The sequence below is a fragment of the Phacochoerus africanus genome, chromosome 10 (assembly GCF_016906955.1).
Source record: "Phacochoerus africanus isolate WHEZ1 chromosome 10, ROS_Pafr_v1, whole genome shotgun sequence".
Taxonomy (NCBI): Eukaryota; Metazoa; Chordata; class Mammalia; order Artiodactyla; family Suidae; genus Phacochoerus; species Phacochoerus africanus.
Genome location: NC_062553.1, coordinates 42,017,360 through 42,080,535, shown reverse-complemented (window position 1 = coordinate 42,080,535; position 63,176 = coordinate 42,017,360). Strand labels below are relative to the sequence as shown.

The following is a 63,176-nucleotide window of genomic DNA, read 5'->3' as shown; positions in this document are numbered from 1 at the left end:
GACACAAGCTATGCTGCCTCTGCCAGTGGCTCCCACTCTGGTGGACCAAATTCCATGCCAAAGGAGCCCCAAGAGGGCCATCAGTGCATGATCCCTGCAGGAGCTGAAAAGTGCCAAAGGAAGAAAAGAACAAGCTCCATGGTTCTGCTCAGTGGTCCTGTGGGGGCCTGCAGTAGTGGCACTCATTCCATTCCATGCCAGGGGAGTCCCAAAGGGGCCACTGGTACACCTTCCTTGCAGGAACCACAGGCTACCGAGAGAGAGAAAAGCACAAGCATCAAGGCTCCTGCCAGTGACCCTTTGGGGCCCATGCCAAGGGAGCTATGAGAGGCCCATTGGTACACATTCTTATCTATAGCGATCCTTCCTGCCTGCAGCCAGGTCAGGAGAGAGACCACCAGAAGTACATATTCTCCTGCTCAACAGTCAGGGAGCAATTAGAGTATTCTCTAGCACTGTATACAAAAATAAACTCAAAATGTATTAAACACATACATTTAAGGCCAGCTACTCTAAAACTCCTAGAGGAAAACAGAGGCAGAGATCTCTTTGACATAAATCACTACATCTTGTTTGATTCACCTCCCAGAATAATGACGATAAAAACAAAAATAAACCAATGAGTACTAATTAAACTCAAAAGCTTTTGCACACCACAGGACACCACTAAAAAAAGGAAAAGACAACCCACAGAGCAGGAGAAAACCTTTGCAAAAGAGTCACCTGACAAATGTTTTATCTCCAAAAAATACAAGCAACTCATAACACTCAACAACAAAAAACCCAATCAAAAAATGGACAAAGACCTATATGACATTTCTCCAAATAGGACATACAGATCACCAGCAGGCACAGGAAAAAGTGTTCAGCATCAGTAATTATTAGAGAAATGCAAATCAAAACTACAATGTTTTGATACTTCATAGTAGTTAGAATGGTCATTAACACGTCAACAAAAAACAAACGCTGTAGGGGATGCGAAGAAAAGGAAATCCTCCTACACGGTTGGTTGGAATGTAAATTGGTACAACCAGTATGGGAAATGTATGGAGGTTCCTCAGAAAACTAAGTATAGAACTACCCAATGTTCCAACCCTCCCACTCCTGGGCATATATTCAGAGAAAACATTCATTTAAAAAGATACACACACCTATATATTCATCACAGCACTAGTCACAAAAGCCAAGACATGGAAAAAAAACAAATTTCCACTGATATAGGAATGGATTAAGAAGATGTGGTACACACACAGAGACACACAAAATGGAATACTACTGAGCAATAAATACACAATATAATACCATTTCAAGCAACATGGATGGAACTACGATTTCCAGAAAGAGAAAGACAAACACCACATGATATCACCTATATATGCAATCTAAAATATGGCACACATGACCCTATCTACAAAACAGAAAAAGATCATGGGCATGGAGAAAAGACTAGTGTTTGCCAGGAGGAACGAGGGAGAGAAGAGGATGGATGGAGAGTTTGGTGTTTGTAGATGCCAACTCTTACATTTCAAACAGTTGGGTAAAGGGGTTACACTGTGCGACACAAGGAAACTGTGTACAGTCACTTGGGTTAGAACATGATGGAAGACAGTATTACAAAAAAAGAATGTGTGTGTGTGTGAGATTGGGTCACTTGGCTGTACAGCAGAAATTGAAAGAATTTGCATATCAACTATACTTTAATTAAAAAATTAAAACAATGATAACTCCCATATTCTATCAGATTCACACACCCTCCTTTTTGCTGCATGCAACATGGTTTGATGCTTGGCGGTGTGGCAACCATATGGGCATTATGAGAGAACAGAAATCTGCCCATCAAGACAGTTCCAAAAAATTGAAAAAACAGAGGTACCTTATATTTTCTCAGTCCTTTTATCAACTGTGAACATCAACCTATTCCCTGTGTACATAACACCAAGTAGACATTCTTTTCTATAAATATGCATCAGCTACTTCGTGGTATAAGTGAACATAAAACATTAACTATAGAAAAGGACACATTATCATATATCTTTTATATCAATGCTAAATGGCAGCACAATCTTCAACCAAATCTCATCAGAGCAATGAGCACCGTTGAAGGCACTTTCCTCCTGATCCAGTCAAGATGTGTCAAAAGACAAAATGGGCTGTGAAAAATTGGGGAACCATCTAGACAAGAAACTGTTTGCAAATGAAAAGTTTACTGCCTCTGACTGGTGAACTTCTCCTCCATCTAGGGGATCCCCTGGTCCAGAACCCAGGACTCATGACAAACCATCCCACTGTTAAGAGAAAGTGAGAAAGGACCCTGCCACTGGTGGGTCAGCTTCCCTGGAAGGTTATTCATTTAAAGGAGATATAATTTCTGTTGCAGTTACATAACTGGCAGTAGTTTTCTGTGAAACTTAGAGCACACGCTTTGCTGACCAGTCTATACACTGCCCAGAAGGCAGCTTCTTCTCCCAAATTGACTCCTCCATGTGACATTTTAAAGATGTTTTCACAATGTGTTTCACGCACACTCCCCCTCCATCAAACTGCCACTGATTTAAGCTGGGAAAATGCAATAATCTAAAGCAACTTAGGGTTACCAATGAGAAAGGTGGAAGAGAGGGATGGATGTGGTGTTTGTGACTGGCATAGGCACACTATTGTCCATGGAATGGATGGTTTATAGGGACCTGCTGTATAGCACAGGGAACTCTTAATATTCTGTGATAACCGATCTGGGAAAGAGTCTGAAAAAGAGTGGACATATGTATATGTATAAATGAGTCCCTGTCATACAATAATTATCACCACATTGTAACTCAACTCTCCTTCTATAAAACATTAAATTTAAAAAAAGAGAGAAACAATAAGAAAACTTTTCTTACTGTTCCTCTCAAATTAAGAAGGCCGTGGAGTTCCCCTTGTGGCTCAGTGGTTAAGGAATCCAACTAGGAACCATGAGGTTGCGGGTTTGATCCCTGGCCTTCCTCAGTGGGTTAAGGATCTGGTGTTGCCATGAGCTGTGGTGTAGGTTGCAGATGCAGCTTGGATCCTGCATTGCTGTGGCTCTGGCGTATGCTGGTGGCTACAACTCCGATTCGACCCCTAGCCTGGGAACCTCCATATGCCCAGGGAGCGTCCCAAGAAATGGCAAAAAAGACCAAAAAAAAAAAAAGGCAGTAATACAAGGTATAATTCATTGAAAATCTACATAATACACTCACAAAGGGATTACTCTCATCTTCAAAGTAATTTCTGTATACCGTTACATTTAATGAAAACCATTCTTCAAATGCCTAAGTATATCCTAAAAGAAATGGTTTATAAATTTTAACAAATAAAAAAATCTAATCATTTTCATGATGAACATGGAAGCAAAAAAGACAGGATCTGCATGGGGAGCATCTCCTAACAGGTCTCAAGAGATAGCAAAATAATCTATTCAATTTAATGTAGACAAAATAGATTTTTATTACCAATATGTAGGTTTAATTAATTTGGAAGTACTTCATGCTGAATTTTGAAATTACCAGTTGTGATCCAATATGTCTACATTCTTTCTAAAAGTGTGTACACACACCCTCTTCCTTTGTAGTCTTACTTCTATCTCCATATATTTCCATATGTAATTCCCTGTATATAAAACCATGAAAATAAGATGGGTCAAATAGAAATATTGTCTCAGAATTCCAATGTCTGGATGTTCATTGTTCTCATGACTTTGCCATATTAACATGTTTAAAATGAACACCCACAAATGCGTGGGGAGTACAGGTTCAACAACAGAAAAGGAACTCAAAGAGGATGAGTTTATGACTCACATTTCCTAAACTATTCAATAGCTGGCCCATTCCTGAAGCCCAAAGCAAGATGCAGGGAGAGTCAGTGGCAGTGGCAGTAATTTGGTGCATGCACTTATCAGGGACAATGATTGAAATGTGGGTGGCTTCCTGGTATAAGTGTGTATTGTTGAATGAAAACCCAAATGAGTAGGATTTTCATACTCTTGAGGAGTCTTACTGAAGGCACCCATGAAAAGAGGAACCAGAATTTGTCTGGAAGACTGGATCACAAGGGTTGCTAGTGAGAAAGAGCAAGAACTTGCATTTGCTTCTGAGTTTGCAGCCTTTTTTTCTAATGCATACGCTCACGGGAATGGCTGGTGTGTCAGTTCACATTACCCACAGGCTGCCCAGGTACACCAAATGACTGCTGATGAAGCAATATCAGGGCACAGTTTAGGTAAATTTTCCACAATTCTCCTGATAATCCTTATTATAACCATCATGACATGCCAGTCCTTAAAAAAATAAAATACCATATACAACTTATGAAACACACAAAAAAACTATTTGAGTTTTGAGGCCAGTAGGAAAAGGAATAATTACAGATGTCATCCTAGTTTTTAATCAAATAGGTTATTGTTACCATCTGTCACCTAAAACCTTAAATAATGTGGGATGGTTTCATCCCAGTGGTGTGATAACACTTCATTAATTACTCATCAATTTACCATGTTAAAAAAACCATTCCATTTTATTAAATAAAATATACTGATTTTACAAATAATGCACATGAAACTTATCACAATGCACTGTATGATCCTAGATCAAAATACAAAATAATAGAAATCAGAAGCATTCTTATTCTTCAAGTACATTGCTCTAAGGATTTTGATTTCTAGGGTTTACACAACAGAGGCGAATTCTGTAGTGAACACGGATGGACATTAGTTTATAACTCGTAAGCAAAGAGGTAACTCTATTTTTCTTGCATAACTGTGACAACGTCTTTATTTCAACCATATCAACAGAGATTCATGAGTACTACTGCTTTGATGAAGATACATCAGATTTTGTACGAACTGACATCTTTTTAACATGAAAAAGCAGTTGGGACAGATATTTCAATTGTGGAGTGATCTTGTTACATAATTCCAAAGAATGATTTCCAAAACACTAAAAAATGGTGATTTTAAATCAATCCTACATACCATCTCCATTTAGGTTTTCTTGCACATTTATATGACAGGGTCCTTAAACTTCCATGGAGTATTAGATAGAAATATTCCTCACCTAATGTGGAAGGGCTCCTCTTGTCTTTGAAGCCACAACCACGAGAAACAAAATTCACATACATACTAGGAATAAAACGCATAGCATTTAGTAATTTGAGAGTTGAATTACAAGCATTTTTTTTTGTCTAATAAACCCAGATAATGTCCATAGAGATACACTGACGAGAATAATACCAGCACAAATATTCCTCCCCTGAATCCTCTTGCCCATACTGATGTTTTTAGTGTTTCCACAGCAGCTTATTTAAGATCTGAGAGCATTTTCTGAGGAGTTATTGACTAAATTCATTCTCCTATGCCTTCCCTATATGGATTTAGAGTTGATTTTCAATTAAAACTCCCTTATAATGTGTGTGTTTGTCTTTTCACCTTTCCTAGGGCCACTCCCATGGCATATGGAGGTTCCCAGGCTAGGGGTCCAATCGGAGCTGTAGCTGCTGGCCTACACCACAGCCACAGCAATGCAGGATCCGAGCTGCGTCTGCAAACTACACCACAGCTCATGGCAATGAGGGATTCTTAACCCCCTGAGCAAAGCCAGGGATTGAACCCGCAACCTCATAGTTCTTACTCGGATTCGTTAACCACTGCGCCACGACGGGAACTCCAACACACCCCTATAATTTTTACCACATTAATGTTTCCTTCCTGTAAAAACTCTCCAGTGTTCTCTCAAGTGTGTATTTAGTAGAAACATCCTTCATCACATATTACACTGGAAAGATTTCCCTTCATTGCACATTTTCTGATGTTAAGACAGGTGAAAACTCTGATGAAGGGCTTTGTCACATTCTCCAAATCTGTGAAGTTTCTCCCCAGTATCTACTTTCTGATGTCTAGAAAGTACTGAATGCTCTTTATAGGATCTGTCACATTTTTTATACTTGAAAAGCTTCCTTGTACTATGAACTCTCTGATGCTGAATGAGATATGAATGATAGGTAAAGGCTTGGCCAGGAGTTCCCATTGTGGCTCAGTGGTTAACAAACCGGCCTAGAAAGCATGAGGTTACACGTTTGGTCCCTGACCTCGCTCAGTGGGTTAAGGATCTTAAGGATCTGGTGTTGCCCTGAGCTGGGTGTAGGTTGCAGACTTGGCTAGGATCCTGCATTGCTGTGGCTGTGGTACAGGCTGGTGGCTACAGCTCCGATTAGATCCCTAGACTGGGAACCTCCATATGTCGCAGGTGCGGCCCTTAAAAAAAAAAAAGGCAAAAAGGTAAAGGCTTGGCCACATTGATTAAATTTGTATGGTTTTTACCCAGAATTCCCTGATGTTGAGTCAAGCTTGCATGACACTTAAAAGTTTTGTCACAGTCTGTACATTTTGTAAGCCTTTTCTCCAGTGTAAGGTCACCAATTCTGATAAAAACCTGACTGCTGACTAAAGACTTTGCCACATTCTGTACATTTTTAAGACTTCTCTCCAGAATGAGTTCTCTGATGCCGAGTAAGAGATGAATGCGAATGAAAGGCTTTGCCACATTCTGTACATTTGAAAGGCTTTTGTACAGTATGAATTCTCCTATGCCGAGTAAGTGATGAATGCCGATTAAAGCCTTTGCCACATTCTGCACATTTGTAGAGCTTCTCTACAGTATGAGATCTCAGATGCTCAGTAAGTGATGAATGCCAATGAAATTCTTTCCCACATTCTGTACATTTGTACGGCTTCTCTCCAGTATGAGAACTCAGATGCTGAGTAAGATGAGATCGCCAACGAAAGGCTTTGCCACATTCTGTACATTTGTACGGCTTCTCTCCAGTATGAGAACTCAGATGCCTAGTAAGATGACATTGCCAATGAAAGGCTTTGCCACATTCTGTACATTTGTGAGGCTTCTCTTCAGCATGGGAACTCAGATGCCGAGTAAGAGATGAATGCCAATTAAAGGCTTTGCCACATTCTCTACATTTGTGAGGTTTCTCTCCAGTATGAGAGCTCTGATGATCAGTAAGATGAGAACGACAACGAAAGGCTTTGCCACATTCTGTACATTTGTAAGGCTTCTCCCCAGTATGAGATCTCAGATGCCCAGTAAGATGACATTGCCGATGAAAGGCTTTGCCACATTCTGTACATTTGTAAGGCTTCTCTCCAGTATGAGATCTCAGATGCTCAGTAAGATGAGAATGACAACGAAAAGCTTTGCCACATTCTGTACATTTGTGAGGTTTCTCTCCAGTATGAGATCTCAGATGCTCAGTAACATGAGATTGCCGATTAAAGCCTTTGCCACATTGTGTACATTTGTAAGGTTTCTCTCCAGTATGAGAACTCAGATGCTGAGTAAGATGAGAACGACAACAAAAGGCTTTGCCACATTCTGTACATTTGTGAGGCCTCTCTCCAGTATGAGATCTCAGATGTTGAGTAAGAGATGAATTCCAAGTAAAGCCTTTGCCACATTCTGTACATCTGTAAGGCTTCTCTTCAGCATGAGAACTCAGGTGCCGAGTAAGATGGGAATGCCAATGAAAGGCTTTGCCACATTCCGTACATTCATAAGGCTTCTCTCCAGTATGAGAATTCAGATGCTGAGTAAGATGAGAATGACAATGAAAGGCTTTGCCACATTCTGTACATTTGTAAGGCTTCTCTCCAGTATGAATTGTCTGATGCTCAAAAAGATGCGATCGCCGTCTAAAGGCTTTGCCACATTCTTTACATTTGTAAGGCCTCTCTCCAGTATGAATTCTCTGATGCTCAGAAAGACATGCACGCCGTCTAAAGGATTTGCCACATTCTGTGCATTTGTGAGGCTTCTCTGCAGTATGAATTAGACGGTGTCTAGTAAAGGCTGAATATGATGTAGAGTCTTCACATTTGTCAGGTTTCCCTCCAGTATGTTTTTTCCTTTCTCTTCCCAGATTTAATGACTGATTACAGACTTTTGCACATTCTTCACACCTGCATCCTTCCTTCCTGGTAGGATGATGCTGATGTTGAGTAAGTCTTGAAGCCTGGCTAAAAACTTGGCTGCACTCACGAAAATGGCAAGCTTTCTCTCGAATACAAATTCTCTGAAATGTGAGATCTGAGCTTTGAGAAATGACATTCCTATGTTGATTTTTTATTGACTGCTTCTCTGAAAATTCAGTTCCCTGATGTTTCATGAGATTTGAGTCTGGGTCAAAGTTAGTCTGAGAATCAACAGAGGCATCACTTCTTCTTCCAGTGTGTATACTCTTATAATTACTGAATACACAGCTCTTGCTGAAGGCCTTGCTCACTTTAGTACACATGGCATGTTGGTCTATATTAACTATATTATCACACCCATTGATTGATGATGGTTGGAACAAGACCCCCCTATTAGTGTCAACATTAGGGATGTCGGAACAATGAGGAAATATTTGTTGGTTAAAGATTGATGAACCCTTGCTATTAGATCTCCCAATTTGATCACTTTGGGGGGGTTGCCCTCCATTTTTAAACTTCTGGTGTTCATAAATGTTTGAATGAATGTTTTGTCCAAGTATACATTTATGTTTTGCATCATTATTTGTAGTACAGTCTATAGGATGATCCTGATTTTCCAAATTTCCTTTCAGAGAAGATCTATGTTTCAATACATAACATGGGTCTTTGCTTACAAAAATATATTTTTCTGCCAATGGTACTGACTTAAAGTGGAGTTTCTCACAGTTTGATTTAGATCTTTGATCTCTTTTAGCAGCAATGTTTTCCGTATGGATAAAAGTCCCGTGAGGAGCATGTGCATCATAACAACCTTCCCGCCCTTCACATGCCCCCTTACCTTCACTGCCTCTAATTAAATCTAAAGCGCCAACAGGAGAGCTTTCATATTTTCCCAGCAGCATTGTCGGTAAGAAAAGTTCCATGCCTGGGTTTGGTGGCATCAAACCCTGGGTGTCATGAGAAGACAGAGCTGAAAGATAACAAATAACAAATTATCCAAAATTACCGTTTTCCGTGAACACACTTAACAATTTCATGTACAGCAGACAATCGCTTAGCTAGATTAAAAAATAAAACAGAGGAGTTCCCGTCGTGGCGCAGTGGTTAATGAATCCGACCAGGAACCATGAGGTTGCGGGTTCGGTCCCTGCCCTTACTCAGTGGGTTAACGATCCGGCGTTGCTGTGAGCTGTGGTGTAGGTTGCAGACGCGGCTCGGATCCTGCGTTACTGTGGCTCTGGCGTAGGCCGGGGGCTACAGCTCTGATTCGACCCCTTGCCTGGGAACCTCCATATGCCGCGGGAGCGGCCCAAATTAATAGCAAAAAAAGACAAAGATAAATAAAAATATAAGCTCACATCTAAAAAAAAAATAAGAATAATAAAAAAATAAAACAGAGAAGCATCAACTAAAATCAGAAGTGAAAGCAGAGATCCTATAATTGACACCACAGAAATAAAGGCATATGTAGTAAGCTACTATGAATAAGTGTATACCAAAAAAATGGACACTTCACGAAAGTATGAATTTCCAGGGAGATACAACCTATTTAGATTTCAACATAAGGAATAAATAATCACAACAACCTTAAACTACTAAGTAGACTAAAATATTAATTGCAAAGAATCACCGAAAGAGAAGATGACTGGATTAGATAACTCAACAGGATAATTCCAATTTTGAAACAAAAAACAACTATGAATTCTCCACAAATATATCCAAAGTTTGAGCAGGAGTAAAATTATCCAAAGACTGTTTATAAGGCCAATATTCAGCAATATGAAGAGTAAGCAAAGACACTAGAAATGAAAATTTAACAAAAGAAAAAAACCTTGAAATTAGAAGCCAGTATTTTAATAAATACTGTTTCAAGAGTCCTGAACAAAATACTAGAAATGTAAACTCCAAACCTCATTAAAAGAATTATACAGCAAAAATAATTCAGAATTATTTATGAAATCCAGGAGGTTGATTAGTAATTTAAGAAATTAAGTGCACATACACAGAGTTAGGATCACACTACAGATTTATATCTAATGAAACAGACACATAGAAATATTAAGTACCTTTTCATGACTGCTATACTGAAATCAGGGATTGACAGTAATACAGAAATGTAATAAAGATTATTTAAGAAAAACACAGAGTTATCATCATGATCAATAGTGGGAGACATAAAGTCTCTGTATATATGAAAATTTTTAGAATGAACACACTCATAGTTTTGATTAAAATTAGTACTTAATTTTTTCAAACCAAGATCAGCAGGAAAAGAAATAACAAGCCATCTAAACCAGGAAATGTGGAGTAATGATCTCTATTCATATATGACAAGGACATTCACATTAAAGAAAAAAGTAAACGTGGAGTTCCCATCGTGGCTCAGTGGATAACGAATCCAACTAGGAACCATGAGATTGTGGGTTCCATCACTGGCCTCTATCAGTGGGTTAAGGATCCAGCCTTGCTTGCTGTGAGCTGTGGTGCAGGCTGCAGATGCAGCTCGGATCCCGCATTGCTGTGGCTGTGGTGCAGGCGGGCAGCTACAGCTCTGACTAGACCTCTAGCCTGGGAACCACCATATGCCAAAGGAGCAACCCTAGAAAAGGCAAAAAAAAAAAAAAACAAAAACAACAGTAAACAGATTATAAGAGAACTAGTAGAAAATGAAGGCTTAAAGAGAAATTTATATAGACTATTAACAGAAAGTAATCAAAAAACATTATTAAAATTATTTGCTTCTGTATCCAAGAGCATGAAATAGTGTTTACTTAATAAAGGCAGTGTAATATTTTTATGATGAAGATCATAAAATATTGCTGAAAAACACTACAGAAGACATTTTAAAAATGAACACCACATATTTCATTCTCCTGAATGGGAATGCTTAACATCGTTAACTGTCAACACTACCCAAGTTGATCAACAGAGTCAAAGGAAACTTTCAAAATCCAAACAACAATTTTGATGAAAATACAAAAGCTCCTTCTAAAATGTATCTGCAACATCAAAAAACACTAAAAATCCTGAACATCTGGGTAAGGAAAGTGGAGCATTGGAGGCATGATACTGCCTGATTTTAACATCTACTGCAAAGGCACAGTGATCTGTTATCAATAGAGCACAACATGCAGATGGAAAGAGAAGAGTGCAACAACATGGAGAGCAGCCATAAGAGGTCTTATGTTTATGGGCAAATAATCTTCCCCAAAGGGACATATACCACACAATGGGAAATGCATTGTCTCAAAACAAATGGTGTTGGGAAAGATGGATGTTCACAAGTGAAACAAGGAAGGCAGACCCCTGCCTAGCACAACCCACAACTGTAACTCAAATAGGACTGAAGCTGTATAGAGAGAGATCATTATAAATATCACAGAAGAAAACATAAAAGTTTATGGAATTTGGGCAATAATTTCTTGGATATGAAAGTGAAAGCTCAGTCAACTAAAGCAATAGATTCATCTTAAAGGGAAGTTCAGAGCAATAGAGGCCTTGCTCAAAAATCAGTGAAACTATGAAATAAGCAAGCTAATCTACCACCTCCATGAATCAGAAAAACAAACAAAACCAAAAGTCATTGAAGCACATAATAAAGATCTGAAAGGATGTAACTAGAACAGAAGTACAAAATAGGAGTTCCCATGGTGCATCAGTGGCTTAAGAACCTGAGAGGAGTTCCCGTCGTGGCGCAGTGGTTAACCAATCCAACTAGGAACCTTGAGGTTGCGGGTTCAGTCCCTGCCCTTGCTCAGTGGGTTAACGATCCGGCGTTGCCAGGAGCTGTGGTGTAGGTCACAGACGCGGCTTGGATACAGCGTTGCTGTGGCTCTGGCGTAGGCCGGCGGCTACAGTTCCGATTGGACCCCTAGCCTGGGAACCTCCATATGCTGCAGGAGCCCGGCCCAATAAATAGCAAAAAGACAAAAAAAAAAAAAAAAAGAACCTGATAGAGTGTCCACAAGGATGTGGGTTTCATGACTGGCCTTGGTCAATGGGATAAGGTTCTGGCAATGCCAGAAACCATGGTTTAGTAGGCATATACAGCTTGGATCAGGTGTGGCTGTGGCTGTTGTACAGGCTGGCAGCTGCAGCAACAATTTGACCCTATCCCAGGAACTTCCATGTGCTACAAGTGGAGCTGTAAATTTTTTATTAAATAAAATACAATCTTAAGAGATTAATAAAACCAGGATACAATCTGTTGGTAAACAAAATAGACAAACTTTTGGCCATGCTCACCAAGACAGAATTCACACAAAATAAGAGTGAAAGGGAGAAATAGCAACTGATAATCATGTACATTTAATAACCATAAGAAAACACCACAATACAATTATATGCTGATAAATTCAACAACCTACAAGAAATTGACAACTTTCTAGAGGCACAGAGACCACCAAAACGGAGTCAAAAAGAAAGGGAGAGTCTGAACAGACCATCACCTGATGTGAAAAACTATCTGGAAAAAACAAAACAATCAAAAACAAAACCCCCCTGACAAACAAAAGTCCAGAACCAGATGCCTTCACAGGAGAATTCTACCAAACATGTAGAGAAGAATTTGCATTACTTTTTCTCATATGCTGCCAAAAAACTGATGAGGAGGGAACACCTCCCAGGACAGTTGATAAACTCACCATCACCTTGATACCAAAACCAGACTAGGATACCACAGAAAAACAAAATTACAGGTCAATATCTTTGATGAATAGATGCAAAAATCCTCCACAAAATACGAGGATACAGAATCCAATGGCATGTAAAAAGATCACATACCACAACCAAGAGGGACTCATCTCCACTTCACAATGATGATTTAACATACACAAATCAATGAATGGGATACACCACAAAGGTAAAAGACAAAAACCACATGGCCATCAAAATAGACGCAGAATAAGCACTTGACAAACTTCAACAACCATCCAGGAGAAAATCCTTTACCATGGTCGGTATAGAGGAGCAGAACATGATAAAACTTATCTAGGACAAACTCACAGCCAATACAATACTCAACAGTGAAAGACTGAAAGCCTTCCCACCTAATAGGGTACCAGGCAAGGATCTCCAATCTCCAATTCTCCTCAACATAACATCGGAATTCCTAGCCACAGCAATCAGACAAGACAAAGGAAGGTATCAACCTTGGATAGGAACATGGAAAACTCTCACTATAAGGAGATGACATGACATTTGACAGAGGAAACTCAAAAGATGGCACAAACTCTACTAGAACAGATAAATGAATTCAGCAAGGCAGCAGGAGACAAAATTAATATAGGGACTTCAGGTGCATTTCTCTACACTAACAATTAAATATCAAAAAATTGAAATACAGAGTTCCCATCATGGCTCAGCAGTTAGCAAACCCGACCAGCATCCATGAAGATGCAGGTTCAATTCCTGGCCTTGCTCATTGGGCTAATGATCCTGAGTTGCCATGAGCTGTGGTGTAGGTCACAGATGTGGCTCGGATTCCGCATTGCTGTGTCTCCGGCATAGGCTGGCGGCTCCAGTTCCGATTGGACCCTTAGCTGTGGAATCTCCATATGCTGCAGGTGCAGGCCCAAAAGCAAAAAAAAAAAAAAAAAAATTTAAATATACTCCGTATCTCAAAAAATCATACAGCCCCGAAAATAAAATGCTGACTAATAAACCTGAGCAAGGAATTAAAGCCCAGATGGGACAGAGAAGGAGTTTTAGAGTCCCAGGAGATTGTAGCAATAGTTTATAGAGGGCAAACTGGAGAAAGACCTGCAGGGATCCTTGGTACTCCTGCCCAGCACACCACAGCCAGATATGCTGAGCTTCTGAGGTGAGCCAGAGAAGGGTGCTGAGACTCAGGCTGCCAAGGTCAAATCCAGAGAAAGGACTGGGGTTGGTTGTGAGGAGACAAACTGAGACAGCTAGGGTAGAATGCATCATAATCAAGGATGGTCAGGAAAAATCCTGGGCCCACCAGCGAGGCCTGGCACATTTGATGGATTGGACCCCTGGCCTGGGAACCCCCACATGTCACCAGTGTGGCCATAAAATCCAAAGCATAAACAAAATAAAAAAAAACAAAACAAAAAATCATGGGAAGAACAAAAAAAGAAACTACAATAGACACACTCATATGAAAAAGCAATTCAAATACAACACTAAAAAGTCATCAAATCACAAGAGAAAGGAACAAGAGAAGAAAAAGAGACCAAAAAAAACATATCCAAAATAATTTATAAAATGGAAATAATACATACACATCGATAATTCTCCTGAATGCAAATGGATGAAATGTTCCAACCAAAAGATATAGACTGGCTGAATGGATACAAAACCAGACCCATCTATGTGATATCACAAGAGAGCAACTTCTGAGTTAGGGATGCATGAGGACTGAAAATGAGGGAATGAAAGAAGACATTCTATGCAAAGGAAAACCAAAAGAAAGCAGGAGGAGCAAAAAGGACTTAAAAATTAAGAATATTACGAGGGACTAGAAGGACACTACCCAATGATCAAGGGACAAATCTATATATGCAACCAACACAGAGGCACTGCAATATATAAGGTAAATGTTCACATTCATAAAATGAGAAATCAAAAATAACACAATCATGGGGGACTTCAGTGCCCCTCTTTCAGCAATGGACAGATCATCCAGACAGACAAATCAAGAAACACATGCATTATATGATGCCATACAAATTATAGTCTTACTTTACACCTATAGAACATTTCATCTGGGAGTTCCCGTCATGGCACAGTGGTTAACGAATCCGACTAGGAACCATGAGGTTGAAGGTTCAATCCCTGGCCTTGCTCAGTGGGTTAATGATCCCGCGTTGCCGTGAGCTGTGGTGTAGGTCGCAGATGCGACTTGGATCCTGTGTTGCTGTGGCTCTGGCGTAGGCCAGTGGCTACGGCTCCAATTTGACCCCTAGCCTGGGAACCTCCATATGCCGCTGGAGCGGCCCAAGAAATGGCAAAAACACACACACACACAAAAAGAACGTTTCATCTGAAAGCACATGAATACACTTTCTTCTCAGGTGCCCAGAAAAAAATGTCCAGGAGAATTCATACCTTGGGCTACAAGTAAAGCCTCAGGAAATTCCAGAAAATGGAAATCATATCAAGCATTTTATTTCACCACTACGTGATGAGACTAGAAATCAACTACAAGAGAAAGACTGCAACAAGCAAACAAACAAACAAAATGTAACACAACTGAAACATGTGGAGGCTGAACAATGGATCACTGAAGAAACAAAAAATACCTGGACACAAATGGCAATGAAGACACCACCATCCAAAAGCTATGGGACATAGCAAAAGCAGTTCTGGGAGTGAAGATTAAAGCAACACAACCCTACCTCAAGAAAGAAGAAAAACCCCAATTTTACAACCTCATCATACACTTCAGGCTACTAGGGAAAGAAGAACCCCCAAACCCCAAAGTTAGTGAAGGAAAGCAATCAGAAAGATCAGAGCAGAAATCAAGGAGAGAAAACCAAAGCAATAAATGAAACTAAAAGGTGATTTTTTGAAAAGATGAAAAAAAATTGATAAACTTTTAGCCACATTCTTCAAGAAAAAAAGGGAGAGGGTTCAAATCAGTAAAATCAGAAATAAAAAGGAAGAATTTATGAAGGCCATCACAGAAATACAAATAACCCTAAGAGATTACTACAGGTCACTATATGCCAATAAAATGGACAACCTAGAAGAAAATGGACAACCACTTACTTAGAAAGCCACAGGCATCTAAGACTGAACCAGGAAGAAAACAGAAAAGATGTACTGAACAATCATGAGTTCTGACACTGAAATGACAAGTACTGTGATTACAAAAATTGTAACAACAACAACAACAACAAAAAGGCTAGGACCAGATGGCCTCACAGGCCAAATCTATCAGAGGCCAAATACTCAGAGAGGAGGTAACACATATCCTCCTGAAACTCTTCCCAAAAATTTGCAGAGGAAGGAACACTCCCAAGCTCATTCTATGAGGCCAACATCACCTTGATACCAAAACCAGACAAAGATACCACAATAAAGAAAATGACAGGCCAGTATCTCAGATCAACAGAGATGTAAAACTCCTCAACAAAATATCGGCAGATGGAATCCAATGACACAGTTAAAAGATAAAACAACATGATCAAGTGGGGTTCATCTATGGTATGCAAGGATTCTTCGGTCTGTGCAAATAAATGAATGATACAAACCACATAAACCAAGTGAAGAATGAAAACTGTGATCAAATCAGTAGATACTGAAAAAGCTTTTGACAACATTCAATACCAAGTTCAGATAAAATCTCTCCAGAACGTAGGCATAGAGTGAAGTTACATCCACATCAGAAAAGACATATATGTCGACCACAACGCTAACATAATTCTCAATGGTGAAAAGGTGAACACTGAGAACTATGTCTGGATACTTAAAACATAGTACGACAATGGGAGAAAAAATTATGACTACATGTATGTATAACTAGGTCCCCATGCTGTACACTACAAAAAAAAAAGTGTGTGGGGGACATAACAATAAAAATAAATTAAAAAAAAAAAAACAAGAAAAATGAAAACATTTCCACTAAGATTGGGAACATGACAAGGAGGTCCAGTCTCACCCCTGTGACTCAACATGGTTTTGGATGTCCTAGTCATGCCATTCAGAGAAAAAAAAAAAAAAGGAATAAAGGGAATCTGAATTAGGAAAGAATAAGGAAATACGTCACTCTGTGCAGATGACGTGATACATAGAAAATCCAAAACATACCAGAAAACTGTTACGAGCTGATCAATAAATGTGGTAAAGATGTAGAATACAAAAATAACACCCAGAAATAGCTTCCATTCCTATGCAATTAATATGCAAGATAGAGATCTAGTAAGGAACAATTGCATTTGCCATCCCATCAAACAGAAAAATATATATGGAAAATATATCTACCTAAAGAGGAAAAATATCTCTACTCTCAAAACTACAAGATACTGATGAAGGGCAACCAGGATAACACAAACTGACTGTAAGCTCTACCACACTTGGATTGGAAGAATCAAACATTTTCCAAAGGACTATACTACCCAAGGCCACCTACAGAGTCAGTACCCATCCCTATTACATTAACAAGGCATTTTTCTCAGAAGTAGAACATGTTTCAAAATGTAAGTGACAAACACAAAAATTTTGAATAGTCAAAGCCATCTAGAGAAAGGAAAATTACGCTGGAGGAATCAGGATCCCTGGCTTTCAGACTTTACTACAAGCTACACTCCATTAAAAACAGGATGGTATTGGCCCAAAAACAGAAGTATAGGTCATGGATCAGAAACCCATGCACCTAGGCACAACTAATCTATGGCAATGAGAGACAACAAGTAGACAATGGATACAGATATGGTATCCTTCAATAAGTGATGCTGGGAACAACCGGACAACCTACATGTACAAAACAATGATATTAGTAACACTTGCTAACACCATCCACAAGAATACCTCCAAATGCATTAAACACCCTAAACATAAGACACATTCTATAAAAACTCTTAGAGGAAAGATGCAGGCAGAAAAAACCTTTGCCATAAATTGCAGCAATAGCTTTGTGACCCACCTCTTAGAGGAATGAAAGGTAAACACAAAAAATACAGAAATGGGACCTTAAGTCAGCTACAAAGCCTTTGGAGCAGAAAAGGGAAAACAGACACGAAAATGAGAAGACCACCCACAGACTGTGAGAAAATCCTTGCCAATGATGCAACAAAACAACAAAGAACTTCCCAAAATATTCAAATGTCTCATACAGGGTTATACCAAAAACCAACAGCCTAAATAGAAAATGGACCTCAATTCTAAACAACAGTTCTCCAAGACAGACACACAGAAGGGCAAAAAGCAAATGAAAAGATGGCCAACACCACTAATGATGAGAGAAATGCAAATCGAAATTAAAAGAGAAGATCCTGTGGTGGCTCCGTGGGTCAAGGAATCAAACAGTTGTCTCCCTGAAGATGCTGGTTTGATTCCTGGCTTCAGGAAGTTCGTTTGGGATCCAGTGATATGTAAGCTGCACCAGAGGTCCCAGATGTGGTTGAGATCCAGTCCTGCACTAGTGCTGCAGCTGTGGTGTAGGCCACAGCTGAAGCTCCACTCTGCATCTAGCCCAGACACTTCCATATGTTGCAAGCATGGCAGTTAAATTTTAAAAAATAAAAATTAAAAAAAAATCCAAGGACTTATTGCCTCATACCAGTCAGAATGGCCATCATCAAAAAGTCTACAAACAGTAAATGCTGGAATAGGTGTGGAACAAAGGGAAACCTCCTCCACTCTTGCAGGGAATGTAAGCTACTGCAACCACTATGGAGAATAATAGTATGGAGGTGCCTTAGAAAACTAAATATAGAATTACCGTATGATCCAGCAATTCCCGTTCTGGCCATCTATCTGGAGAAAACTGTAATTTGAAAACATACATGCACCCTAATATTCAGGGCAGCACTGTTTCCAATAGGTAAGACATGGAAGCAAATTAAATGCTCATCAACAGAAGAATGGATAAAGAAAATGTGATACAAACATACAGAGGACTATTATTACTCACCCATAAAATACAAGGCCATTTGAAGCAACATGGATGGACATAAAAATTATCATACTAGATGAAGCCGGACAGATGAGGACAAATATCACATGAGATCGCTGATATATGGAGATGTATAGAAATGATACACTAGAATGTAGAAAAAGAAATTACCCAATGATTCTGAAACCAAATCCATCATGACCAAATGGGAAATGGGCACGATGCAGATGAATCAGGCCACTGGGTATGCCATACAAACACTGCTATGTATGAAAGAGATAGGTAACAATGGCCTACTCTATAGTACAGGGTAATCTACTCAATCCTGTGTGATAACTTAGATGGACAAAGAGCCCAAAAAGGAAAAGGTACATGCATACGTATAAATGACACATTTTGCTATATACCTGAAACTACCAGAATTTTTAAATTTCCTATATACTTCAATAAAATGTATTCTCAAAAACAAGAGAAGACAACCTATGGAATGGCAGCAAATATTTGCCAGTGATGCAATGGACACGGGCTTAACTTCCAAAAGCAGAAGAGTCAAATGAAATGAGATCACATGGTAAAACATGGGTACATCTGAGGAAATAATCCATTGGGTTAAAGGCAACCTTGAGAATGGAATTGAGGGAAACGAGAAGGTGGTTGTTCCACAAGTACTGACTCTGTTTCTCAAGACGAAAATTTCAGCAGTTCAGTAGCACAAACATGCAAATGTAAATTAATAAATGTAACTGTATAATTCAATAGTTACATGGTATTTTCTGTTTCTTTTTCCAAAAATCAAAATGCATCAATACCTAACATTGACAAAATCAAATATTTCAATAATTACGTCCAATTCAAAAGTTCTTCTCACACAAGAAATATAAATTCCTCAACACATGGAGGCACGATTTAGACTCTTTCCATAAGCGCTCCTAAAGACAAATGACAACCCTGACCATTAACCAAGAAAGACAAAGAAATTACAGAAAGAATGAACAATGGAGGGGTAATCATTCAAGAACACAGTTTTACTGGCAATACACAGATTGGGCTTTCCAATTTGAATGCAACATCATATTGTCTTCAGTCTACTGAGTTGAAAATTGTAATTTCCATTCTGAATATACCAGGAAGAAAAATGAAAATGAACTGATTTTGGTAAACCTGTCCTAGAAAAGAAAGCAATTGTTTAAGAACTGTGAAGCCACAATGAGATAATTAGTTGTCAAGGAGGCTGAACACAGCATATGCATGCCCTTAAAAAGTAAGTCATCTAAATAATTCTCATGTTGAGCAGGGAGTCCGCATCTATGAAAAGGAAATGTTTCACAGATTCAGATATAAGAAGGTGAAGTAGAAAGCCTCAAACTCACCTCTTTTCACAGAAATACCAAAATTAACAAATCACTGCTGAACAATCATCAACAACACAGACTGGAAGATACCAAAAAAAACACATCCTCCACACAAAGACAAAGAAGAAGCAACATCAAGATGGCAGTAGGGGAGTTTATCGATATGAGCCCACCAGGGAGGCATCTCATAGACTGGAAAATCACCATATTGCAGAGGCTCTCCAACAGAAGTTCCCAAACCCTATCAGAGTCCCAGCCCGGGGATCTGGTATTTGGAATAAAAGTCCCCAGACCATTTGGCACTGTAAGCACAGGAGCACCACAGGTCTGGGAAAAACAAGACTCTACTATTGCAGGGCACACAAAGCTTTTCATGTGCAGAGTCCCAGGACAAAGCAGGGACTCCATAAGAATCTGCTTCAGAACTACCTCCGGCTTTTGCAGGGTCTCCTGGCAAAGACCAGCTCAGCTGTGGCTCATTGTAAGGCCAGGACATTGGAGCTGGAGGGCCCAGGAAATAAGCACAGGTGTGAGCTCCCCTGGAGGCCACCACTTTGGAAAACTCTGGCCCCATCCATCAAGGCTGAGAAGCCCCAGGCCTAACAACAGAGTGGGAACCCAGTAGCAAATAGGCTGCCTGAAGTCCTCTCAGGGACACAGCCACCTTTCTACTCAGGTCCACCTACCTGTGGGCAGGAACCAGTCTCTTCCACCAGGAAGCCTGCCACAAGCCCCTGTATCAACTTCACCCACAAAGTTTCCCAATCCAGAAGCAAGAGAGGGCACAACTGTGTAGACTGCCAAAAAGACACCACACAGAAAGCTCGACAAAATAAAAGCTAGACAAAATGAAGTAACAGAGAAATACGTGCCAGATCAAGGAAAAGACAAAAACCCAGAAAAACAGCTAAGTGAAGTGGAGGCAAGCAACCAACACTAAAAATACTTTAATGAGGGGGTTCCCAATGTGGCTCAGCAGGAAGGAATCGGACGAGTATCCATGAGGACATGGGTTCAATCCCCACCATCACTCAGTGGGTAAAGGATCCAGTGTTGCCAGGAGCTGTGGTGTAGGCAGTCAGCTATGGCTCTGATTGCACCCTTAGCCTGGGAACTTCCATATGCCATCAGTATGGCCATAAAAAAAAAAAAAAAAAAAACAGAGCAATAATAGTAAAGATGATCCGTGATCTCAGAAACCAAAAAAAACTGGGGGCAAAGATCGATAAATTACAAGAATATCACACAAATACATAGAAGATTTAAAGAATAAACAAACAGACATGAACTACATGATAACCAAAATGAAAAATTCACGAGAAGGAACCAAGAGCACAATACAGCAGGCAGCAGAATGAATAAGGAAAGTGGAAGACAGACCGCTGCAAATCACTGATGTGCAACGGAATAAAGGAAGCAGAAGGAAAAGAAATGAGGATAGTCTAAGAGAACTGTGGGACAACAGGCAATGCACCAATATACCCATTACAGGGGTGATAGGAGTTGAAGAGGGAAAGGACCAGAGAAAATATCTGAAGAGGCAAAAGCTGGAAACATCCCTAATGTGGGAGGATCTAAATAGACATTTCTCCAAATAAGATATACAGATGGCCAACAAATTCAAGAAAAGCTGTTCAACACTGCTATTACTAGAGATATACAAATCAAAACTACTATGAGGTACCACCTTACACCAGCCAGAAGGGCCATCCTCAAAAACACTACAAACATTAAATGCTGGAGAGGGTGCAAAGGAAAGCAAACCCTCCAGCACTGTTGGTGGGAATTTCAATTGCTACAACCACTACGGAAAACAGTATGCAGCTTGCCCAAAAAATGAAAAACAGAACTACTATATGATCTAGCAATCCATCTTCTGGGCATCTACCCAGACAAAAACCTTAACTCAAAAAGATACATGCACCCCAATATTCTTTGCAGCACCATTTACAATTGCCAAGACATGTAAGCCACCTAAATGTCCACTGACAAAGGAGCATGATGAATATATACAATGGAATAGTACCAGTAAAAATGATTGAAACAATGCCATGTGAAGCAACATGGATGGACCTGCAGATTATCATACTAAGTGAAGTTAGACAGCAAAAGACAAATATCAGGATATCACTCACATGTGGAATCTTAAAGTAGACAAATGAACTTATTTGCAGAACAGCAACAGACACAGACTTTGAAAACGCACTTATGGTTACCAAAGGGGACACATTGGGGGGGACTAGATCGGGGGGTTAGGACTGGCATATACACACTGGGGTATATGGAAAAACTGACCAATGGGGACCTGCTACATAGCACAGGGAACTCTACCCAATATTCTGTGGTACTGGATAAAGCAAAATAATCTTAAAAAAAATGGATGTGGGTTCTTTTTTTATAACTGAATCACTCTGTTGTACAGCAGAAAGTATTACAACCTTGTAGAACAACTATATTCTAATAAACTTTTTAAAAATAAAAAAAAAAGAGGAGTTCCCGTCGTGGCCCAGTGGTTAACGAATCCGACTAGGAACCATGAGGTTGCGGGTTCGATCCCTGCCCTTGCTCAGTGGGTTAACGATCCGGCGTTGCCGTGAGCTGTGGTGTAGGTTGCAGACGCGGCTCGGATCCCGAGTTGCTGTGGCTCTGGCGTAGGCCGGTGGCTACAGCTCCGATTCGACCCCTGGCCTGGGAACCTCCATATGCTGCGGGTGCGGCCCAAGAAATAGCAACAACAACAACGACAAAAAAAAAAAAAAAATTAAAAAAATAAATAAGTAAATAAGAAAATAAAAATAAAACAAAGAAAATATTCCGAGTCAGTGGCATGTGTTACAGGAAGGAGAATTTCACACAATATAGATTATACTTGGCCATATAAAACTAAACTAAAAATCTGAATGAATAAGGAGTTAAATGACAAAGAAAAATTTAAGAAATTTATTACAGGAGTTCCCGTCGTGGCGCAGTGGTTAACGAATCCGACTAGGAACCATGAGGTTGTGGGTTCGGTCCCTGCCCTTGCTCAGTGGGTTAAGGATCCGGCGTTGCCGTGAGCTGTGGTGTAGGTTGCAGACGCGGCTCGGATCCCGCGTTGCTGTGGCTCTGGCGTAGGCTGGTGGCTACAGCTCTGATTCGACCCCTAGCCTGGGAACCTCCATATGCCACGGGAGCGGCCCAAGAAATAGCAACAGCAACAACAACAACACCAAAAAAAAAAAAAAGAAAGAAATTTATTACAGATACATCACTGTAACAGATATAAAAATATAAAGGTTGTCATGCCTTCTTTAGAATACAAATAAAACATTCTTTATAAATGTAGGAAGAACATGAAAGTTGTAACATATGCAAAGAATCATATACTTATAGAATAAATATTTTAAATGAAATATACCATGATTCATGACACCTTGAGGGAAATAGATTTTTTTTTTCTTTTTGGAACACATATGCAATGTATGGAAGTTTCTGGGCTAGGGGTTTAATCAGAGCTGCAGTTGCTGGTTTAAGACACAGCAATATAGATTTAAGTCGCATGTGCAACCTAAACAACAGCTTGTGTCAGTGCCAGACCCTTAACCCAATGACTGAGACCAGGGAATAAACCCACATCCTCAGGGACACTCCAGAGGGTTCTTTTTCTTTTTTTAGGACCTCACCCATGGCATATGGACGTTTCCAGGTTAGGAGTCAAATCAGAGTGAGGCCTGGAACCAACCCACAAGTTCATGGATAGTAGTCAGATTTGTTTCCCGTGCCACAAGAGGAACTCTGTACATTGGGTTCTTAATGCACTGAGCCACAGCAGGCTCTCCAGAAATAGATTTAAAAAAAAAAAAAGAATATTTTCTGCTTCAAGCACTCTTACATTTATGAACCAAACATTTTCATAGATACAGTGTGATGACTAATTATCTCATTGACGTCTAACCAAATATGTGCTATTTGGAATGTGTTATAGTTGATACTTCAACTCTACTATTATGGGTGATTTTGATATAAAACTCATCCAAAAGTGAAAACACAGAACATACTCCTGAGAAGCTTCAGGTTAAAAAGGACACATTTAGAAAAGGATGGTTCTTCAGGAATCAAAGAAGAATGAAGACTTTTAATGATTGTGGGGTATAATCTGTATTCCACTATGCATTAATTTAGTGAAGGGAGTTCCTGCTGTGGCTCAGTGGTTAACGAATCTGTCTAGCATCCAGGAGGACACAGGTTTGATGCCTGTCTTCGTTCAGTGGGTTGAGGTTCTGGAGTTGCCGTGAGCTGTGGGGTAGGTTGCAGACGAGACGTGGCTCAGATCCTGAGTTGCTGTGACTGTGGTGTAGGCCATCAGCCCCTAGCCTAGGAACCTCCATATGCCACAGGTGCAGCCCTAAAAAAAAAAAGCAAAAAAAAAAAAAGAATAAAAAAAAATCTAGTGAAGAATTCTATGAGTAATTAGACATATTCTTATACCACTGATAAGGGGAAAATACACTTAACATGTAGCATGTTAGTTCCTCCCAAAATAAGGATATAATGAAGTAAATTTGAGGGTTACATTCAGCAAGGTGCATTATGCTTTGACACAGTTACTTAGTCTGAACTTTCTAGGGTCATGGTCCAAGTTTCCATGCAATTGGACATTTAAAAGCAGAAAACATACAGTATCTGTCCCCACTGCTCCTAGAATGTTGGCACCAAATTCCAGTATTTCCACGACTCTCCTCACTCCCTTCCGATTAGGTGAAGAAACAGAGTGTGAAAAAAGAACTTAACAAAGAGTTACTCAGAAATGTGCACAGCCTTTCCTAGGACCCAAAAGTAATGGAAAAAAAGCCAGGTGGGAGTTCCATCATGGCTCAGAGGAAATGAATCTGACTAGTATCCATGAGGACACGGATTCAATCCCTAGCATCACCCAGTGGGCTAAGGATACAGTGTTGCCATGAGCTGTGGTGTAGGTTGTGAATTCTGCTCGGATCCTGAATTGCCGAGGATGCAGTGTAGGCTGGCAGCTACAGCTCTGATGCAACCCTTAGCCTGGGAACTTCCATGTACCCCAGGTGTGCCCATAAAAGACCCAGAAAAGAAAAGGAAAAAAAAAAAAAAAAAAAAAGAACAGCCAAAGGGAGTTCCCATCGTGGCTCAGTGGTTAATGAATCGGACTAGGAACCATGAGATTGTGGGTGCAATCCCTGGCCTTGCGCAACAGGTTAAGGATCCCGAGTAGCCATGAGCTGTGGTGTAGGTTGCAGATGCGGCTTGGAGCCCACAGTCCTGTGGCTCTGGCATAGGCTTGTTGCTACAGCTCTGATTTGACCTCTAGCCTGGGAACCTCCATATGCCCCAGGAGTGGCCCTAGAAACGGCAAAGAAACAAAAAAGAAAAAAAAAAAAAAACAGCCAGGACATACAGGTCCTCACAAGTCAAGACCAGGATTCTGGCTCTCCATGTGGATGTGAGAGAGAATCCTCCATGGTGAAGGAAAACACATGGAGAGCTAAGGAACATAAGATTTTGGCAGCAGATGTCGCTCTAAGACAGACACAGAATAAACCTGTGTTTCTCAAAAATCAGTGCCATTGAAGCACATCTTCCCAAAGCCAATTTTAAGATTCCTGGGTCATCTGCTTCACCCATGCACACATACCTGGCTGTATGGCTACTGTCTCCATTCCCTTCACATCCCAGGGATCTGTCTTTTGCTCCAACAAGCGAACCAGGTCTGGCTTAGAGATAACATACTCTGTTCATTGGAAAAAAAAAAAAACCATGTTTTTCCTAGAGATTCACCAATATCCAATCTAGGATTGGACTCAGGTGCAAGAGATGGCACTGTGGAATGGTAAAACATTCTAGGCAGTGATTTCCCCAGATACTGCCTTTTGAAAGCACATTTCAGACCCTGACTGACAGGTAAAAAGCAGTTCCTCTCTTCCCCATCTAAGTACTACTGAGTCAAAAGTAAAGGGTCCAAATCTGATTTTAAGAGGCCGGCAGAGCTCTTCATACATATGAACTTCCAGAACTGCAAATAATCTAAAGTGAAGGAGGCCGCTTTCCTCAAGGAGGACTTCGGTTACAATGAGGATGCCTCATTATGAAGCCTTTCTACCTGCACCCACCATCTCTCAGTTATTCCTAAAATGGTGGGGTCTGAAAATCTCTTGTATGGGCAAGAAAATGGCAGGAGACATTCTGCAAATGCAGGATCCCACACCCAGTGGGAGAAAAGGAATTCTGGAAGGAAGGGGTCCTCACCCAAGGAGACCAGGTGCCTACAGATCTCTATCATCACATCTCTGTACAGGTCCCGTTGACCGAGGTCCAGACATTCCCACTCCTCTGGAGAGAAATCGATGGCCACATCCTCGACTCTCAGAAGTCCCTGAAATGGAAAGGGCACATGCCATGGGCCAAAGCTGAGGTCATTATGTGACTCAAGATGAAAGCAGCAAGTCAAAAGAAATGGTTTTAATGTTTTTAATGTCTTCAAACATTCAATACTATATATTTGAAACAGTAGTATTCTCTACCATATCTCTACCTCCCTTAAAGGGGATGACATGGGAGCCATAAAACTGTCATAGACATGCCTTCCCATGGTGATGTCTCACCAACGGAATAGTTTCAACCCTTGACAGGTAATGATTCATCGTGACAATTCATGCTCCACAGGGATCCTGTGCACAGACAATGCTGAAAAGGCTCTGGGGCAGAGTGACAGCCTTTTTAAGAGCTGATCCTGACTACCCTAAGTGCACAAGGAAAAGGTACTTGAGAACATCCTCACCAGGCAAGAATATCAGAAGGAGAGAATTCATGATTCTGACATTCTCAATTCATGGCATTTCAGGAGGAAAAGCAGACACAGACTCCAACCTAGGACAGGACGGTTACCTGAGAAGCTGCCATTTCCTCCTCTTCTTCCTCTTCTTCCTCCAGCTCTGGGTCACTTTCTCATCGGTACTGTGTGGAGGAATCACATCAGCATCTTGAGAATCCACCATCATAGGTAAAAGCTATTTCACCTGAGTCCACCACACCCACAAGCTGTAAGACCAAGGCCAACTTTGAAATGTTGAAAAGGCCAAACTCTCCAGACTTTGTCTCAGAAAAGATTCAGGAACAGTCCCTTCCTACATGGAGAACAAAGTGAGATTGTTTCTGCTTGGATACATGTGTTCATCCCCATACAGATATCCCAACATTCGGCTCACCTAAGGTATGGGGGCTGCACTGACTTTTCCCTTCAGAAGCCCTATGGGGCAGACTCTCTTGCCTCTCTTTGGGCTAAAGCTTGCTCGGAACTCCCACAAACACATGCAGGAGCTCACATGCTCACCTCCTTGGCCTCACCTTACAATCCTCTGGAGCTCTTAATGAAACAACACTGATGCTTCCTGAGGAACAACAGACAGCGTCTCTGGGAGCACACATCTGATGCTATTTCTTAATACTGGTCATGGAATCGCATCAAGGTTGTATGAAGTTTTGTTCTAAGAATTCTTCCAAAATGACCCTGAGTCCTTAGGCCTTTTCATCCCCTTCCTTCCCACGGCCACAAGGATTCATAAAAGTTTCTGCTGTGTGACCACCTGTTTGCAGGTAACGGAGCCTCCATCTTCAGAGACCAGGCACATGAAGCTGTTTCCATCAAAGAGCAAATCCTTCTGTTCTTTGTGTGGAACCCAAAAGAGCCAAAGGGATCCTCAGAGAGAACAGGCTGCAGGCATCTCTCCCCCTCACTTCACACTATACGGTGAAGCTTCAGTCACCAACACAGGGTGGCGCTGGCAGCAAAACGGCTGCCCAGAGGAGAGGAACACCAGTGAGCCAGAACTAAATCCTCATGGTGGGGTCAGTTAACTTTGGACAAGGGGACAAGGACACACCACAGGGAAGGACAGCCTCCACTGGAAACGGTGCCAGGAAACCTGGCCTCCACCTACCACATGATTTCTCTACTGCACACAAATCCAACCAAAAACCCAGTTTTCCACATGGAGCCCCTCTTGCATCCTCTGAAGACAGACACCCTCAGAACTCAGTCCTACCTAGGAAGCGTCTCCCCATGTTTCCTCAGTTCTCCTTACACTGTCCTACCAGGGTCACCTCCATTGTCAGGAAACCCAGCTCCTGTCTGCAGACACAGCCCCCTGAGGTCCTGAAGCCAAAACCACCATGAATCCAAAGATGGTGGAGCTTTAATAGCAGAAAGGGGGGGGCCGGCAGGTCCCAACTGGAGCCCAGGGGGAGCCAGAGTAGACACAACCCCTCCCAGCTGGCTGCAGAGTCCCCTGCAGCCACCAAGCCCCTGCAGGCACCCTGGGTCACAGAGGAGAGCCTGCCCCCTGTCAGACCCCACCTCACCTCCCCTCTGTGGAAAGTGTAGGCCTCAATCCCTCCTCAGAGTCACTGGACACAGAGCCCCCTCCTGGCGGAACGCATGAAAACCTTCCGTTTCAGATAGTCACACTGAAATGGAGACAATATCCCACCACTTCTCCAAAAAGAGTTAAGGAATGATTCCTTGGTGACCATTGGGCATGAAATGAACACAGGCACAACTTTACAACTTACACCCAATTCACTCACAAGTACTCACTGACACTTTTCAATGCAAACCTATTAAAAGTATACTATACAGGAGTTCCCGTCGTGGCACAGTGGTTAACGAATCCGACTAGGAACCATGAGGTTGCGGGTTCGATCCCTGCCCTTGCTCAGTGGGTTAAGGATCCGGCGTTGCTGTGAGCTGTGGTGTAGGTTGCAGACTCGGCTCGGATCCTGTGTTGCTGTGGCTCTGGCGTAGGCTGGCAGCTACAGCTCCAATTCAACCCCTAGCCTGGGAACCTCCATATGCAGTGGGAGCGGCCCAAGAAATGGCAAAAAAAGACAAAAAAAAGAAAGTATACTATACAGAAGAAAATCACCATGAGCTTTCAGTGTTCACACACAGCACAAAAAGGCAGACCAGAAAGACAAACAAGGAACACTGCGGACTTTATAAAAGTAGAGATTTCTACTCAGTTGGAAGACCTTCATTTAGAAAGCCAAAAGCCAACTATCATGCAACTAGACTGCCTACTGCCCCTTCATACGCCCACTGCATCCTAGCCTTCCCTCTGCTTCCATCTCAAAGTGCCTTCTCTTTGTCATGTTTGATAGGTTCACATTTATTCACACTACATGACATGCAAAAAAAGTTTAAGGGCTTATTCACTCCAGCATTAGTGAGTTTTGTCAGTGAGAACAGACAAAACACAAATCGAGAGGTAGCCAAACCTGACAGAACTAGGTCTGCCTCCAAGTGGACCACTTAACTAGCTAGATGTCCTTGCCAGATTAACTTCTGGGATTCAGTTCTCAAGAATGGAGGGCACATGTCATAGCACCTGGCATTTAACACATTGACAATACAACTTGAGACTATCTCATAAAACCTCAAAAGCTGGAGTGCCCTGGTGGCCTAGGATCTAGCATTGTCACTGCTGCGGCTCAGGTCACTGCTATGGTGCAGGTTCCACACCTGGCCTGAGAGCTTACACATGCCTAAACAAAACAAACAAACAAAAAAACCCCTCAAACACTCTCAGGAAAAAAACAACCAAAAAAAAAGCACTGATATTTAACCTAAAGGCTACTGTCTCAGAAAAGCTGCCCAAATCCTCAGTGGCAAGCAGAAGGCACTTCTTACACAGTTCTTTCCAAGCCAATCTCCCTACCCACCAATACTACCTGTTACATAAGAGCTAAGGACTAAGGCTTCACTGATTTCCAAACTTCAGTACTTTCAAATGGTTACCTGTGAGTAGGCTAAGGGAAGATGGGGAATGAATGGGACTTGGGGGGAGGTTGAAGTGAGAGGCCAGAGATCAGAGAATGAAAGCTGATGCATGTTTTAAGAGTCTTGCCCTGGGAGTTCCCGTGGTGGCACAGGTGAGACAAATCCAACTAGCAACCATGAGGTTGCAGGTTCAACGAAAGTGCAAGTTCAATCCCTGGCTTTGCTCAGTGGCTTAAGGATCTGGCATTGCTGAGAGCTGTTGTGGAGGTCCCACATGTTGCTCAGTTCTGGCATTGCTGTGGCTGTGGTGAAGGCCAGCACTTGTAGCTCTGATTTGACCCTGAGCCTGGGAACCTCTATATGCCAGGGGTGTGGCCCTAAAAAGCAAAAGTAAGAAAGAAAGAAAGAAAAATAAAAATCTTGCCCTGGATGTCACATTGTGGCTCAGCAGTAACCAACCCAACTAGTATCCATGAGGATGTGGGCTCTCCTTGGGCTCCCTCAGAGGATTAAGGATTAAGCATTGCCAAGAGCTATGATCCAGGGAGAAGAGGCTTGGATCCTGTGTTGTTGCGGCTGCAATGCAGGCCCGAAGCTGACCTCCAATTTGACTCTAGCCTAGGATATTTCATATACCGCTGGAGTGGCCCTAAAAAGAGGAAAAAAAAAAAAAAAGTCCTGGCCAATTTCACACAGCCAATAAATGCCAGAGCCTTTAAAGGAAGAAAAATAATAATACCTTTAAGACTGGATTTTTTTTTTTTTTTTTTTTAAGGCCGCACCTCCGGTACTGGAGGTTCCCAAGCCAGGGGTGGAACAGGAGCTGTAGCCACCAACCTATGCCACAGCCAAGCCACACAATGCTGGATCCAAGACACATCTGCAACCAGCACGACAGCTACCCCAGAACCTTAGGAACCTCAAGGCCAGGGATGGAACCGGCATCCTCATGGATACTAGACAGGTTCAGGGACCGCTCAATCACGATGGTATCTCCGGAACGGATATATTTAAAAGGGATTCTAAAAAGGACAAAAACACAAAAAAGAAAAAAAAAATGTTTCAGGTGCAGCCCTAAAGAAGCAAAACACAAAAAATAAAAAAACACAATAAAAAGGATTCTAGTACAATGCAAGGAAAGTAACAAAGCGCTCAAGCACTCCAGGTGTTCCTGTGCCCCCTTTTCCCAAGCACACCCTAAAACCATTCTGCCCAACGAGTCAGAACCAGGTCATTAAGTAAACCAACCACGAAGTGCAGAGAACCAGCTTGGCAGTCACTGCTTCTGCCCCAATTCAAGTTACCCACGTCTCTCCCTGTATGAAAGGCATTTTCTAGTAGGATTATCTTCCAACTAAAAACCATCTATTGGTCCTTAATTACCTTCAGAAGGTAACTCTCCAACCTCGGCTTGTATCCTAAATACTTGGGAAGTCTGCAGGGCCACATGCCCAGTTTTCATGTTGCCAGTCGACACTGCAGGCCTGGGGACCCCTGGTCTGCAGAAAACAAAGCTGAACAGGCCCGGCAAGGCAGGCAGTGTAGGATCCGCTGGCCAACCTCCTCGCCGCCCTTTCCCTACATGGAACAGCATTCCCAAACTGTGGGCCACCGGACTATCCACTCACCTAGTGCCGATCCCCACTCAGGGCCCCACAGGCTGGGGAGACCCAGGGAAATGCCACGAGGCCCAGGTCAAATAAACCCCGGGGCCTTCCTCCCGACAACCGCTCAAATGCAGCGGCACAGCCCGCAGGCCCAGGGGCGGGGAACTACGAGGGCCTGAGGGACAAAGAACCCAGCGGAGGTCCCGGGATGCACTGCGAGGTCTTTGCGCAGTGATTGGCAGTTCCCCCTCCAGCCGGAAGTGGGCAGGGCCGGCCTGTGCTCGCTCTCGGACAGAGGCGGGGCCGGAAGAGGGCCCGGAGCCGGGGGGTGGGGGTGGTGGGGAGGGGGCGTTTCTGAAGCGGTCGAACTTTCAGAGGAGGTGTTTCTGAAGAAGTAGGCTTCTGAAGAGCATGCAATTCCGGAGCAGCATTATCCTTCATTATTGCTTTGAGTCCCTGAGAAAATTGAGGATCCAACTAAGGTGGTGGTGGGGTGGGGGAAGCGTCAACATCACCTCCTGCTTCTCACCACTTCCGGGGTTCAGGGTGAGCAGTGCCTGAGGGGCAGTTCTTTGCCCTCAGCAGAGGTTCTGTTCGCACCTGGGGGCATGAACGGGTGGGCATGACCCGCCCTAAGGATTTGGGCTCCGCCCAGAACTCCCCTGGCTTCAGCCTGAGGAAGTGACTGAGGGTAAAAGGGGTCCAGGAAGCCAGTGAGGAGGCCCTGCAAATGAGAAACTTGGCGCCCAAGGAACCAGGACCTTGGTGTGGCCCTGGGGGAGCAGGCAGGTGCAGGAAGCAGAACAGGTGAAGGCGGCCTTGTGGAGGCGGAATTGACTGGCCAGGAGCTGCTGTGGCAAGATCTTTAAGGCAGAAGTTAGGATGTGGGCTTTATCTATCACTGCAAAGGACATCTAGTGAAGCATTTTTAACCCTTGATGCAGTCAGTCATGTTATATAATATTTGAATTTTGAAAGGGTGACAGGCAAGTGATGAGGTCCTGTTGTATAGCACACATAACTATAGTCAATCGCTTGTGATGGAACATGATGGAGGATAATATGAGAAAATGAATATACGTACATATATATATATATATATATATATATGACTGGGTCACTTTGCGGTACAGCAGAAATTGACAGAACATTGTAAATCAACTATAATTTAAAAATTAAAAACAAAACAAAAGGATGACTGCCTCCAGTTCAGGAGATAGTCATTTGGTGCCTTTAAGAGGTCCAAGGAGTTGTGCCTCGTGGGCAGGCAAGTACAGGTGTGAGTGAGAGAATCCTTAGCAGGTAGGTTACAGCTGTGGTTCCTAAACCTTCTGAATTGCTGGTGGCAGCAGCTTCCCTTCTTGTTTGTTCTTTTACTGTGGGGTGAGTGTGTGGTTTTAATTCGTATATACTCCACGGTACACAATAGGAGTTCCTATCAGTGTTTGGATGTATGAAACTCTTAAGACAGAGCCCAAACCCTGTGACCCTGAATCCTGAAGATCTGGCCCTGCTGGGCAGGCTTCAGCTGAATTGAGCAGGATGGAGCCAGCCCACCTGCTGAGTCATTATCTTGCAGTGAATTCTTCCTCTGGACCCATTGCTTTTAAGAATTACCATTGTCTTCCCTACAAGATGACTTCAGAAGTTATCTTGCTTTTGTCCTTACCCCTCCTCTGTAAGAACTGAAAGTGTTCTACATGTATCAGGGATTTAATTTCTGAGGAATGGAATATTTTTTATGTGTGTTGCTCTCTGAGATGCTTTATGGTCTTGAGGTCTGGCTGCTTCACCTTGTTTTAGCACGTTGGTCTTCCTCTCCTTCCCCTTTGTGCATACACGGAAAGACCTGCAATGACACGCCACAAACCTTTAACATATAGTGTGAAACGTGTATGTGTGTGTACACACAGGCATGTCTCTGTGCCTATATAGGTATGCATACTTACTATATCTAAGAATGCCTATTTCTGTATCCCACAGAAATGACATATAAAGAGATAGGACTAAATATCCCACTTTGTTTTGCAGCATTTGTAAAGCTAAAAACAATCAACAACAACAACAAAAAAAACTGCTAATATGTGTGGCCTTTCTTCGCCACCTGAAAATAACACTTTAAAGAGAAAAAGCGGAGGTTTTTTTTTTGATACAGTTATTATTAGAATAGTTAAAATATTCTTCTTAAATATGATAAACCAAAGAAAGAATTTTATTGTATGCAGGTACTCTTTTCTCTTTAAAAAAAATTAGTAAACAGAACTTTTCAAAAGTCCTTGAAAGAAGATGAGAGAAACTTGGGAGGGAATGAATCCAAACTTTATTGAATTGAGTATGAGTTGTACATACAGAGAAATATAAATTGTTCTGGCTAAGTAAGCTGAAGTGGAGATCTCTATGCTGCCTCCAAGAGGAGATGTTAATAGAACACAGTGAGGCCAAACAACTGAAGCATTGCAGTTTGGAGCAGAGAAAGTTTGTTACAGAGCCAAGCAAGGAGATTGAGTCTCTGGCACCCAAAAACTCTGAACTCCTCAATGGTTTGGCGGGTGAAGTTTTTTATAGGTAAAAGATGGGCTGAGGTGTGTAGGGTATATGACTTTCCTCCAATCAGTTGGCAACAAGTGTCCAGGGAAATCTTTTGCTCAGTCTGAAGTTACCATCCTCCACGTGGGTGGGGACCTTAGTTCCTCCAGAAGAACTGGAAGATATTCAGTTATGTATAGTCCTTGAGCAGGAACCAGAACCCTACCCCAAGGCTGCACTATTATTTCTCTGTGGCAAGGAGACAAGAAATAAGAGTTTTGGCATTCCCTCTCTTCCCTAAGTAGCAAAACCCATTGAGCAGAAAATTTTCCTCACTTTTTCATTTGAAGATCCCCAAAATATTTTTTATTCCATTACAAAATGAGTGGCTTTAATAAGACTTTATATCTCCTGTTGCACCCTAGTGCTTAAGAACACATTTTGGGAGTTCCTGTCATGGTGCAGTTGGTTAACAAATCCGACTAGGAACCATGAGGTGTGGGTTTGATCCGTGGCCTCGCTCAGTGGGTTAAGGATCTGGGGTTGCCATGAGCTGTGGTGTAGGTCGTAGACATGGCTCGGATCCTGTGTTGCTGTGGCTCTGGTGTAGGCTGGTGGCTATAGCTCCGATTCGACCCCTAGCCTGGGAACCTCCATATGCCAAGGGAAGCGGCCCTAGAAAAGGCGAAAAAAGAAAAAGAAAAATGATAAAACAATCACCAAATCACAGAGAAGGTAAAGTTCAAAGGACACTTTTGGCATACATGCCACTGCTTGTCGTGTTTTTATACTTTTTGGAAGTATCTTTGCATTTCCTCTGGCAATCTTTAATGAAATAAATGATCTGCAGTGGCAGAGTGTACAGCAAGACTGATTTGTCTTAAATGGCCCAATGAAGAGGAGCAATGGAAAGGATGAGTACCATGCTGTGTACAATAGTCAGAACCTTTCTTATGCAAATAAGGACAACTAGGCACTCTAGTCACACTGGGTGTTTTATTGAAAAATTACTGAAGTTGTTTGAGTAGAAATCCATAACCATTTAATTACCTGACAATAGTATGGCTGGTTATTAACATTTTCTTTGACTGTGAGAATCTGTACTTGTAAAAGTGTAGGCTTGTGTTCCAAAAGATGCATCTGAACTGCATAAAGTATTGGGGGGTTTTTGGTATAAATTATATAAAAAAGTACATACCTGTTTTCAACAAATATAATTGTTAAGAACTCATGTTTCTACTGAATGCCCTTTTGGAGCGGAATTATAATTCATCCAGAAAAATTATTTCATTTCCTTCAAATATCCAGTTTAAATAATGAAATAACACATTTCATAAAATATCTTTTGTTTGCATGTAAATTTAACTACAGCACTTTTTACAAACACCTCGCATCCAAAAAAGACACTGTGAATAAGCTGTGAAGAGGAGACAAAGGTTCAGGATTTCAGAACTTCTCTTTCAACTTCTTTCTGTATTAATCCCAACCCTTTCTTTTGGCAAAATAGAGGTTAAGGGTTTATGGCTTCTCCCACTCTAGAATGTTTACATACAGAGTAAAATTTCTACTCAAGATATGAGTGTATAAATTTTATATCTGGAATTAACATGCAGTAAAAATAATAAAAGCTTTTCCACACTGAGCTAACAGTTTTTGAATAAATACAGATTAAGAGCATATCGAAGGAGTTCCTGTCATGGCCCATAGGAAATGAAGCCCATTAGGAACCATGAGGTTTCAGGTTTGATCCCTGGCCTTGCTCAGTGGGTTAAGGATCCAGCTTTGCTATGTGCTGTAGTGTAGGTCACAGACATAACTGGAATCTGGCGTTGCTGTGGCTCTGGCATAGGCCGGCAGCTATAGCTCAGATTAGACCCCTAGCCTGGGAACTTCCATGTGCCTCAGGTATGGCCCTAGAAAGGAAAAAAGACAAAAAAAAAAAAAAGGGGGGGGGGGAATTATTGAACACCTTGGGAACAACTAATTATCAGTACAAATCCTTCTGGGATAATCATATCCTTAAATTCCCTTTGATTTTGTATTTACTTGTCTCACCACCACAAGTTGAATAACACCAAAATGAAGTCCAGCAGAGTGGTGAGAACTCATATATTTGAAACACTGCCCAAATTCTAAATTCTTAGATAGGTCAATTCTAAGTTGACCTATCTAAGAAGCTAGTTATACAAATGAATCGAAGGCATAAAACAGAACTTTGAAGGAAATCAAACATTTGTTTCTTAGGACTACATGTTGAGAAATAGTTCAGAAATGAACATTTCCATTGTAATATAGAAATAACTGCAAATAGTATTTCACTCTCTCCATTTTTTTGGTCTTCTGTTCTACCTAGTTATGTCAAGAGTTTCCTGCCCTTTTTGGAGATTTAATTTCCTTCCTCTGCCAGCATTCAGTTGATGTTCTGTGCCAGTCGTTTCACATTGTAGATGTGTTTTTTTGATGTGTTTGTGGGAGAAGGTGAGCTCTACCTCTTATTTCTCTCCCATCTTGCTCCCAAATTAGTATTTCAGACTTTCTTTTATGACTTTAATTGGGTGTTATTCAAAGTAACAAATACTTTCATAAACATTAAAGCCTATAGTATCAAATCAGTAGCAATGAATAGCTCCTTTCATAATCTCTCTATATACATAATCAATGAACCAAGTATGTGCAATTGATTTCAGGTTTAGGATTAAGAAAAAAAATCAGAAGTTCCCGTGATGGCTCAGCAGAAAGGAATCTTACCTGTAAGCGTGAAGACACAGGTTCTATCCCTGGCCTCACTCAGTGGGTTAAAGATCTGGGGTTGCCATGAGCTGTGGTGAAGGTTGCAGACATGGCTCAAATCTGGCATTGCTGTGGCTGTGGCGTAGGTTGGTAAATATAGCTCAGATTTGACCCCTAGTCTTGGAACTGCCATATGCCCTGGATGCAGCCCTAAAAAGACAGGGAAAAAAACAAAACAAAACAAAAAAACACTCAAATACATACAAAGTAATTTTAATGCCATTGGAAACTTATAGGAATATAAAAGGATAATTTTATTTTTTTAATTTTTTAAAAATTTTTTGTCTTTTTGCCATTTCTTGGGCTGCTCTTGCGGCATATGGAGGTTCCCAGGCTAGGGGTCTAATCAGAGCTGTAGCTGCCAGCCTACGCCAGAGCCACAACAATGCAGGATCTGAGCCGCATCTACGACCTACACCACAGCTCACAGCAACGCCGGATCCTTAACCCACTGAGCAAGGGCAGGGATTGAACCCGCAACCTCATGGTTCCTAGTCGGATTCGTTAACCACTGCGCCACAACGGGAACTCCGAAAGGATAATTTTAAACCCTTGCACATTTTACTATTTAGAGTGTTCTAAGACATTAAAAACTTTTTTTTCAAAGACTCAGATAAAAATAATGATGTACAGAAAAAGATGAGAAAACTTTGATATGCAAGCAAATAATTATATTTCAGCCTGGAATTGCTTTGGGATTTATGTTATTGTTCCTCTAAAGAGAAACACAGCAAGAGAATCCTGTGGAACTAGCAATTCATCCCAGGTGCTTTCAGACAATTCTTTTTCATATAGGATCTTATGAGCAATCACACTAGTACATGGGTGGGTATCTTTTCCTTCACTCTTCTTCTTTTGGCAGACCCAGTGAAGTTGGATAGAGAAGATCTGTATTTGGAAGCAAAGGACAAAGAAACACAGAAGAAATGCTATCCAGCAGACCAGTTTACTCATACTTCATTTCTTTTTATAGTCAATGAGTTATGAAAATGTTCTGGGGTGATTCCATTGAAAGCAACTTTATATGATCCTACCTTTCAATAAAAATACAGGAAGTGCATTTCTTTAAAAGTGTGAACGGATGCTCCTAAAGAGTTTTTGTGTTGTTTTTATGGGCGCACCTGTGGCCTATGGAAGTTCCCAGGCCAGGGTTTAAGCTCAAGCTGCAGCTGTGACCTACCCCACAGCTGTGGCAATGCCAGATCCTTTATCCCACCACACCAGGCAGGAGATCAAACCTGTACCTCTGCAATGACTCGAGCTGCTGCAGTCATATACTTAACCCACTGTGCCACAGCAGGAACTCCTAAGCAGATTTTTACATTAAATTAGTTTTCAGGAGTTCCTGTCATGGCTCGGTGGTTAACGAATCTGACTAGGAACCCTGAGGTTGTGGGTTTGATCCCTGGCCTTGCTCAGTGGGTTAAGGATCCAGCATTGTCTTGAGCTGTGGTGTAGGTTGCAGACACGGCTTGGATCCCACGTTGCTGTGGCTCTGGTATAGGCCGGTGGCTGCAGCTCTGATTAGACCCCTAGCCTGAGAACCTCCATATACCACAGGAGCAGCCCTAGAAATGGCAAAAAGACAAAAAAAATTAGTTTTCACCTACTAATCTTTATTTGCTCAGGGACCCACTGTGGTCAGCTCAATTATTTTTCTTAATATTTTGATTCCTGGTATTTATAACAGCTAAGACAGTTATTTGGAGCTGGCCAAAAAAAGATATCAGAACCAAAATCTACACCATGCACAAAAATAAACTCAAAGTGGCTTAAAGACTTAAATGTAAGACAAGACACCATCAAACTCCTAGAAGAGAACATAGGCAAAACATTCTCTGAGATCAGCCTTACAAATGTTTTCTCAGGTCAGTCTCCTGAAGCAATAGAAACAAAAGCAAAAATAAACCAATGGTACCTAATCGAACTGATAAACTTTTGCACAGCAAAGGAAACCATAGAACAACAACAAAAAAATAAAATAAAAAAGACAACTTATAGAATCAGAGAAAATAGTTTCAAACCATGCAATTGACATGGGCTTAATCTCTAAAATATACAAACTTCTACAACTCCACAGCAAAAAAGCCAACAGCCCAACGGACAAATGGGCAAAAGACCTGAAGAGACATTTCTCCAAAGAAGATATACAGATGGCCACCAAGCCCATGAAAACATGCTCAACATCCCTGATGATTAGAGAAATGCAAATCAAAATGACCACAAGATACCACCTCACACCAGTCAGAATGGCCATCATTCATAAGGCCACAAAGAACAAATGCTGGAGGGGGTGTGGAGAGAAGGGAACCCTCCTGCACTGTGGGTGAGAATGTAAATTGCTTTGACCACTATGGAAAACAGTATGAAGGTGCCTTTGAAAACTATACATAGAACTACCATATGACCCAGCAATCCCACTCCTTGGCATATACCCGGACAAAACTTTCCTTAAAAAAAGACACATGCACCCGCATGTTCATTGCAGCAGTATTCACAGTAGCTAAGACATGGAAGCAACCTCAATGTCTATCGATAGATGATTGGATTAAGAAGATGTGGTCTATACACACAATGAAATACTACTCTGCCATCAAAAAGAACAAAATATTGCCATTTGCAGCAACCTGGATGGAACTAGAGACTCTTACATGAAGTGAAGTAAGTCAGAAAGAGAAAGACAAATACCATATGATTTCACTTATATCTGGAATCTAATATACGGCACAAATGCACCTTTCCACAGAAAAAAAACTCATGGACATGGAGAACAGACTTGAGGTTGCCAAGGGGGATGTGGAGGGAGTGGGAGGGACTGGGAATTTGGGGTTAATAGATGCAAACTATAGCCCTTGGAATGGATAAGCAATGGGATCCTGCTGCATAGCCCTGGGAACCATGTCTGGTCACTTCTGATGGAGCATGATGATGTGAGAAAAAAGAATGTATACATGTATGTGTGACTGGGTCACCTTCCTATGCAGCGGAAAATTGACAGAACACTGTAAATGAGCTATAAAGGAAAAAATAAAAATCATTATAAAAAAAAGAACCAAAATCTTAATTTGGGATATTTAATTAAACCAATAAAACGGTCCCCAAGAAAGACAAATACAAAGCCGTAATAAGGAAAATGTTGTTTCAGAATCCCATGATCCACAGAAACCTACTTAGCTCAGACCACTTCAGAAAGACCCACTCCCCGCCCTCTGGCTCAGGCCTTCTTCCGGCCCACCTCTGTAACTGAGCAAGCACAGAATGGGCCCGCCCACTTCTGGCGGGGCGGGGGGCAAACTGCCAATCACTGCGCCAAGATCTCTCAGTGCATCCCGGACCGGGGCTCAGAGTCAAGGTCTTAGTTCCCTGGTCCTTAAGGCGTCTCCCCCTTGGGCCTGGGGGTTGAGCCACTGGAGGTGAGCGGGTGTCTGGCCGAAAGGCCCGGGGTTTAGCTGACCCCGGCCTCTCAGCATTTCCCTGGGCCTCCCCAGCCTGTGGGGTCCGGGGTAGGATCCGCGTTAGGTGAGTGAAATAGTGCTGTGGCCCACAGTTTGGGAATTGCTGTTTGGTGTAGGGAAAGGGTGGAGGGGAGGCTGGCCAGGTGATCCTACACTGCCTGCTTTGATGGGCCTGTTCAGCCATGTTTCTGCAAACCATGGGCCCCAGGCCTGCAGCGTCTACTGGAAACATAGAAACTGGGCATGTGGCCTTGCAGACTTCCCAAGTATTTAGGATGCAAGCCAAGGTTGAAGAGTTACCTTCTAAACATAATAAAGGACCAATGGAAGGTTTTTAGCTGGAAGATAATTGTAGTAGTGAAATGGAGTTTTAACTAAAGAACAACCCCCCCCCTTGGCTAAGAAGGCAGCTGCAAGCCTTTCCAGCTGTGCTCATCACTATGCTACCCTTCTTGTAATAATGTAACAACTGTGTGCTCTCTGTCCAAGCCAGCAGCCCTGCTAATCAGGTACCCAGCATTGCTTATCAGTTCTGCTTCTGTAACCTTGCTTGCTCAGGTTCTTAGGGAGGAACACTGTCTGCTTGGGGATGGGGGAGGTCCGGGATGCTTACATGGGAAAATCAAGACCTTGTAGTGTATAAAAGTTACTGAGAACAAAGACCTGGTGCTCAGACTCTGGAGGTGACTCCTCTGAGCCCGCACCGGTGCTGAATAAACCTTGCTTTTCCATATCTCCTAGTGCTGTTTGTCTCCTTCCATTGCCATGGTTTTTGCGGTTTCCGCAACAGTAGAAAATGCTTTTAGGAGTTCCTGTCGTGGCACAGCAGAAATGAATCAGACTAGGAAACATGAGGTTGTGGGTTTGATCCCTGGCCTCTCAGTGGGTTGAGGATCTGGCGGTGTTGTGAGCTGTGGTGTAGGTTGCAGATATGGCTGTGATCTGGCATTGGTGTGGCTCTGGCATAGGCCAGATGTTACTGCTCTGATTAGACCCCTAGCCTGGGAAACTCGATGTGCCTCAGGTGCAGCCCTCAAAAAGACAAAAGACATAAATAAATAAATAAATAAATAAATAAATGCTTTAGGAGTTCCTGTCGTGGCATAGCAGAAACGAATCCTACTAGGAACCATGAGGTTGCTGGTTCAATACCTGGCCTCGCTCATTGGGTTAAAGATCTGGAGTTGCTGTGGCTGTGGCATAGGCCGGCAGCAACAGGTCAGATTAGACCGCTAGCCTGGGAACCTGTGTATGCCCCAGGTGTGGCCCTAAAAAGACAAAAAAAAAAAAAGTGCTTTTAATACACGGAGAAATGTGGGTAGCTTGAATTGGGGTGGTAGCAGTGCCTGCCATTCTGGTTCTGTGCACTTCATGGTTGGTTTACTTAATGACTTGGTTCTGACATATTAGACAGACTGGTTTTCTGGTATGCTTGGGAAGAAGGGGCACAGGAACACTTGGAGTGCTTGAGTGCTTTGTTAGTTTCCTCGCTGTTGTACTAGAATCCTTTTTTTTTTTTTTTTTTGTCTTTTTGCCATTTCTTGGGCCACTCCACGGCATGTGGATTTCCCAGGCTAGGGATTGAATCTGAGCTGTAGCCGCCGGCCTACACCAGAGCCACAGCAACGCGGGATCTGTGCCATGTCTGCGACCTACACCACAGCTCAGGGCAACGCCAGATCTTTAACCAACTGAGCAAGCCCAGGGATCGACCTCACAACCTCATGGTTCCTAGTCAGATTTGTTAACCACTGCACCATGACGGGAACTCCTAGAATCCTTTTTAAACACATCCCTTCTGGAGATCCTGATGTGGCTTAGTGGTTAATGAACCAGAGTAGTATCCATGAGGATGTGGGTTCCATCCCAGGCCTTGCACAGTGGGTTAAGGATTCAGCATCCCTGTGGCTGTGGTGAAGGTCAGTGGCTACCTCCCTAGCCTGGGAACCTCTGTGCAGCCCTGCAAACAACAACAACAACAAATACAACCTTACTTAAAAGTATTATTTTTTTCTTCCTGTTATGCTCTGCAATTTACTAGCTGTGTGAAATTGTCCAAGACTTTTGTTTTTCTTTTCTTTTCTTTTTTTTTTTTCTTTTTGGGGCTACACCCCCGGTATATGGAAGTTCCTAGGCTAGGTGTCTAATCTGAGCTCAGCTGTGATCCTGAACCCCAGCCACAGGAACTCAGTATCCAGGCCATTTCTTTCTTTTTTTTTTTCTTTTTTTTTTGTCTTTTTGCCATTTCTTGGGCCACTCCCATAGTATATGGAGGTTCCCAGGCTAGGGGTCAAATCAGAGCCATAGCTGCTGGCCTATGCCAGAGCCACAGCAACGCAGAATCCCAGCCACGTGTGCAAACTACAGCACAGCTCAAGGCAACGCCGGATCCTTAACCCACTGAGCAAGGCCAGGGATCTAACCAGAAACCTCATGGTTCATAGTCAGATTCGGTAACCACTACACCATGACGGGAACTCCATGGATCCAGGCCATTTCTGCAACCTGCATCAGAGCTCATGGCAATGCTGAAACCTTAACCCACTGAGGGCGGCCAAGGACCGAGCCCACATCTTCATGGATACTAGTTGGGTTTGTTACCACTGAGCCACAGTGGGAACACAAGGGCAAGATATATATATATATATATATATATAAATATTTTATTTATTTGTTTATAAATTTGTTTTGTTTTTTAGGGCTGCACCCGAAGTATATGGAGGTTCTGAGGCTAGGGGCAAATCGGTGCTACAGCTTTGGGTTTAAGCCACAGCCAAAGCAAGGCAGGATACCAGTCACATCTATGACCTACACCAGAGCTCTTGGCAATGCCAGATCCTTAAACCCCTGAGCATGGCCAGGAATCGAACCTGCAACCTCATGTTTCCTAGTCTGAGGCCTATACTTTCCACAGAGGGGAGGTGAGGTGGGGTCTGACAGGGGGCAGGCTCTCCTCTGTGACCCAGGGTGCCTGCAGGGGCTTGGCGGCAGTGGGGGGCTCTGCAGGCAGGTGGGAGGGGTTGTGTCTACTCTGGCTCCCCCTGGGTGCCAGGTGGGACCTGCCAGCACCCCCCCTCTGCCATCAAAGCTCCACCATCTTTGGATTCATGGTGGTTTTGGCTTCAGGACCTCAGGGGGCTGTGTCTGTGCAGACAGGAGCTGGGTTTCCTGACAGTGGAGGTGACCCTGGGAGGACAACGTAAGGAGAACTGAGGAAACATGGGGAGACGCTTCCTAGGTGGGACTGAGTTCCGAGGGTGTCTGTTTCAGAGGATGCAAGAGGGGCTCCATGTGGAAAACTGGGTTTTTGGTTGGATTTGTGTGCAGTAGAGAAATCATGTGGTAGGTGGAGGCCAGGTTTCCTGGCACCGTTTCCAGTGGAGGCTGTCCTTCCCCGTGGTGTGTCCTTGTCCCCTTGTCCAAAGTTATCTGACCCCACCATGAGGATTTAGTTCTGGCTCACTGGTGTTCCTCTCCTCTGGGCAGCCGTTTTGCTGCCAGCGCCACCCTGTGTTGGTGACTGAAGCTTCACCGTATAGTGTGAAGTGAGGGGGAGAGATGGCTCCAGCCTGTTCTCTCTGAGGATCCCTTTGGCTCTTTTGGGTTCCACACAAAGAACAGAAGGATTTGCTCTTTGATGGAAACAGCTTCATGTGCCTGGTCTCTGAAGATGGAGGCTCCGTTACCTGCAAACAGGTGGTCACACAGCAGAAACTTTTATGAATCCTTGTGGCCGTGGGAAGGAAGGGGATGAAAAGGCCTAAGGACTCAGGGTCATTTTGGAAGAATTCTTAGAACAAAACTTCATACAACCTTGATGCGATTCCATGACCAGTATTAAGAAATAGCATCAGATGTGTGCTCCCAGAGACGCTGTCTGTTGTTCCTCAGGGAGCATCAGTGTTGTTTCATTAAGAGCTCCAGAGGATTGTAAGGTGAGGCCAAGGAGGTGAGCATGTGAGCTCCTGCATGTGTTTGTGGGAGTTCCGAGCAAGCTTTAGCCCAAAGAGAGGCAAGAGAGTCTGCCCCATAGGGCTTCTGAAGGGAAAAGTCAGTGCGGTCCCCATACCCTATGTGAGCCGAATGTTGGGACATCTGTATGTGGATGAACACATGTATCCAAGCAGGAACAATCTCACTTTGTTCTCTATGTAGGAAGGGACTGTTCCTGAATCTTTTCTGAGACAAAGTCTGGAGAGTTTGGCCTTTTCAACATTTCAAAGTTGGCCTTGGAAATATAGCTTGTGGGTGTGGTGGACTCAGGTGAAATAGCTTTTACCTATGATGGTGGATTCTCAAGATGCTGATGTGATTCCTCCACACAGTACCGATGAGAAAGTGACCCAGAGCTGGAGGAAGAAGAGGAAGAAGAGGAGGAAATGGCAGCTTCTCAGGTAACCGTCCTGTCCTAGGTTGGAGTCTGTGTCTGCTTTTCCTCCTGAAATGCCATGAATTGAGAATGTCAGAATCATGAATTCTCTCCTTCTGATATTCTTGCCTGGTGAGGATGTTCTCAAGTACCTTTTCCTTGTGCACTTAGGGTAGTCAGGATCAGCTCTTAAAAAGGCTGTCACTCTGCCCCAGAGCCTTTTCAGCATTGTCTGTGCACAGGATCCCTGTGGAGCATGAATTGTCACGATGAATCATTACCTGTCAAGGGTTGAAACTATTCCGTTGGTGAGACATCACCATGGGAAGGCATGTCTATGACAGTTTTATGGCTCCCATGTCATCCCCTTTAAGGGAGGTAGAGATATGGTAGAGAATACTACTGTTTCAAATATATAGTATTGAATGTTTGAAGACATTAAAAACATTAAAACCATTTCTTTTGACTTGCTGCTTTCATCTTGAGTCACATAATGACCTCAGCTTTGGCCCATGGCATGTGCCCTTTCCATTTCAGGGACTTCTGAGAGTCGAGGATGTGGCCATCGATTTCTCTCCAGAGGAGTGGGAATGTCTGGACCTCGGTCAACGGGACCTGTACAGAGATGTGATGATAGAGATCTGTAGGCACCTGGTCTCCTTGGGTGAGGACCCCTTCCTTCCAGAATTCCTTTTCTCCCACTGGGTGTGGGATCCTGCATTTGCAGAATGTCTCCTGCCATTTTCTTGCCCATACAAGAGATTTTCAGACCCCACCATTTTAGGAATAACTGAGAGATGGTGGGTGCAGGTAGAAAGGCTTCATAATGAGGCATCCTCATTGTAACCGAAGTCCTCCTTGAGGAAAGCGGCCTCCTTCACTTTAGATTATTTGCAGTTCTGGAAGTTCATATGTATGAAGAGCTCTGCCGGCCTCTTAAAATCAGATTTGGACCCTTTACTTTTGACTCAGTAGTACTTAGATGGGGAAGAGAGGAACTGCTTTTTACCTGTCAGTCAGGGTCTGAAATGTGCTTTCAAAAGGCAGTATCTGGGGAAATCACTGCCTAGAATGTTTTGCCATTCCACAGTGCCATCTCTTGCACCTGAGTCCAATCCTAGATTGGATATTGGTGAATCTCTAGGAAAACATGTGTTTTTCTTTCCAATGAACAGAGTATGTTATCTCTAAGCCAGACCTGGTTCGCTTGTTGGAGCAAAAGACAGATCCCTGGGATGTGAAGGGAATGGAGACAGTAGCCATACAGCCAGGTATGTGTGCATGGGTGAAGCAGATGACCCAGGAATCTTAAAATTGGCTTTGGGAAGATGTGCTTCAATGGCACTGATTTTTGAGAAACACGGGTTTATTCTGTCTCTGTCTTAGAGCGACATCTGCTGCCAAAATCTTGTGTTCCTTAGCCCTCCATGTGTTCTCCTTCACCATGGAGGATTCTCTCTCACATCCACATGGAGAGCCAGAATCCTGGTCTTGACTTGTGAGGACCTGAATGTCCTGGCTGTTCTTTTTTTATTTTCCTCTTTTCTGACTCCTTTACGGCCATACCTGGGAAACTGGAGGTTCTCAGACTAAGAGTCGAATCAAAGTTGTAGCTGCCACCTCATCCACAGCAATTCAGGATCTGAGCTGTGTTTGTGACCTACACCACTGCTCATGGTAATGCTGGATCTTTAGCCTACTGAGTGAGGCTAGGGGTTGAACCCGTGTCCTCATGCTTCCTAGTCAGGTTCATTTCCTCTGAGCCACTATGGGAACTCCCACCTCGCTGTTCTTCCATTGCTTTTGGGTCCTAGTAAAGGCTGTGTACATTTCTGAATAACTTTTAAGCTCATTTGTCAAGTATTGTTTCTTTATCTAATCAGAAGTGTGTGAGCAGAGTTGTGGAAACATAGAATTTGTTGACTAAATTCTAGGAGTAGTGGGGACAGATATTGTATGTTTTCTGCTTTTAAATGTACAATCCTTTGGAAACCAAGGTTCAGACTAAGTCACTGTATCAAAGCATAATGCACCTTCCTAAATATAACCCTCAGATTTACTTTATTGTATCCTTATTGTGGTAGAAACTAACACGAGACATGTTAAATATATTTTCCCCACTTAGTGGTATAATAATATTTATATTTACTCAGAATTCTTCACTAAATTAATGCATAGTGGAATACAGATTATACCTCACAATCATTAAAATTCTTCATTCTTCTTGGAGTTCCCATCATGGCTCAGTGGTTAACAAATCTGACTAGGAACTGTGAAGTTACGGGTTCGGCCTTGCTCGATGGGTTAAAGCTCTGGTGTTGCTGTGAGCTGTGGTGTCGTTTGCAGACACAGCTCAGATCCTGCATTGCTGTGGCTGTGGCGTAGGCTGGTGGCTACAGCTCCAATTCGACCCCTAGCCTGGGAACCTCAATATGCCACAGGAGCAGCCCAAGAAATGGCTGGAAAAAAAAAGACCAAAAAAATAAAAAGTCTTCATTCTCCTTTAATTCTGTAATAACCATCCTTTTATAAATTTATCCTTTTTAACCTGAAGCTTCTCAGGAGTGTGTTCTGTGTTCACCCATACTCTTAGATGCAAAGGATTAATTATAACACATTCAAAATAGCTACATATTTGGTTAGAAGTAAATCAGATATTTAGTCATCACACTGTGTCTATGAAAATGTTTTGTTCATAAATATAAAATTACTTCAAGCAAAAAATAGTCTGTTTTTTAAAATCTGTTTCTGGAGTCCCTGTTGTGGCTCAGTGCATCAAGAACCCAACATATGGTGTTCCCCTTGTGGCACAGCAGAAATGACTCTAATTAGTATCCATGAGCATGCGTGTTCATCCCTGGCCTCACTATGATTTGACTCCCAATCTGGGAACTTCCATATGCTGTGAGCGAGGTCATTAAAAAAAAAAAAAAAGAGCACAACGTAGTGTCCCCGATGATGTGGGTTTTTTCCCTGGCCTCACTCAGTGGGTTAAGAATCTGACACTGACACAAAATGCAGTTTAGATCATGGATGTGGCTTGAATCTTCTGCATTTATGTGGCTTAAGCCATAGCTGCAGCTCCAGTTCAACCCCTATCTAGCCCATACATTGCAAGTGCATCCGTAAAAAGAAAAACAATCTATTTTCCTCATGGTGTAATGAATCATTCTATATTTAATTTCAAACATTTATTCTATGAGTATATGATTGTTTGCATATGCTACAACTTTCATGTTCTTAATTTATAAAGAAGGTTTTATTTGTATTCTAAAGAATGCATCACAACCTTTTTATTTTTGTATCTATTACAGCATTCTGTCTGTAATGGATTTCTTAAATTTAAATTTTTTTTGTCATTTAAATCCTTATTCATTCAAATTTTTAGTTGAGGTTTATATGACCAACTATAATCCATACTTTGTGAAATTCTCCTGCCTACAAAACATGCCACTGACTCAGAGTATTTGCTTCTTTTCATTTTTAAAAATGTTATTAGAATATAGTTGCTCTAAAAGGTTGTAATAATTTCTGCTGTACAAGAGAGTGATTGAGTTATACATATTCACACATCCACTCTTTTCCAGATTGTTTCCTTTATAGAGTATCACAGAATATTGGATAGATTTCCCTGTGCTTTATAGCAGGTCCCAGTTAGGCAGTTTTTCCATATATCACAGTGTGTATATGTCAATCCTCACCCCCCAATCTAGTCCTTCCCCCACTTTTCCCCTTTGGTAACCATAAGTGCGTTTTCAAAGTCTGTGTGTCTGTTGCTGTTCTGCAAATAAGTTCATTTGTTTACTTTAAGATTCCACATGTGAGTGATATCCTGATATTTGTCTTTTGCTGTCTAACTTCACTTAGTATGATAATCTGCAGGTCCATCCATGTTGCTTCACATGGCATTGTTTCAATCATTTTTACTGGTACTATTCCATTGTATATATTCATCATGCTCCTTTGTCAGTGGACATTTAGGTGGCTTACATGTCTTGGCAATTGTCAATAGTGCTGCAAAGAATATTGGGGTGCATGTATCTTTTTGAGTTAAGGTTTTTGTCTGGGTAGATGCCCAGAAGATGGATTGCTAGATCATATAGTAGTTCTGTTTTTCATTTTTTGGGCAAGCTGCATACTGTTTTCCGTAGTGGTTGTAGCAATTGAAATTCCCACCAACAGTGCTGGAGGGTTTGCTTTCCTTTGCACCCTCTCCAGCATTTAATGTTTGTAGTGTTTTTGAGGATGGCCCTTCTGGCTGGTGTAAGGTGGTACCTCATAGTAGTTTTGATTTGTATATCTCTAGTAATAGCAGTGTTGAACAGCTTTTCTTGAATTTGTTGGCCATCTGTATATCTTATTTGGAGAAATGTCTATTTAGATCCTCCCACGTTAGGGATGTTTCCAGCTTTTGCCTCTTCAGATATTTTCTCTGGTCCTTTCTCTCCCTCTTCAACTTCTAGCACTCCTGTAATGGAAGTATTGGTGCATTGCCTGTTGTCCCACAGTTCTCTTAGACTATCCTCATTTCTTTTCCTTCTGCTTCCTTTATTCCGTTGCACATCAGTGATTTGCAGCGGTCTGTCTTCCACTTTCCTTATTCATTCTGCTGCCTGCTGTATTGTGCTCTTGGTTCCTTCTCGTGAATTTTTCATTTTGGTTATCATGTAGTTCATGTCTGTTTGTTTATTCTTTAAATCTTCTATGTATTTGTGTGATATTCTTGTAATTTATCGATCTTTGCCCCCAGTTTTTTTTTGTTTCTGAGATCACGGATCATCTTTACTATTATTGCTCTGTTTTTTGTTTTTTTTTTTACGGCCATACTGATGGCATATGGAAGTTCCCAGGCTAAGGGTGCAATCAGAGCCATAGCTGACTGCCTACACCACAGCTCCTGGCAACACTGGATCCTTTACCCACTGAGTGATGGTGGGGATTGAACCCATGTCCTCATGGATACTCATCCGATTCCTTCCTGCTGAGCCACAATGGGAACCCCCTCATTAAAGTATTTTTAGTGTTGGTTGCTTGCCTCCACTTCACTTAGCTGTTTTCTGGGTTTTTGTCTTTTCCTTCATTTGGCACATGTTTCTCTGCTGTTTCATTTTGTCAAACTTTCTGTGTGGTGTCTTTTTGGCAGTCTACACAGTTGTGCCCTCTCTTGCTTCTGGATTGGGAAACTTTGTGGGTGAAGTTGATACAGGGGCTTGTGGCAGGCTTCCTGGTGGAAGGGACTGGTTCCTGCCCACAGGTAGGTGGACATGAGTCTTGTTCCTCTGGTGTGATTAGAAAGGTGGCTGTGTCCCTAGAGGACTTTAGGCAGCCTATTTTCTACTGGGTTCCATTCCTGTTTTTTGTTGGGCCTGGGGCTTCTCAGCCTTGATGGATGGGGTCTGAGTTTCCCAAAGTGGTGGCCTCCAGGGGAGCTCACACCTGTGCTTATTCCCTGGGCCCTCCAGCTCCAATGTCCTGGCCTTACAGTGAGCCACAGCTGAGCCCTCTTTGCCAGGAGAGCCTCCAAAAGCTGCAGGTAGGTCTAATGCAGACTCTTGTGGAGTCCCTGCTTTGTCCTGGGACCTAGTGCACATGAAAAGCTTTGTGTGCCCTGCAAGAGTAGAGTCTATGTTTCCTACAAACCTATTTAGCCCCTGTGCACAAGCCCCCCTGGCCTTCAGGGCCAAATGCTCTGGAGACCTTTCCTCCAAATGCCAGACCCCTGGTCTGGGAATCTGATAGGGTTTGGGAACTCCTGTTGGAGAGCCTCTACAATATAGTGATTTTCCAGTCTATGAGATGCCTCCCTGGTGGGCTCATATCGGTAAAGCTCCCCTACTGCCATCTTGATGTTGCTTCTTTGTCTTTGTGTGTAGGATATGTTTTTTCGCAGCTTCCAGTCTGTCTTGTTGATGATTGTTCAGCAGTTAGTTGTTATTTTGTTGTTTTTGTGAAAAGAGGTGAGTTCGAGGCTTTCTATTCTACCATTTTATATCTGAACCTGTGAAACATTTCCTTTTTTATTTTTGAATTGGTCCCATATATGATTTAATTCAAACTCACGGCGCCCTTTTTTCTTCCAGACAGTAAAAATTGGAGGTGTTAAGCCATAGAATCTATTGTAAAGATAACTTTGTGGGGATGACCTCTTTTTAAAAAATGACAAGCTCCCTCCTTTATGACATGGTTGCCTGATATGAACTAGGTATCTGGTTTTGCTAATTTGGGGATGCATTTTATAACATTTATCTACAAGAGCAAACAGAAGCGACCCTGCCCAAACATTCTCACTAGGTGTATCTGGGTAGCCATCTCTTAAGTCAACCACATACCCCAGACACACAGTTCACAACCTGACAGACAGTCAACTGAAGTGCTGACCACGCAGGTGCCGAGATTCTGATGTGTACCTAGTTAGCCTTAACTTTCATGAATCATTGATTCTACCTCAAGTAAAGTTTGTTTTTTTTTTTTGGTCTTTTTGTCTTTTCTAGGGCCACTCCCACAGCATATGGAGGTTCCCAGGCTAGGGGTCCAATCAGAGCTGTAGCCACTGGCCTATGCCAGAGCCACAGCAACACGGGATCTGAGCCTCATCTGCAACCTACACCACAGCTCATGGCCACGCCGGATCCTTAACCCACTGAGCGAGGCCAGGGATTGAACCCACAACCTCATGGTTCCTAGTCGGATTCATTAACCACTGAGCCACAATGGGAACTCCCTACCTCAAGTAAAGTTTAACACTGCGCTTTTAAAGCTTGTCAGAATAAAACTTAAATATCTGCAAAGTTTTGTCTTAGTAAGAATATGAAGATAACCTATTCCTCTAGAATCACAGTGTGTGGGTCGAGCTAAGTCTTCAGATAGCTATTTACTGGGGCTCCAGTACTTTGGAAGTTTTAAGGATTTGCTTTCATTCCAACACATCATTGGTCTATACTGTGCTGCATGAAATTGGTCATTTTACTTCTAGGAATGTGAACACGGATTACCCTGGGGGAAAACGTATCTCGGGCCTTAGTACCATGACAGAGGTACTGAATTACATGCCACTTATCCATGGACATCCTTTTCTTTTTTTGGCCTCTCTGCAGGGACAGATCTGAGTTACCTATGCCACAGCTGCAACAGCACTGGATCCTTGAACTCACTGTGCTGGGCCTGAGATCGAACCTCCATCCTGACACTGAGGATACACGCTGACCCCATTATGACACAGCAGGAACTCCTGGGGAAGTCCTTTTCAAGGGAAATAAAGTTCAGGCTTGAATTCACTACCTAATTCTTGTAAGTATTCAGGCTATTGTAGCATGTAATTTGTTTTAAATATATCCCTGGGCTTTATCTATGTCTATTGATTGATTTTCCATTCAACTGTAATTCTCCTTGTGTTTTAACAAGCTATCTCACTATTATTATTTTTTTTTTGAATGAGGCAGGGAACAGCAAATCTTGGACTCAGGGCAGACACAGGAATGGGGGAGGGAGATGGGAAATATGAAATGAATTATGTTCAAAGTAAAAAGCCCATGGTGATGGAAATAAAACAGTAAAATCAACTAAAAGGAAATGTAAAATAAACTAGAAGGAAAATGCAGGGGAAACCCCCTCAGTATATTTTCTGTGTGCTACTGGATTCACTGACATCTTAAAAAAAAAATCTCTTTCGAGATTGGGTCACTTTGCTGTACAGTAGAAATTGACAGAACACTGTAAACTGGCTATAATGGAAAAAATAAAAAACATTTTAAAATGGAAAAAAAAAGCTCTCTCTCAAAACTTAAGTTCAAATCTCATGAACCATCTAATGAATAATGAATTCTGAACGTCATTCTGATTTAACGTAACATGTCGAGGACTCACCTCTAAGCCAATTAACTTTCATATAAAGTGCCATATACAAAGGCATGTTGATTTGCTGAAACAAGAAAACAAACAGAACAAACTTTTTCTGACTGCTACAACTGTCATCTTAAAAAAACCACTCTCTAGAATTTAAATAACTTATTTCTAGATGTAACCAAACAAAAGCATGTGTGTTAAGTATTCTTGTGTAGAAAAATGACTGGCACACAAAACCAGAGCCTGAATGTGTAATTCTGACTATGAATTTTATTTTATTGTCTTTTTGCCATTTCTTGGGCCGCTCCCACGGCATATGGAGGTTCGCAGGCTAGGGGTCCAATCTGAGCTGTAGCCACCAGCCTACCCAGAGCCATAGCAACGCTGGATCTGATCCGCGTCTGCAACCTACACCACAGCTCAGGGCAACACCAGATCCTTAACCCACTGAGCAAGGGCAGGGATTGAACTCGCAACCTCATGGTTCCTAGTCGGATTCATTAACCACTGTGCCACGATGGGAACTCCCCTGTATTGTTCTTAACTTTAATAAGCTTCTGAGTGTTTCTTCTTCTACACCGGTTAACTTCAATGCTACGTCTGTTTTTGGGAGCTGCCACCCAAAAGATACTGTCCAAAAGGCTGGAAATCTCCTCATTTCCATTAGTATCATTTGCTGGTTCTGTACATATAGCTGGACCTTGGACTGCCAATGCTGGTCCCCAAGGATGAATGGGAAGACCTAGCCTGTTGTTCTGAAGCTTCCGTTGCAGTTGTTCCCACCTATTCCGGAGAAGTCCCCGGGCTGCAGGCCATGGCAGAACCACCAGCAACAGCGTGGCGGGCGCCATGTTGCTCGCCTAAAAGCCACCAAAACATTTCTTTTTTTATAGATGCATAGTCCCTGTTCTACGTGATAATTACTTAGAAGGTTTATTTTTTAAGTGCATGTATATGCTGTGTTCAGATTCTGGGGCAATTAATTGTCTCATTTTTGCTTCACAGTTTCTTAAACAATTGCTTCCTTTTCTAGGACAGGTTTACCAAATCAGTTCATTTTCATTTTTCTTCCTGGTATATCAAGAATAGAAATGACAATTTTCAACTCAGTAGACTTAAGACAATATGATGTTGAATTCAAATTTGAATGCCCCATATATGTATTGCCAGTAAAACTGTTCTTGAATGATTACCCCTCCATTGTTCATTATTTCTGTAATTTCTTTTTCTTTCTTGGTTAATGGTCAGTGTTGTAGTTTGTCTTTATGAGTGCTTATGGAAACAGTCTAAATTAGGCCTCCATTTGTTGAGGAATTTATATGTCTTGTGTGAGAAGAACTTTTGAATTGGAAGTAATTATTGAAATGTTTATGATTTTGTCAATGTTAGGTGTTAATGCATTTTTAATTTTTGGAAAAAATAAGAAAAATACCATCTTAAGTATTTGAATTATACAGTCACGTTTGTTATTTATATTTGCATGTTTGTGCTAAAGAACCGCCAAAATTTTAACTTGAGAAAGAGACTCAGTACTCATTGAACAATCACCTTTTTGTCTTCCTCAGTTCCACTCTGAAGGTTGCCTTTAACCCAATGGATTGTTTCCTCAGATGTACCTATGTTTTTACATGTGATCTGATTTCATTTGACTCTTCTGCTTTTGGAAATTAAGCCCTGTCAGTTGGATGACTTGCAAACATTTTCTCCCATTCCATAGGTTGTCTTCTCTTCCTTTTTAGAATACATTTTACTGACGTATAGGAAATTTTAAAAATTGTGTTAGTTTCAGGTATACAGCAAAATATATCCTTTATCATATACATACACCAGTTCCTTCCTGGGTTCTTTGTCCATTTAAGTTATCACACAGGATTAAGTAGATTACTCTGACTATAGCGTAGGTCATTGTTACCTATCTCTTTTATATATAGCAGTGTTTGTATGTCAATCCCAATGCCCTGATTCATCTGCCCTCCCACCCCCACATTTACCACTTGGTCATGATAGATTTGGTTTCAGAATCATTGAGTAATTTCTTTTTTGTAAGTTCTAGTGTATCATTTCTATGTAATTACATATATTAGTGATCTCATATGATATTCATCTTTTTCTGTCTGACTTCATCTAGTATGATAATTTTGTGTGTGTGTGTGTTTTGAGGGCTGCACCCACGGCATATGGAGGTTCCCAGGCTAGAGGTATAATCAGAGCTGTAGCTGCCAGCCTATGCCACAGCCACAGCAATGCCAGATCCGAGCCACATCTGTGACTTACACCACAGCTCACGGCAGTGCCAGATTCTGAACCCACTGAGCGAGGTCAGGGATCGAACCTGTAACCTCATGGTTCCTAGTTGGATTCATTTTTGCTGCACCATGACGGGAACTCCGCATATGCGTTTTCCATATTCTGCATTCATTCCCTCCTCTTTCTGTGATTGCTTGTTTTGATATCATATTTGTCTGTGGATGAGTCCCCATTTTTATTTTATGTTTGCCTTTACTGGTGAGCTTTCCCATTGATCAATTTCTTGTTTCTACTTTTGGGTTTTCTTCCTTTTCACCTAAGAAGTTCCTTTAGCTTTTGCTGTAAAGCTGGCTTGGTGGTGCTGAATTCTTTGAGCTTTTGCTTGTCTGTAATATTTTGGATTTCTTTGTTCAATATGAATGAGAACCTTGCTGGGTAGAGTATTATTGTTTAAAGGTTTTTCCCTTTCATCAGTGTAACTAATATCTTGCCACTCCCTTCTGGCCTGTAGAGTTTCTGCTGAAAAACCAGCTAATAACTTTATGGGAATTACCTTGTGTGCTATTTATTGCTTTTCCCTTGTGGCTTTTACTGTTGTTCTATTGTTCCCATATTTAAATTTTGTCAATGGGATTAATATGTGTCTTGATGTGATTCTCCTTGGGTTTATCATACATGGTGATTTCTGTGCTTGCTATACTTCGCTGAGTGTTTCCTTTCCCCTATTAGGGAAGTTTACATCTATAATCTCTTCACATATTTTCTCAGGGCCATTCTCTCTTTTGTCCTGGGATACCTGTGATGTGAATATTGGTACATTCAGTGTTGTATTGTAGACAGTCCTCATTTCTTTTTTTTTTAATTTTTTAATTTTTTTCCTGCTGTATAGCATGGGGATCAAGTTATTCTTATATGTATACATTTTTTCCCCCATCCTTTGTTCTGTTGCAATATGAGTATCTAGACATAGTTCTCAATGCTACTCAGCAGGATCTCCTTGTAAATCTATTCTAAATTGTGTCTGATAACCCCAAGCTCCCACTCCCTCCCTCTCCTGTCGGGCAGCCACAAGTCTTTTCTCCAAGTCCATGATTTTCTTTTCTGTGGAGATGTTCATTTGTGCTGGATATTAGATTCCAGTTATAAGTGATATCATATGGTATTTGTCTTTGTCTTTCTAGCTCATTTCACTCAGGATGAGAGTCCCTAGTTCCATCCATGTTGCTGCAAATGGCATTATGTCATTCTTTTTTATGGCTGAGTAGTATTCCATTGTGTATATATACCACCTCTTCCGAATCCAATCATCTGTTGATGGACCTTTGGGTTGTTTCCATGTCTTGGCTATTGTGAATAGTGATGCAATGAACATGCGGGTGCATGTGTCTCTTTTAAGTAGAGTCTTGTCCGGATATATGTCCCAAGATTGGGATTGCGGGGTCATATGGAAGTTCTATGTATAGATTTCTAAGGTATCTCCAAACTGTTCTCCATAGTGGTTGTACCTGCTTACATTCCCACCAACAGTGCAGGAGGGTTCCCTTTTCTCCACAAGCCCTCCAGCACTTGTTATTGGTGGACTTATTAATGATGGCCATTCTGATTTGTGTGAGGTGGTATCTCATGGTAGTTTTGATGTGCATTTCTCTTATAACCAGCGATGTTGAGCATTTTTTCATGTGTTTGTTGGCCATCTGTATATCTTCCTTGGAGAAATGTCTATTCAGGTCTTTTGCCCATTTTTCCATTGATTGATTGGCTTTTTTGCTGTTGCTTATATATTCTAGAGATTAAGCCCTTGTCAGTTGCATCATTTGAAACTATTTTCTCCGATTCTGTAAGGTGTCTTTTTGTTTTCTTTTGGGTTTCCTTTGCTGTGCAAAAGCTTTTCAGTTTGATGAGGTCCCATGGGTTTATTTTTGCTCTAATTTCTATTGCTTTGGGAGACTGACCTGAGAACATATTCATGATGTTGATGTCAGAGAGTGTTTTGCCTATGTTTTCTTCTAGGAGTTTGATGGTGTCCTGTCGTATATTTAAGTCTTTGGGCCATTTTGAGTTTATTTTTGTGCATGGTGTGAGGGTGTGTTCTAATTTCATTTCTTTGCATGCAGCTGTCCAGGTTTCCCAGCAATGCTTGCTGAATAGACTTTCTTTTCCCCATTTGATGTTCTTGCCTCCCTTGTCAAAGATTAATTGACCATAGGTGTCAGGGTTTATTTCCGGGTTCTCTATTCTGTTCCATTGGTCTGTCTGTCTGTTTTGGTACCAGTACCACACTGTTTTGATGACTGTGGCTTTGTAATGTTTCTTAAAGTCTGGGAAAGTTATGCCTCCTGCTTGGTTTTTGTTTCTCAGGATTGCTTTGACAATTCTGGGTCTTTTGTTGTTCCATATAAATGTTTGGATTGTTTGTTCTAGTTCTGTGAAAAATGTCCTGGGTAATTTGATAAGGGATTGCTTTGGGTAGTATGGCCATTTTTACAATATTGATTTTCCCAATCCAGGAACATGGAATATCTTTCCATTTCTTAACATCTTCTTTGATTTCTTTGATTAAAGTTTTATAGTTCTCAGCATATAAGTCCCTTAGCTCCTTGGTCAGGTGTATTCCGAGGTATTTGATTTTTTGAGGTGCAGTTTAAAAAGGTATCGTATTTTTGTATTCCTTTTCTAATATTTCATTGCTGGTAAACAGAAATGCAACTGAGTTCTGAATGTTAATCTTATATCCTGCTACTTTGCTGAATTTATTAATCAGTTCAAGGAGTTTTTGGGTTGAGTTTTTAGGATTTTCTATGTGTAGTATCATGTCGTCTGCATACAGTGACAGTTTTATCTCTTCTCTTCCTATATGGATGCCTTTTATTTCTTTTGTTTGTCTGATTGCTGTGGCTAGGACTTCCAAAACTATGTTGAAGAGCAGTGGTGAGAGTGGGCATCCCTGTCTTGTTCCAGATTTGAGTGAGAAGGCTTTCAGTTTTTCCCCATTGAGGATTATATTTGCTGTGGGTTTATCATAAATGGCTTTGCTTATGTTTAGGAATGTTCCCTCTATACCCACTTTGGCGAGGGTCGTGATCATGAATGGATGTTGGACTTCATCAAATGCTTTTTCTGTGTCTATTGAGATGATCATACGATTTTTGACTTTTCTTTTGTTAATATGGTGTATGATGTTGATTGATTTGCATATGTTGAACCATCCTTGTGAACCTGGGATGAACCCTACCTAGTTATGGTGTATAATTTTTTTGATATGTCGTTGGATTTGGTTGGCTAAGATTTTGTTGAGAATTTTTGCATCTATATTCATCAAAGATATTGGCTGATAGTTTTCTTTTTTGGTGGTATCTCTGTCTGGTTTTGGAATGAGGGTGATGGTGGCATCATAGAATGTCTTTGGGAGTATTCCTTCTTCTTCAACCATTTGAAAGAGTTTAAGGAGGATGGGCACCAGATCCTCTTTATATGTTTGATAGAATTCACCTGCAAAGTCATCTGGTCCTGGACTTTTATTTGTAGGGAGTGTTTTTATGACTTCTTCAATTTCATTTCTAGTGATGGGTCTGTTCAGTTGGTCTGTTTCTTCTTGATTCATGTTCAGCAGGCTGTAAGATTCTAGAAAATTGTCCATTTCTTCCAGATTGTCACATTTGTTGGTGTATCACTGTTCATAGCATTCTCTTATGGTTTTTTTTTTTTTGTCTTTTTGCTATTTCTTTGGGCCACTCACGTGGCATATGGAGGTTCCCAGTCTAGGGGTCAAATTGGAGCTGTAGCCACTGGCCTACACCAGAGCCACAGCAACTCAGGATCCAAGCTGTGTCTGCAACCTACACCACAGCTCACGGCAATGCCAGATCGTTAACCCACTGAGCAAGGGCAGGGACCAAACCCGCAACCTCATGGTTCCTAGTCGGATTCGTTAACCACTGCGCCACGATGGGAACTCCCTCTTATGTTTTTTTGTATTTCTGCAGTATCCGTTGTGATTTCTCCTTTTTCATTTATAATTTTGGTTATTTGAGTTCTTTCTCTCCTCTTTTTAGTGAGTCTGGCCAGGGGTTTGTCAATTTTATTTACCTTTTCAAAGAACCAGCTCTTAGTTTTATTAATTTTCTCTATTGTTTTTTGAGTCTCTATTTTATTGATTTCTTCTTTGATCTGTATAATTTCCTTCCTTCTGCTGACTTTAGGTCTTTTTTGTTCTTCTTTTTCTAGTTCGTTTAGGTGGAGGGTTAAGCTGTCAATTTGGGACCTTTCTTCTTTTTTGAGAAAGGCCTGTATCGCTATAAATTTCCCTCTGAGCACTGCTTTCACAGCATCCCATAGATTTTGAGAGGTTGTGTCTTCATTATCATTTGTTTCAAGGTAGTTGTTAATTTCCTTCTTGATTTCCTCATTGGCCCATTGGTTTTTTAGTAGCATGTTGTTTAGTCTCCATGTAGTAGGTTTTTCCTCATTTCTTTTCCCATGGTTGATTTCTAATTTCATGACATTGTGGTCAGAGAAGATACTTGAGATAATTTCTATGCTCCTACATTTGTTGAGGTTAGCTTTGTGTCCCAATATGTGGTCGATTCTTGAGAATGTTCCATGTGCATTTGAGAAGCATGTGTATTCTGATTTTTTTGGATGTAGTGTCCTGAAGATATCAATGAAGTCTAACTTTTCTATTGTTTCCTTTAGGATCTCTGTTGCTTTATTGGTTTTCTGTCTAGAGCATCTGTCCATTGGTGTGAGTGGGGTATTAAAGTCTCCTACTATGATTGTAGTCCCATCGATTTCTCCCTTTATGTCTGTTAATATTTGATGTATGTATCTGGGTGCTCCTGTATTTGGGGCATATATGTTGATGATAGTAACATCCTCTTCTTGGATGGATCCCTTAATCATTAAAAAGTGTCCTTCTTTGTCTTTCTTTGTGTCTTTTGTTTTAATGTCTATTTTACCTGATATGAGTGTTGCAACTCCTGCTTTCCTGTCATGTCTATTGGCATGAAATATTTTTTCCCACCCCTTCACTTTCAATCTATATGTATCCTTTGTCCTAAGGTGAGTTTCTTGTAGGCAGCATATTGAAGGTTTTTGCCTTTTGATTGGAGCATTCAGTCCATTGACATTTAAGGTGATAATTGATAGATGATTATTTATTGCCATTTTGAACCTCGTGTTCCAGTTGATTCTATGTTTCTCCATTCTCCCTTTTTTTTTTTTTTTTGGTTGGATGGTCTCTGGTTATTATCTGTTTGAGTGGTTTTTTTGGTTTGATTTGTTTTTTTTTCCCATTTTTTATGAATGCAGTGTTTGGTTTTGGCTTGTGGTTGCCCTGTTTTTTAAGTATGCTAACCCCTTCCTATAATTGTGTGTTTTAGCCTGATGGTCCTGTAGGTTCAAACACTTCATTACTATATTAAAACTAAGAAGAGAAACAAACAGCGACAAAAAAGGGTCTATTTATTTCCTAACATCCCTTGCCCACATTTTATGATTTTGATGACTCTTTTTTTCTTTTAATTTTATTTTGTTTGAAACATGTTCATGATTAAATCCGTATGCTGGCTTATTTGAGTGACTGCTCTCTGATTGTGGTTTCTCCATCCTATTTCTTCCTCTTCTTTTTTTTTTTTTTTTTTGTTGTTGTTGTTGCTGTTGTTGTTGCTATTTCTTGGGCCGCTCCCGTGGCATATGGAGGTTCCCAGGCTAGGGGTCGAATCGGAGCTGTTGCCGCCGGCCTACGCCAGAGCCACAGCAACGCAGGATCCGAGCCGCGCCTGTGACCTACACCACAGCTCATGGCAACGCCGGATTGTTAACCCACTGAGCAAGGGCAGGGACCAAACCCGCAACCTCATGGTTCCTAGTCGGATTCGTTAACCACTGCGCCACGACGGGAACTCCTTCTTTTTTTTTTCTTTTCCTTTTTCCTCCGTTTCTTTCCTTCCTTTCTTTTTGGTTTAGAGAAGCCCTTTCAGTATTTCTTTTAGCCTGGGTTTTGTATTGCTGTATTCTTTTAGTTTTTGTTTTTTGGAAAAAAATTTTATTTCTCCTATTTTAAATGATATTCTTGCTGGATAGAGTATTCTAGGTTGCATATTTTTTCCTTTGAGCACTTTAAATATCTCTTGCCATTCCCTCCTGGCCTGTAGTGTTTCTGTAGAGAAATCAGCTGATAACCTTATGGGGGTTCCCTTGTAGGTAACATTATGCTTTTCTCTTGCTGCCTTTAGGGTCCTCTCTTTATCACTAACTTTTGCCATTATAATGTGTCTTGGTTTGGGTCTATTTGGGTTCAATTTGTTTGGGGCCGTCTGTGCTTCCTGTATCTTGAACCCAGTATCCTTTAGATTTGGGAAGTTTCCAGTGATAATTTCTTCAAATATATTTTCCATTCCCTTATCTTTTTCTACTCCTTCTGGAGTTCCTATTATGTGTAGATTGGCCAGCTTTATATTATCCCATAGGTCTCTTATATTGCTTTCCTGTTTTTTGATTTGGTTTTCTGTCTGCTGACCTGATTGGGTGATTTCCCTTATTCTATCTTCCATATCACTGATTCGTTCTTCTGCATTATTCATTCTGGTTTTTACTGCCCGTAGGTCAGTTTGTATCTCTGCAAATGAATGTTCTAGTTTTTCTTAGCTCCTCCTTATATTTTCTAGTTCCTTTCTGAGGGTATCTGCATTACTGTTCATATCCTCTCTTAATTCCTTCAGTATTTTCATTATTTCTCTTTTGAACTCCAGGTCTGTCAGACTGCAGAGATCTGTTCCATTGTTGACTGCTATAGGTGAGTTCTCCTGTTGGTTTAGCTGGGGGTGGTTTCTCAGCTTCTTCATCTTGCTTGTTGTTTTCTTTTTCCTGGTGGAGTTGTACTCTCCATGGGCAGGCAGTGTTTGCCTTGTCACTGCCGTGGAATGTTTCCTGAGGGCTGGCATTGTTGGTCAGTCTTTGTTGAGTCAGTGTGGCTTTTCTGGAGTGTGGGTGGGGCTGACAGGGTCTCTCTGAAGCAAAGGAGGACTTCCTGAGGGCAGACAGGACTGGGAGGTCCACACCACGATGGGAGCAGATTTCACTCGGCCGGGCAGAGCTTGCTCTGGTGTTTTTAGGCTGTGGGGCTCTTGCAGGGGGCTGGCAGTGCTGGGCAGCTTTTCCACAGGAGCACAGCACCCCCCAAGGGCTGGAGCAGCTATCTGGATCACTGAGAACCCAAGAGGCTCTTCCCCAGGGCAGCCCAACTTGGAAGGATTGTCTGAGTATGTAGGCAGATCTTTTCAAAGCCCAGCCAAGCTTGTTCTAGCTTTTCTGCACTTCAGGCCTTTCCCTGGGGGCTGGTGGTGTTTGGTGCTGCTCTGAGGGGGTGTAGCCCCTCCAAAGAGCAAGCAGGCCAGGGCAGGGACAGCCCCTGTGGTGGTAGGCTTCAGGCAGTTGTTGAGGCCATCCCTCCTGGATGGCAGGTAGCCCCATGTCTGGTGTGTGTATAAGGGGTGGTGAGGGGATGCACTGGGAAGCACAGCTTTCTGATAGCTGGCAGGCCAGTAAACTCGCTGTGGCATGGGGAGTATTCTATGGGGGCCCACCCCTTCTTCTATCCCCTCCCCAACACTGGCACAGACCCAGCTCTTCTCCCAGGTTCTCTCTGATGTGGCTTTCCACTTCCCTGCCCTTATCATATTGCTCTCTGCCCCCATGATGCTCTGTTTTCTAGTCTCCCAGGCAGTCTCTGCCCCATCAAACTTGACAGACTGGTTTCTAGAACTCCCAAGCAGTCTCTGCTCCACCCCCACCCCAGCCTTTTCCCAGGGACTAACCTCCAGAGCTGAGGTCTCAGTGCCCAGCCCCCACCCAGGAGTCTCAATTTTTGGTGACTGTGCCAGTAGTTCAGATGGCTTGGTTCAGTTCTCGCTCTGCTTTTCAGAACTCTGACTTACTGCTACACTCTTCTCTGAATCTGGAGATTCCTCCAGTTCAGTTGATGTTTCCATCAAGTAGGTGACTTTCCAGGGTGTGGGATCCCTTTCTCCTCCACAGTTCCCTTTTGGGAGCACCCTTCCAGCTTGGATTCACATTCTCTCACTCTCCTCTTTTCTCTTGTTTTACCTAGTAATGTCACAAGATTCTTGCCATTATTGGAGTTTCAGGTCTTCTGCCAGCGATTGGTTGCCATTCTGTGCGAGTCATTTATCCTGTAGATGTGTTTTTTTTGTTGCGTTTGTAGGAGAGGGCAAGCGTGTCCCCCTACTCTTCCACCATCTTGCCTCTTCTCCTCATTTCTTTTTATTCTTTTCCATGGCATTGATTTCCACTACTCTGTTTTCCACCTCACTAATTCATCTCTGCCTCAGTTATCATGCTGTTGATTCCTTCTAATGTATTTTTCCTTTCGGTTATTCCATTATTCCATTATTCGTTTTTGTTTGCTTATTCTTTAAATGTTCTAGCTCTTTTTGTTACACAGCTTTTGTAACTTCTTGATTTGTGTATCCATTCTTTTCCTGGGATCTTGGATCATTCTATCATTACTTTGAGTTCTTTTACAGGTAGGTTGCCTAGTTTCCCTCAATGAATTGTTTTTGGGTTTTTCATCTTGTTTCTTTGTCTGAAGCATATTTCTCAGTTGTTT

At 41.9% G+C, this 63,176-nt stretch overlaps 2 protein-coding genes across 2 annotated transcripts; one reads left to right on the top strand and one right to left on the bottom strand.

The window, feature by feature from the left end:
• Positions 1-6,226: 6,226 nt before the first annotated feature.
• On the bottom strand, positions 6,227-31,533 carry LOC125137664 (zinc finger protein 665-like). Its single transcript, XM_047798583.1, has 5 exons — positions 31,343-31,533; positions 26,825-26,893; positions 26,186-26,312; positions 25,575-25,670; positions 6,227-8,963 (listed from the first exon to the last, which is right to left on the bottom strand). Exons 2-5 carry the CDS (start codon positions 26,837-26,839, stop codon positions 6,484-6,486), a joined length of 2,718 nt encoding a protein of 905 aa, XP_047654539.1. The 5' UTR covers positions 26,840-26,893; positions 31,343-31,533; the 3' UTR covers positions 6,227-6,483.
• A 12,805-nt stretch (positions 31,534-44,338) lies between these two features.
• On the top strand, positions 44,339-45,963 carry LOC125137390 (KRAB domain-containing protein 5-like). Its single transcript, XM_047798097.1, has 4 exons — positions 44,339-44,486; positions 44,999-45,125; positions 45,637-45,732; positions 45,908-45,963. The coding sequence occupies exons 1-4, from the start codon at positions 44,472-44,474 to the stop codon at positions 45,961-45,963; spliced, it is 294 nt and encodes a 97-aa protein (XP_047654053.1). The 5' UTR covers positions 44,339-44,471.
• The last annotated feature ends 17,213 nt before the right edge of the window (positions 45,964-63,176 follow it).

Excerpts from the sequence above, each read along its gene's own strand:
- LOC125137390 (XM_047798097.1), top strand. Across the intron at positions 45,126-45,636 it reads TAGGCACCTGGTCTCCTTGG|AGTATGTTATCTCTAAGCCA; the intron begins GTGAGGACCCCT and ends TCCAATGAACAG. Across the intron at positions 45,733-45,907 it reads GACAGTAGCCATACAGCCAG|GGAGGATTCTCTCTCACATC; the intron begins GTATGTGTGCAT and ends CTCCTTCACCAT.
- LOC125137664 (XM_047798583.1), bottom strand. Across the intron at positions 25,671-26,185 it reads TAGGCACCTGGTCTCCTTGG|AGTATGTTATCTCTAAGCCA; the intron begins GTGAGGACCCCT and ends TCCAATGAACAG. Across the intron at positions 8,964-25,574 it reads GACAGTAGCCATACAGCCAG|CTCTGTCTTCTCATGACACC; the intron begins GTATGTGTGCAT and ends GTTATCTTTCAG.